We start from the raw sequence: 72089 nt of genomic DNA, 5'->3' as shown, positions 1-72089 counted from the left end.
AAAATAACCTTGAAAGAACCATCTTCTTCTTTTCGAAAATTTTGATGAAGAAAATCTTTAGGGAGGAAGAGTAAGTTTGGAGTGATTTAATGTGTTTGTGAAATCTTATTATAGGGTAGAAACTAGCCATTTATGACCGTTTATGGCCGTTACAAATAAAAAAAATAAACGTATGTATATGTAAATTTTATGGTAATAATATGACTTATATAATATTAATCATGTTTAAATAATTATGTATATCACATCACAATATTATAATGAGGTGTGAGAGACTCCTTTTATACAATAATGTGACATTATACAAATATATATAATTATTATATAACACAATAAAAATATATAAATAGTGAAATAATAATATCACATTATTATAATGAGATTTCATATACTCCTTTTATATCATAACATTATATTATATATATATATATATATATATATATATATATATATATATATATATATATATATACACACACACACACGTAACAAATAAAAAGTAACACAATAAAATTATATAAGCAATGTAATAATATAATCATAGGGATGTCAATGGGGCGGGTTTGGCTAAACCCAAGACCCTCCCCATGAAAAAAACTTCGATCCATTACCCGTCCCACCCCGGTTAAATATTTTTCGTACCCACCCCATCTCGAATATGAAACGGGGCGGGTTAGACCCATGAGACCCGTTAGACCCGAATTTTTTTAAAATAAAAACATTAATCTTCTTTGTCACATGACTGAATTATTAAACAAACAAGCATATAAATACAACACAATAATTTGAGAGAAACCTTGAGGCTTGAACCACTAGCATTAGCGTATAGTTATGGTGGTGCAAGGGCATTATGGCTTTATTTATAATTGGTCTACCTATTTGGATAATACTAAAGCCCACCCAATAAAGAATTCAATTAACTTAAAGAATCAGAGATGTCATGGACTCATGGTTGACTTTGAGGTATGCTATAAAAAAATAAAAGTAATAAAACTCTTAGAATATTTATATTTAATATATGGGGCGGGTATTATAAAACCCATGACCCGCCCCATACCCATACGGGTCTGAAAAACTGAACCCGAGACCCTCCCCATAACCCATTTAGTATACCCAAACCTGTCCAGATGGGGCGGGTCCATTGCGGGTCTGGGTTTGACATCCCTATATAATCACATCATGTTATTTAGGGATGTCAATGGGGCGGGTATGGGGCGGGTTTGGCTAAACCCAAGACCCTCCCCATGAAAAAAACTTCGATCCATTACCCGTCCCACCCCGGTTAAATATTTTTCGTACCCACCCCATCTCGAATATGAAACGGGGCGGGTTAGACCCATGAGACCCGTTAGACCCGAATTTTTTTTAAAATAAAAACATTAATCTTCTTTGTCACATGACTGAATTATTAAACAAACAAGCATATAAATGCAACACAATAATTTGAGAGATACCTTGAGGCTTGAACCACTAGCATTAGCGTATAGTTATGGTGGTGCAAGGGCAATATGGCTTTATTTATAATTGGCCTACCTATTTGGATAATACTAAAGCCCACCCAATAAAGAATTCAATTAACTTAAAGAATCAGAGATGTCATGGTTAGGGGTGGGCATAAAACCCGAAAAAACCGAAAAAACCGACCGAACCGAATAATTCGGTTTAAATGGTTCGGTTTTATCGGTTTTTCGGTCGGTTATGGTTTTAAAATATATAAAGTTCGGTTTTTCGGTTCGGTTTTCGGTTTTAAGCCCCAAAAAAACCGAAAAACCGAACCGGCCATATTTTTGTTAAATATAAGGTTTTTATGTATAATGGGTCATATTATTGTTAAATATAAGTCTTTTTATATATAATGGGCCTATTAAGATTTAAGAACTTAGTATCATTAACCCTCAATTTTTCAATCCGATCGTTTTCTCTTATTTCTCACCACTCATCAGTCGACGTTCTCTTTTTTTCTGTATATATTTCTTTAATATTTCGTAAGATTATTTGTGTTCCATTCGAGCTAATTGACACCTTGTTATCATTCTTATTACTGAATATTCCGTTGGATTCAGGCATTTTCCGTGTTTACATGGTTAATTAGTTATATATAGTTATTATATTCGTATGACATGTTTATACACAATACATGTAATAAATATATATATATATATATATATATATATATATATATATAAATGATCAAGTCTCACAAATTAAATATTTGAAAAATACTATGATTAAGATTTTAAAGACATAAAGTGCCATATAATTTTATCTCTCAACAAATTTTAGCCAACCGTATATAACCGGCCGTAAAAACCGAACCGTATTACAAAAAAACCGAACCGAACCGTAATAAAATAGTTCGGTTTTGGACTAGAAATATTCAAAACCGAAAACCGAACCGTTGTAGACTAAAACCGAACCAAACCGACCGTTGCCCACCCCTAGTCATGGTTGACTTTGAGGTATGCTATAAAAAAATAAAAGTAATAAAACTCTTAGAATATTTATATTTAATATATGGGGCGGGTATTATAAAACCCATGACCCGCCCCATACCCATACGGGTCTGAAAAACTGGACCCGAGACCCTCCCCATAACTCATTTAGTATACCCAAACCCGTCCAGATGGGACGGGTCCATTGCGGGTCTGGGTAAAACCCAGACCCATTGACATCCCTATGTTATTATAATGATGTGTCATAGACTCATTTTATATAATAACATGATATATTAAATATATACACAATAAAAATAAATAAAGAGTAAAATAAATATTCTTACTTTTGAATATTGCTACATTTTTCTTGTGTTTTGGAGCTTGGAAAAATATGAAGAAGCAAACCTTCGAGTATTATATTGATAACGTGATAAAAATAAAAATTTACGATAAAAAGTAAAAATCTCAAACTCACAAAATATATTAAAATACACACTTTTATAAAATTTTATCCACTCATTTATGTTCTTCTTCACAAATTAAGAGACCTATTTGTAAATCTTTTTAAAAATAATTCAAAAATAAATATAACATTACATGTATCATCGTACACTAATTTTCAATATTTACAATTTTTATTTTCAATATTCAATCATCTAGACTCGTTATTTTCAAACCACTGAACGTTTAATATAAAATATTTGCATTTTCCAGCCTTCTTAAATTCCGCGTGGATTCCGAGTGCTCATCCCCTTCGTTTCCCGATCTCTGTCGCAAGCTTAAGCAAAGAAATTCAAATCGATATTATCCGAGGTAAATTTCCAATTTTGCGATTCGCTTGAATGGAGTTTTCTTCTTGCCCTGTTTGTCAGCTGACTGTTCCATCTTCTGAAATCGAGAGGTATAATCTTTTTGCTCACTATTTTTTCTCCGTGTTTCTTTAATTAAATTTTTTTAATGTAAAAATTTATGGTTTTAATTTCATAGGCATGCGAATGAACATTTTGCTGATGAAGATTACGCCACAGATTTCGAAATCGGGCAACAGATGGCTCTCGGTCCAGCTAGTCCACCCCGATTTGTGAGTAAATAATTAGCGAGCGCACGAATCTTTTTCGCTCGTGGATTTGTTTTAATTTGTTTTTATTTTGCGGAGACATATTTTTTTGGTAAAATAATTTTCATTTGTTAAATACATATTCATTTTTAAGCTCTGCAACAGTTCATCTATGCTTTACTGCCATAGTGCTTGGTTATTTATTCAATCTTCGTCTTCTCTGCCACCTTCGAAATGAGTTGTGTTGGTACTTGGTCACTTGCATCTGATATCTGAATAACTTGCACCGTTTATGAATACTTCACGTTGAGTTAGTTTACGTTGCTTCTCCATTTCATCAACCAACATCTCTCGAATGTGCTCATTTATTTAATTTTCCTATCAATAAGAAGGCCGGATGGCAATGAGCCAAATCTAAAGTCGGTTTAGAACGTGGTCAAGCGGGCACGCAAGTAGGTCCGAGCGGGTCCTTGAATTATGAGCTAAAATAAGAGATTAAGAATATATTTATATTTTTTATTTATTGAATTGAATAATGTATACCTTAATCTCTTATTTTAGCTCATAATATTTTGGGATTGAAATAATTTTATTTTATAACGATGTATTTAAAATGAAAATATATAATTATAATTTTTATTTTGTTATGAGTTGAATATAAAATAATAGAATTCAATTTGTGATAATATGTTTTTGTTTCTAAATATTATTAATATAAGTTGGAAAATAATTTAATGATTTATTAATTTTAGAAGTTTTTTATTATATAATGACTAAATTTTTTAAAAATAGAATTTTTAGCGAGCGGGTCCAATGGGTCAAACCTGGATTGGACCCTCCCTGTTGCCATCCCTAGCCGGCTCCTAGTAAAAGATTATTGTCGTTATGAAGTGAATCATTTTTAACATATAGAGTTCTATTTTAACACAAGAAAAAGATAGGACAAGGATATTTATTAGCAGAACGGTGAACCACTAAATGCTTATTATCTCACACATTTGTTTAGCAATTTCGTTAGTCATAACCCCTAGTTGATGACCATAAGTTCTAAATCAACTTGCAGTTGTCGGGACGACAAATGGATGCTTGATCACAAATATATGTAGGAATAAACAGTGGATCACATATTTATTGGAAGTGCAACGTGGAGTAAAACTCATGGGTATCGTAGAGCTTGAGCACAAGGCAGTGGACAAAGTATGTGGTTGTTGATGATGATGTAGAGTCTAAATATTCAAATAAAATTTCATCCATCACATTTAACCATTTATATGGCTGAAAAACTATCGAACGATAATAATTCAAATTTTCACTAGTCTATTAGTTAAAAATAAGTAATTATTATGTTGTGTTTCTAGTATATCGTATTAGGTGACTAGACTTACATGTAAGATCTAGTTATGAGTTTACCATTACCAATAGAAATGCACATTTAACAAAAGCAAGAGACTTAAAATTGAAGAATATATTTACTTGCAGTCAACTTGGTCAGCTTTAAGAAAATATTTTTTATCGTTTGCATGCTTCAGTTATTGGTGTCTACAGCATGAATAATAACACAAAAAATACATCTCATGTCTAGGCTGAAGATACCTTGCAACGTGTTTGTAGTTCTTTGGATCACGCTCAGAGCAGTTCTTCTGGGTATCTCGCATGTTATGGGAGGAATTTGGATGAAAAATGTGCTACTTTAGTTCACTCACAGAAGAAGGAATCGTTTTATAATGTTGAAGGTGGTTTGATGTTGTTACTGAAAAGCTGTTTAGAACTAGATAGAGAAAACTATGTGAGTATATTGTCGGGGCATGTTGATCATATTCAAAGTTCCGACTCAGAGGATGTTGGATGGGGGTGTGGGTGGCGTAATATCCAGATGCTTTGTTCGCACTTGCTCAGTCAAAGACAAGAAGCAAGTGATGTCTTGTTTGGTGGTTCTGGATTTATACCTGATATTGCATCACTTCAAAGATGGCTAGAACTTGCTTGGGAAAAAGGCTTTGATGCACCCGGCTCAGATGACTTTGATAAAAAAGTCTTTGGCAAGTGTGATTGGATTGGAACTACAGAATGTGCCACACTTTTCCGTTCCTTTGGTCTGCGCGCCGGCTTAGTGGATTTTTGTGATAAAGATTTAGGGTTAGATTCTTCTGGTTGCTTAACCTCTGGTATTGGAGGAACAAATAAAAGTGTTGACAAGAGGAAATATGCACAGGTTTATGGACCGATGGACATCTTTCTGTCGGAGGGAAAAATAGATTTGTCGCTCTCAGTTAACTCAATGAACTCAGTGAATGGAAGCTCTAAACATTTTAATGTTTCATCTCACAAGGTTGTTGAGTGGGTGTGGAATTACTTTTCTGGCAACAAGGTCAACAAACCAGGCAATCTCAGTGTTATTCTTAGCGAGAAAGCGTAAGTAAATTGTAACAAGTTGTATGAGAGGTCTTATCATGCTGATATTATATTCTTTTAATGAAAAATTCTTGTATCTGTAAAAGTAAGTGAATCTTTTGTTCAAAAAACGATTCTGCTATGTTCATAACCTAATGATGTCTTACCCTGAGGTTTCTGAGCAGGCCATTGTATTTTCAACATCATGGCCACTCGAGAACAATTGTTGGCATTCAAGCTACACATCAACGGACTGGGATGCAGCAATACAACTTGTTAATTTTTGACCCATCTGAAGTAAGATAGTTTGTATACCTTACTGTAGAAATAATTATTGATTTTAGTACTGCCTTCATTCTGTGATAGCATTATATTCAGCTGGAAACCTGGTGATCCTTTCAGTTGACATCTTTATATTTCTGAGATCATTTTATTTATATGAAGAACTGGCAAGATTCTATCTTCTGTGATGCTTATGGATTCAAAATGTTTAGTTTTTGGAGTTTGTGTCTCATCATGGTACTTCCAACGTGTTTCCAGCAATCTATATCTTAAATATAATAATACCAAATCTTCTTCTACCATGGATCCTGATTCCTTGAAGCCTGTTTTTAAATCAATGAGAAGAAGTAAAGCCTGGGTATATGTTTACCTTTTTTTAATTGTATTTCAGTCTCAAATGTCTGCTGCTAATTACTGGAACTTGTGGTAAAGTAAAAATTTTAGATGTTTATATTTCAATTTAGTTCCGTAAAATTATATCTTATTTATAAGGTCCACCAATCATTGTTTTCTAGAAAACCAGAGCTCTGGAAAAATCTCTCAGAGCAAATCTTGGATGGCAAAAATTAATAAAGAGAGGTGCCCACACTTTAAAGAAGCAGCAGTACCAGGTTGTTATATATTTTCTTCTGTTTTGATTGTTCATTTTGTAATAGATGTTTCTGTTTCAGTTGTGCTTTGTTGATAATGGAATTTCGCATGGGGAAGAGTTGGAAAGGCTGAAGACCTTGCACAGCATTCGTCACAATTTATAGGTTGCAATTTTGAACTGGGTGTTTATTTTGTGTACCATGTTATTTTTCTGTTGGATGACCACAGCTCACATGAATCCAAGCTAATCAATATGATTATTGTGCACATGGCATGGTGATCGCAACCTCAACAAACTAATGGAATCTCAAGGCGACTTTCAGTATATTTCTGTTGATGTAGACATTTTACCTTCTGTGATATTCTGAGCCTGACAGCCTTGAGTGAGAACTCCGTCATTTACTTTAAATATAAGGGTTGCTTGGTACTCATTTCCACAACCTTGCCTCGTTGTCCCCAATGGCCATGACAATTGAGTCAATTACTGCCAAAAGCCTGTTTGCATTTTCGAATATTTGCAGTTTTGGAGATTCCAAAGAATCAATGACGGCCCCTTTCTAGTGCATTTGTTGATTCATCAAGGAGCATCATTCCAGGCTTTTTCAGTAGGTGCACTCGTGATTACTATTTTTTGTTTTTGGCACCCCTTTTTCCCCTACCTATGTATTGTATCCTTTTGCATACTGCTCAAAATTTCATGTATGTTTTCATCGGTTGGCACCTGTATCATTTCAGCTTCAGGTGCCTTTTCATTCACGATTTTGTCTCTATTCGAGCAACTGAAGAGGAGTGGCTCCGGCTGTACCAATTCAATTTGTCCGCAATTTTCTCACATTGTAAATCTTGAATGTCATTCCGTTGATTAGAATCTCTCTTTTGGCATCATAAAAGATCCGAGAAAAAGAGAGAGAACAGAAGATTTCCCTGCTCCACCTGGCCCAGCAAGGGCATCTTTTGATCCTGCTTCAATTTTAAGGAAGGAGTCTAATATGTAATAAGTTTCTGGTCTCAAGAGGCAAGAGAACTGGACGTTTCGAAACTAAACTTCGCCCTTAATGCTCCGATTTGGTGACTGCTTCTGAGAGTCTTGTTTGATTTCTGTCTCTCGATCAAGGGTTTTGGGGGCAGATGTTAAGATACTCATGGTAGAGAAATCAGTTGGTTAATGTCTGCAGTTCTGTGATTGAAGGTATCTTGAGACAGAATATTTCATATTTTTGCGTTATCGAAGGTTGTTTGACTTCTCTCAAGTAGGATTGATGTATACCGTAATATAACAGCATTAGCAAATTCCATGAGCAAAGAGATATAGCTTGAATTATCCGGTATTTTGTGCTTCTCTTGCTCATCATGAGTGGCTTCTTCAAAATCACTTTTGCCTTTTCGATCACATGCTCTTCCTGGAAAAAAGGGGCAACCGTTTTATGTTTGTTGCTGAGTCAGAAGCAAGGACAACAAGGTCTGGATAAGCCGCATAATTGTCATGTGAAACTCCTTCCGATGAGTTGCTTTGAATTGACCCACCAAAAAAGTGGCATGGCTTGACAGTTCGGACCTATAATCCTGCTCACTTTGATACTGACTATTGTTGCGATGGCATGGGGGATGTAACCTGAAAAATATAAGACATTTAGTATGAGATAATGCTCTTGGCTGTCGACATAATCCTTTTCTGTAACACTAGGTAGGGGCACCTCAATTCTTGAGGTGTCTTACCCAGATTTGTAGTTTAATATATGAGTATTTATATTTATTTCAGAATAACTAACCATGTGTTTATATTTATGTAGATCTTATTTAATAATGTAATTTAAAAGCTATAATTATTATGAGTATAATATTTATTTATTTATCTTCTTTTATATCGATATTCATAGTATTAGTAATTTAAGTTGACTCTGTGTTTAACAAAGTAAAAAAAATGGAAAAAAAAGAATTTATAAAAGTTAAAATAATTAAGAAAAAGATTGAGTTGGTGTTCAAATAGAGAAGTTTAATAACATGTCTCAAATTGAATACAAAATATTTACTCATCTTAAAATCTAATGGAGGATCTACTCCATAAATAAGTTATTATAAATTCGCAAATAAATTATCTATATTAAATCATGGTAGTGGTTGTAAGGGTGTCACATTTAATGACACTGTTGATGCTAATGGATTTACGAACATGGTAACTTTAACTTAAATATTAGTTGTAATATGAGTCATTAAATAATTGGTAAGAGCACATAAAATCTTAGTGTACTCAAAGAAATTTGAAAACTTGTTAATGTAGACCTGATTTCAATAGACATAACTTCCTTTTTTTTTTGTGTGACTTTAGTTGACATATTTATGAATTTTATAATATCTAGTTTTTATTATATTTAAACATTAGAGTTAATTTAAAATACAAAGACAGCTGAATAGATGACTACAACGACGGACTAATAAAAGAAATTAAAGTATGTGAATAAAAATTGTTTGGAGCTCGTATTAAGAAGAAAGTACAGGTCAGAAATATGTAAAAAAAAAATTAACAGGGAACCAGTTGATGTATTATGAGAAAAATAAACAGAGTAACGAAGTGGAGATCATTATAAGTATTTGAAATCATTGAAGAAACATTTAGAAAAAAGAATGTTGTTTTAACTCGTTTAAACATTTGTATTTCCGGAAATTTTAATGTTTTATAATGTGTATATAGTTGTTTTGATAATAAATTAGGTAGAAAATATTTTTGTAAATGTACACATTACAAACAAAATCCACCGTCAAGATTACATGCACTTAAGGCGCACATGTTTGCGTACAACAAATGTAAGGGCTAGGAGTTTTAATCTCATATTTAAACTACCATGACCATATCTTTAATTTGCTTAATATCTTTAATTTTTTTTTCTCAAACGATAAACGGGCTATACTTTGCTTGGATTTAGCCATCAGAACATTAATAAACCGTAGATATCACACCATATTTTGTAAAATAACAAAATCACATCATAATTCACGTACAATTTACATTATGTTTTCCAAAAGTGTATACCTATAAAGTACAAAACGTGTGGTCCTGCTCCTATTATTACAAGCCTAGGCCAATCCTTGTCCTGGCTGTTGATTTGAACCTGAAGAGAAAAACCAAAGGAAGAATTCAATGTCATGAACAAGAATCAAAAGAGCATGGATCCCAATGTAAAGAAGAGACCATGATCGTCAATCAATGAATATATCAACCAACTAAACGTGCTGAAAAAATAACAGCAACATTAAGCCAAGTGAAGTGAAAAGTACGTCATACCATCTATCTCTGTATATTAAGCAAGGTCTTTGCTTCAGTCATCTCCTCCTACAGCGCATTCCTCATATATTTGTCAAAGATATCCTGCTTTCTCTTTTCCAGCACTATCCTTCCAATTTCCTTCTCATCTGGCAGTCGCACATGCACAACAAATTCATTTTCCTTCTCTTTTTCCTCTCTCCTTCTCTTTCATCCTCTCTTCCTCCACCACATCCTTTTCCTGAAATAATATGTTGGACACATTACCCATGTCTGTCACCTCTCCATTCTTCACCGCCCTCCTTGCTTCTTTATTTATTATCTTTTCCATCTCCATCCAGTTCTCCAGAGCTGCAGCCCTCATTCTTTTCTTTGCTAGCCCTCTCAACTTCTACAATATCCCATCCTCATCGTCCCTATAACCCTAATATCTTGCATCTATCCTTTTATAACTGTCATACCTGCGGATAATGTGCATGAGCTACATTAGCTCAAGTCCCATACAATAAAATAGCAAGGCGATTTCATTAAGATAATTACACAAATTAGAAAACCCATCATGACTTTCGTAGTCCAAAAAAATTACCTCACAAGTTTCAGCCGTCAAGGATATGAATTTACACGTTCACTTAAATCAACAATCAAACAAGACAACTATATAGAATCCGAGTTTCTTAACGTATATATCAAGTTAGTTAGTAATATGAAGGCATATATGGCCAACATAGTAGTCCGGTTCACAAAAATCGGTTCCCATTATCTAACCATGCATCTAAGATCAGAAACCTTTTATTTGTGCCGTGAAAAATTATACTAAAGAAGTTAACTTGAGAGAACCTTATAATCAGAATGTGTACCCAATAAAATTTTTAATAATGTGGCCAGCTAAAAAAAAATCCCTCGGTTTCTAAATGTGCAAAACAAACAAAACCATTATCATAACAGGAACATAATATATCACTATCATAAACTCCAAACCTCGCCCCTAATCAACAAAATAAGAAAGAAAACACACACAGTGCCTCAATTCTTCACTCAACCAGCAAACTTGAACAATAAAAATTACCGTGCACGCCTTTTCCGAAACTCAGGCGGCTTGTCAAACAACTCCTTGACACCGGGAAACTTCTTAGTCCACCTGGCTCGGAACGCCCACAATGGTTCCATCTAAACCAGTTATCTTCACTGAATACCTCGCGTGAATCGCCCCCCAAGCTCAACAATGCGCCTCTCCCAATGCCTTTTCTCTCTAATCAATTTATTGATCTCGTCATCAAGTCTCTGAGCCGGTGCTCTCCGAGGCTTTCGTTCTGGATTTCAGCAAATTCGCGCCCGGTATGTCACATGATTCGTTGGCGCCACTTGTCGGGCTCCGCCAAATCTTGGCACTCGGACGCGAGATAGGGGCGATGCTCTTTGTGCTTCTTCTGATCCTATTTCATGGAAATCAAGCGGGTCAGAATCGATTGAGCTTTCGCCTCGTTACGAGCCATGGCGGATCGATCGAATTATTTTCCCGTTCCCTGATGTCGTGTAAGGAAAAGGGTTAATTGGGAATCAGTACCCAATATAAAAGAACTTATGATTTGGTACCTGGTGAGAGAAAATAAATTTAAAAATGCTAAAATTGCCCTTGACTTTTAATTGATCCCCGCGTCCCGAAAATGGTATCAGAGCATGGTTAATTTATTTCAAACAAAAAAAAAAAATTTATTATTACTAGTAACTAAATGTATGAGAAGGAGAATTTCGAAAAATTATGAATCCGAACTTTAGTTCGAGAAAAGTAATTTACAAGAACTATTCCAATACTTTGGAATATACACAAGTTTATCTAACTATTGTTAGATATCAGAAACAAAAGGTAGACTCTTACAGGCCGAAAAGAACAGATCTTCAATAATCTGTTAAATATGCCAGGAACTACCATCCAGTTCGAAATTGAAATTATTTCCCTGGAAATAATTCAATTAGAACAAGAATTACAGCGAAGTACCTGCTTCACTGAACTCAGAACGAAAGGTATGCGTTTACAAGGTTTAAAGAACCGTAAAAACATACTTCAAAATCTACTCAGAAGAAATTCTTCAGGGAGCAATGGATCTTTATAAACAAAAGATCTACGAAGGGAAGCAACAGCACCCCCAGGTAAAAGTTTATGATTCAGAATAATAAATTTCTGGAGATAGTACCAGACTCCTCTAAGCTCTCTCTGGATCTTAGAGAAATACAGAAAACGGTACAAAATTATGGCAATATGCTATATTATGTACCCCAAAGGGTTGAAAAGGTCCTAGAGAAACAAGAAGAAATTCTTGAGATCTTAAAGGATATTCAAACAAGAATACAGAAACTAGAACAACAACCAAGTTCTAGTAGAAGAACTTCAGGAGGTTGGTTACCACCATCCTTTGGTACCGAACCTTTGTTACATCAACAAGGGAAGGCCAGAGTGGTGCCAAAACCCTTAACTGAAGAAGAAAAGATGATCAATCTAATTAAGTCCGTCTCAGAAAAGAAATTGATCTGATGACAACGTTAGAAAGGATCGGTCTGGAGGATCTACAAGAGCTTGCGGAATCTTTCGCAAATCTCAAAGTAGTAGATCTAAAGATGAATACAGCAGTAGGAGAAACACTACCTGCAATAACCTGGTCATCTTCTCAGGAACTACCAAGGGAAAGTATGGGATCTCATGATGAAAATATGAGAGAATCTCAGACTGATTTCCATACTGGTAGAGGATCGCACCCAGCGGGAACAAGGGCAAGGAAAACTCAAATTCCTTTGCACCAAACACCCTATGGGAAAACTGTTTTAGATCCTATACATCCTTACGGGGTTATGCTTAACCTTGATATATTGGACTTCAAAAACAGAGAAGAACTCATAGACGATTGGACATCTGCTATGAGGATTGCAGCAGGAACACTTGATCTCAACAAAGAAGGATTCATTAAACTTTTGGAAATGAGTCTTATGGGATCAGTAAAAATTGCTTGGGACATGACTTCAGCAGACATGAAAGAGTCAGTCCTAGTTGGGGAATCTCTTAGTGAGATCGCTGGAAAGATGGCTACCCTATTCAAAGCACACTTTATAGGGGTAGACTATTTCAATAGTCAAGATACGGAGAAGAAGAAAAAATATACTCAAGCTCTGTATAGTCTTGAATTACATGATATATGTTTGGTAGATGAATACATTATGTTATTTACCAAATATAGATGGAATTCAGGAGTCGAAGAAGATATAGCTATGCAGCTTTTCTTCGCAAAAATGCCAAGTCCTTGGAGAGAAATGCTCATAAGGGAATACGTACCTGGTAATCCAGATACATTGGCAAGAAGAGCCTCTTTCCTTAAAGGAAAATTGGCAGAATGGTGTCATATGGCAGCGTTACAAAAGAATTACAAACGCCTAAGGGGTATCAACAAAAGAACTCCTTTGTGTTGTAAGGAAAATGATCTTCCAACTATTATTGGAAGTAAACCACAGAAGCATAAAAGGAGAAGTTTTAGGACTCATCCCTATGCACGAAGTGGAAGAAGTTCTTGGAAACCAAGATCTGTTTGGTCCAGACAGAAAGCCAGATCTTATAAATCTGGACAGAGAAGCGGACCATCAAGAAGTAGGATATCGTCCCATGCATCAAACTCATCTCGAAGCACAGGAAGAACACCTACAAAGAAAACTTTCAGAAGAGCTCATACGCGAGCCAATGAAAGTTTCAAGGATTGTAATTGTTGGACATGTGGAGCAAGAGGTCATATCTCGACCAACTGTCCAGAAAATGAGAAAAGAGGTATTAAACGCTTCGATCCTACTCCGGATATAGAAGATGCAGTTTATTACCAAGATCTCATTCAAGTATACCGATTTGAGGACATTGCCTCAGATGAGAGTATATATGAAGAAGAAGAAGTCTTAAGTCAGGAAGAATCTGATGGAACAGAATCGGAATCTGACTGAAGACGAGGTGTTTCGACACGAAACACATGAAGATCTGTCTGGATTTTTCAGCCAGACAACAATATCTCATAACATGGTTCAAAGAATCATGAGAGAAAATCCGAGTCTACAGAGATATCAAGGTTTCTCTGCAGGACAGGTAGAAAAATTCTTAGGAAGTCTTGGCCTAAGAAACAGAAAGCATCATCTAATCTATAAAGTTTCTAGAAGGGAAATGGCAATCCCTATGGAACTCACAGGAAATAGAATGGAGATGCAGTTAATTCCTTCCGAAGAAATTAAGGAGGAATTACAAAAACTCAAGATAGAAGTAGCAAGGACTATGTCCTGGATTCATATCGGAGCAATCCAAATTATGATAAAGGCTACTTTCAAAGAAGGGATAGATTCACCAATCGATATTGCTATATGCGATAAAAGAATGGGGAATCTACAAGATTCAGTACTGGGAACAATCTCAGGAAACCTCTGTGCAGGGAAAATTGTAGGGGTAATCTATCCAAGGATAGCCTACAACCTGGCAGATCGAGATTTCAGCCGAGCCTTGACATTGCATCAGAACTTCAAGGAAAAAAGGCTGATGAAAGAAGGTAATAGGCCATATTCTATTACCTATCAAATTTCATATGCTCTATCTAATACACATCATTCTGAATTGTTTATTAGAAACGAGTTTATTGAAATCCCTGAAATATTCGGAAAAGTTGCTCAGGCAATTTATCCAGAAAGAGTTGAGTTTCCTCTAATACAGGAAACAGATATCCAGATCCAAGACAAACCAATTCTACAGAGGAATCAAAGCCTTAGACTGGAATCAAGAAGACTATCTTTTCAAGGAGATAGAATCACAAGTTACAGATGAGATAAAAGGCCTGTCATAGACACCCAACAGGAGCTGAAAAGTTTTTCTACAATAGGAAAACTCAGATGTCCGGAAGGGTGGAAGGAGGTTGAAATAGTATTTGATATTACAAAGCAAAGGAATCAATTTCCTTGTAATTCAATATACTATTTAGAACAACCTGCGATAGGAACTTACCAAGGACTGATTAATATCGGAGAATTGGAAGTACATATTCAAGGAATTTCGGGAAAAGAATCAGATCGACTGATTCTTGGACTAGAGTTTCTCGAAGAACACAAACCTTGGAAACGTCTAGAACATGGAATGGAGTTTATGGCAGAAGATAAAATGTGGAAAATCCAATGACCACAAGCCCATTCTCCATATACATTCCAGTAGGAATGTTGTATGAACAATATAAGGCAGAATACTTTGCTGCATATATTGATTCAGGTGCTGGAATATGTACAGCAAAACGAGGAGTTTTTCCAAATAATTTGGAAGAAGAGTTACCCAAGATTGCTGGAAGAGACTTTTCCAGAAGAATCTTAATCTTATGCAAAGGGATTAAGATGACTGAAATCATGATTGGCGGTGCTGGACAAACACCTTGGTACAAGGTAAAGACACCACCAATCTATTTTCATGATACAGGAGCTGACATATTGTTAGGAAATAATTTCCTACAAATGTTCAAGTCCTATACACAAGAAAATGAGAGTAGAAGATTAGTGTTCACAACACCATGTGCTCACAAAATCATAGTCCAAAGACTTCGAGAGGCATTTTACAGAAAATTGCCAATCCAGTTTCGCAGCAAGCGTGGTGATTCAGGAAAACTTCTGAATCCAAAAATGAAGGATTCAAGACGGTTTGGAGAAACAATGCTCCAGTTAAGAGCAGATAAAGAACTCCAACCAGAAGATATAGAATGCCTTAAGATAACTCTACAAACAAATGAAGTAGAGTCCGAGTCTAAGGTATCATTGGAAGATGTCAAGAAGAGGATCAAAGAAAATTATAATGAAGATCCCTTGGCATGGTGGGACAGAAATCAACTCAGGGCTTGCCTTAAGATCAAGGAAGGCAAAGAGTATGAATTTGTCCGTTGTAAACCCATCCCAATGAACATCATTGATCAGAGGGATATGCAGATTATAATCAAGGAACATTTGGACCTTGGATTAATCAAAGCAGGTATGTCACCATATAGCAGTCCAGGTTTTCTGGTAAGAAAGCATGGTGAGATTAAACGAGGAAAACCCAGATTGGTTATTAATTATCAAGAAATTAATAAGATTCTGGAGTTTGATGGGTATTTTATACCTAGTAGAGAACACTTGATTAGTTGCATTCGCAATGCCAAGATATTCTCTAAATTTGATTGCAAGTCTGGATTTTATCAGATTCGGATGCAGGAAGAAAGCAAGAAATTCACAGCTTTCTCCACACCTCAAGGACACTATATTTGGGAAGTATTACCAATGGGATTGGCAAACTCACCCCAAATATTTCAAAGAAAGATGGATAATCTTTTCAAAGATTATTTCAAGTTTATGTTTGTTTACATCGCCGATGTTTTAATAGCATCCAAAGATATGAATGAACATGTTAAACATTTGGAGATTTTCTCTAAAGTTTGCAAGAAAGAAGGACTGGTTTTATCTGAAAAGAAAGCAGTCATTGCTACAAGAAAGATTGAATTCCTCGGAATTGAAATCGATGAGTCAGGAATAATTCTGCAAGAACACATAGTCGAAAAAGTGCAGAATTTTCCAGAAAGTCTCAAAGACAAGAAGCAACTTCAAAGTTTCTTAGGAGTTGTTAATTTTGCTGGGATGTTTATAAAAAACCTAGCAAAACACAGGAAAGTGTTCAGTCCATTGTTGAAAAAAGATGCTAGATTTATATGGACAGACGAACACACAAAAGGACTTATCCATTTAAAGAAGGTTTGCAAAAACCTTCCAAAGATGGCTATTCCTCAAGACGAGGATGATCTGGTATTGTATACCGATGCCAGTGATCATTGGTGGGCTGCAGTATTAACAAAGCTCACACCAGATGGAGAACAACCATGCAGATATTGTAGTGGGTTATTCTCAGATGCAGAAGCCATAAGATGGCATATCAACGAAAAAGAATTTTATGCAGTAAAGAGGGCTTTTGAAAAATGGCCGTTATTTTTACTTGCAAAGAAATTCACTTTGAAAGTTGATAACACTCAAGTTAAAGCCTTTTTAAGGAATAAAATTGAGTCTAAACCTGAGAAGGCTAGATTATTACGATGGCAAGCTTTGTGTCAAAATTATATTTTTGATATTATGATAATAAAATCTCATGAAAATATTCTTGCAGATTTTTTAACAAGAGATGGACAGCATTGACATTGATGCTATTATCAAGATGCAGAGGCATTTAAGGGAACACCTTGAAATGCTTCAAACCGAGTTCAACAAGTTAGCTGTTAACGCAGAAGTTGCGGGAAGGCTACAACAAGCTGATAAGAGAATTGTCTCTGATCGAATTACAGGATGTTTACAGGCATATACTCAGTTATGGTCTGTAACGCAAAGGCCTATCCTCCAGGGCATTGAGAGACCACTGGTTTCTCAAATGGAGAGTTTTCGAGTACAGGACTCTATACCTGTAGCAGGGGATTCAAATACCCCTTGCACAAGTGTTAAGTCGGGATCATCACGAGATGAGTCGGCTAAAACAAAAATTGAGACTCCTGATCCTTATCTTGAGTCCTCAAGTCAACCCTTCACCTCGGGGATTGAAGAGGAAGAGATCAACCTTAGGCCTCATATTGACAAAGGCAAAGCCAAGGTTGGTACTAATGAAGGTGTAATTTCTCCATTTCAGGTTTATCAGCAGAATTGGGAGAAATTAAAAACACGTATTGGCATTAACCCAGCTACAAATAGGGTTGATGTTTCAGGAAAATATCCAAGGATATGGATGAAACCTAATTCATATCCCAAGGAGGTTAAAGCTTGGTATGAATTTGGGGCTCTTGCCTCAGTTTATACTACATCACCCAGCTTTCCGGAAATCTCAGGTTTACCAAAGTGGATCCAGGAAGCTGTTCACGAGACTTGGGCAAACAATGATTATTTGTCCAGAGGAGATGTTTTGGAGCTATACTTCTTTAGTGCAGCACCAGAACCAGCAGGGAAAGGTTCTCACGAAGCCTTTCATTTCATCAAGCTAAGGAGGCCGGATACAAATATCCAAAAATTTATCAAGGATCCTCCAACAGAAGAAACACCCCTGGTTGCTTCAATCACTGAAGATGACATTTCTACCAGAAGAGCTTGGGGTTTATGGGTCTGTCTTACTGAGATGGACAAAGTCAAGTTTCCGTTCAAATTCTACAATCATTCAGTGAACGGATCATTCCTGTTAAATACCATGACAGGAAAAACAACAAGTTTTGCAGAAGATCTATTTGAAAAGAAAAGAAATCTTTTGTGGAACAGCAAGCTGCCGGCAAGCAAAGAGACTCGCCGAAAGTTCTGTAATATGGCACATATAGGAAGATGGTCGGAGAACATCTGCCCTGAATGCCAAATTCAGAAAGAACCAGAGTTCGGTAAAGGTTTCAAACCGAGATCGGATCGGAAACATTTTACCGAAGCAAGGACAAGTGGAGAAGGTCCACATACACATTTTCCTCGAGGATACAAAAAACCGAAGATTCCTCGACAAACTTAAAAGGGACATGTGACCCTCAAAAAGCAGGACCACTATCATGTGAATGATAGAATCAAGACAACCACTAATTAGTGGTAAAAGACAAATGGACCACCAATAACAAATGGTGGATGACTCAGCAAGCATTGGATACCAATCTAAAAGGAATCCAATGAATAAAAAATTAACTGGTCCCGAAAAATTTATCCATAAATAAGGACAGAATGAAAACCAGTTAACATACGAGAATCAAAACTTAAAAATGTATCGAGTATATTTGAAAGTTTTGAAAAGAAGATTAACATACAAGAGGAAAGAGGCAGAAGCTCTTAAATGGTTAGTAAATCATTTTAAAGAGTATAAAAAAGATGAAATTACTGCCGATATCCTGGAAACTCATCGTCAATGGTACCTAAAAGAGATAAAGGAGGATGAGAAGTTGATGTCCAGATTAATAATCTAGACAGGGACCCTTCAACCACTACATGGTCCCCAAGCAAGCTGTAAAGGCTAATGAAGATTTGAAATCCGAGTTTCAAATCCGAAGAAGCCTTCTATAAATAAAGACGAAAGAAGGAAGTGAAGATCATCAAATATTTTCTCCATTTCTTTCATACAAGGTTGTAATATTTTCCTTTCAAGTTATATGAGTGTTAAGAGTCCAGCTACGATAAGTAGCTAAACAAGTTTCTCCTCCTCTACAGGAGGTTACTAAGTAATAAATAAATGTTTGTGTTTGAATAAAAGAGATCTTTGCTCTAGCCCCTCTCATGTATTATTTTCAAATTTTATTTTATACTGTACACTCTAAGGTAGGAAACGAATTAGAGTTGTGCCAAGTGCTGCTGAAGGAATCTGCGTCTGTAACCATCGGTTGCGATCGTGTGGTTGAACTGTGAGGAGCAGTTCGTAAAATACGGTGGATATAACCCGGTGGTACTCCGGTCAAAAAGGTATAAGATTTAATTTTATTTTACGGAAGCATGATGGGCCATTATTTGAAAATAAAATCAATTATTTAAAATTAAGGCTTGAGGGGTATTTTGGGAAATGAGGTATCAAAACCAAATTTGATAAAAATTGGGTACTGAATCCCAAGTTACCCTAAGGAAAAGCTCATGCCATGTGTACGTTTTTTACCTTCAACCGGGAGAAAACAGGCCATTTTCAACTTATTCGTGCTTTCATATATGTAGATGAAGAAATACAGGATTACAGTTGACTGCCTGGACAACTCAGTAACTTTTATAGGATTGTGAAGTTTGGTTATAGTGACATGATGATTCTCTTGCCGCAACCGCTAGTTCTAACAGGTCACTTTTCCTTCTGGGATTGATCATGTAAACCCTTGGGCTACGTTTGGTTAAGGGATAGGATAAACTAATGATTAGTACGTAAATGATAAAAAAAATGATTGTGGTAGGATTGTAATATATGGTGTAAAATAATATTAAGTTTGGTACGATTTTTAAGTGTAGGATAATTTTGAATTTTTGGATGAAGAGACGAAATTGCCCTTCCCCTTCGCGACGGCGATAGTGGCGGCGCCGGTAGGCGGCCGGTCGGAAACGGTCTCCTTCCTACCGGAAAATTATCGACGGCTTCTAAAAACCCGTCGCTAATAGCGACGGTTTTTGAGAAACCGTCGCGGATCTTGTAAAACCGTCGCTAATTTGACATTTAGCGACGGTTTATTAGTTCATGAAACCGTCGCCGATCGTGTGAAACCGTCGCCGATCTTGTTTTGTGAAACCGGCGCCGATCTTTTTTGAGAAACCGTCGCTAATTTGAAATTTAGCGACAGTTTATAAAAAAACCGTCGCTATTTGCGACGGAGTTTTACAAACCGTCGCTAAGCGATTTTCTTTAGTCCCACTTGCAATTTTTTTATTCACGGTAAGGGCTATTATTTTAATTCAGAGTAAGGGCTATTATGGTCATTTTTATTTCTAGTCTACCCGGATAAAAATAATCCACCTAGAATGCATGGATTCCTTTTCCAAGTTAAACAGTAGAAGTTGTCCTACAATTAATCAATGTCAGATTTATAAATGGAACCAAACATGAGATTAATTAACAATCCAACCTTAATCAAACATATCAAACTGGGCCTTGAAGGATCTAATTAATCTTCATTCCGAGATGGATAAGCAAACTGCACGTCATATATCTCTCATTCAATCAGGACTAGTCTCTCTCCTAGTTTATCATATAATATTAGCTTTCTTTGAATCACATTTCCCCTCACGCACCAACACTCGCAATTTGATAAGTTGAAAAGTTTTAAATTAAACACAAACATTAAATGCGAGCACTTATTGTCAAATAACATTAAAAGCTATGGGCCGATAATAAGTTTAAATAAATTAATGTCTGCCAACTCAGACAATGTGATGGACTTTCACGTAAGGGTGAGTATTCGGTTAATTCGGTTAAAAACCGAACCAAATTAACCGAAAACCGATTTACCCGAAAATTTTTAGACTAACCGAACCGAACCGAATTTTCACAAAAACCGAATTAACCGAACCGAATTAAAATCGGTTATTTCGGTCGGTAACCGAATTAACCGATTTTTTTAAAAAAAAAATTTAAATTTTAAAAATTATATATAAAATTAATAATTAATATTCTAAAAAAATTAAAATTTTAAAATTATACATAAAATTAATAATTAATATTCTATTTTAATCATAATAAAACACTTTATTCGTAAAAAATTTAATTATAATATACAATATTAAATATAAAAATATTATAAATTATATTTAAAACATAATAAAATAAAATCAAAATTATTTATTTAATAATTCGGTTAATTCGGTTAAACCGATATTTTTTTACAAAAACCGAAACCGAACCGAATTAACCGATTTTTTAAAATTTCGAAACCGAATTAACCGAATTAACCAAACCGAATTTCCGAATTAATTCGGTTCGGTCGGTTAAATCGGTTTAACCGAATTTTTGCTCACCCCTACTTTCACGTAGACAATTGGTTCTCTATTTTTTTTTATCTGATTTACTTCTTTTTTCCGGAGGAATACAAACGCGACGTCGGACATATTAACAGTATCATTATGTCAGCAATATTCGACATTACGTTTCACACTCTGAAAAAATGGGTGTTGTTTAATTTCGGTTGCCCCACGTCTATACGCAAGGCGATGTTGTGGCTCTTTCACAAGCAAGCCTCTGATCAAATCTCTTGCAGCAAAGCTAACGGTAGGCGTTTCGGGAAACCTCAAGGACTGTCCAACAACATTAAGCAAAGTAGCTCTATTTCCAGCACCCTTAAAAGGTGTTCTCCCGAACAAGAGCTCATAAAGAAAGATCCCAAATGTCCACCAATCCACTGCACTGCCGTGGCCATCGCCTTTTATTATTTCGGGTGCCAAGCATTTGTGCGTGCCTACAAAGGACATGGAACGAGCATTTGTGGGTTAGGCTATAAGTTCAGGAAGAGGGGTGACATGGTTATGTATTTCTTTTTTTGGTTTGGATTTCTTTTCTTTTCTTGGGTTTTTAAGGAAACGTGGCCCAAAACATGTTGGTTGGATACAAGCTGGCTGGATCACATACGATGGTTCGATGCAAGAAGGCTGGACACAGTAGTCTGCATTCTTGGATTTTGTGTTGGGAAACCGAGGATTTGACTAAGGTTGGGCTCACGGCACATCTCAAGGAGAGGTCGAAATCTGACAACATTATGTGTCCATCTTCCCTTACTAAAACGTTTTCTGGTTTAAGATCTCTGTAAATCATCCCAAGCATGTGCAAATACTCTAGATGTATCACAATATAATATCAATGGTATTATTATTTTAATTCACTTGGATCAAATTCCTCTTACCATCATTCCAGTGCATATTTGTTTATTGGAATTGAAGTATTCATATTCCAATTAGTTCCATTCTGGTATTTAAATTCTTGAATTGAACATCATCAAACTTTGGGTTTTTTGGTACATGCAAGTGCAATAAGCATATTATTAGTGATAATATATGCAATTGCAATAAGCAAATTGAACAGGGAAATCTAAAGTTTGTACTCATTTCTCATTTATACTCCGATATTGATGCAAAGTTGAGACTTTTAGGTATGGTTTCTTAGGTTAATATACAGTTTTTCATAACTAGCAATTTTTCATTTCTTTTTCATAATATTCAGTGTATCAAAAGGATCTTATTTATTTTATTTTATTTTTTGGCTGTGTTGATAACAACCTTTAGTTTTTTTTAAAAAAACTCATTTCTTATTTATACTCTTGACAGTGATGCAAAGTTGAGATCTTTATGTAGGGCTTCTTAGGTTATTTACATTTTTCCACAACTTTTTAATCATATTCAGTGTATCTGTGGGGACCCGGACGCTAATCATCTTCTTAATCATCTTTGGGTTTTAATTATCAGTTAAGATAAACAGGGTCTAAAAAATTTTCTTTTAAAATGCGGAAGGTAATGGAATCAATCTATTATACAAACTAGTGTAATAATACAAATCTTGTATAACATGCCTCTAATTTAAAATTAGGTTCAACTACTACATCCAAGTAATAAAACCTATCTACATCCAAGTCCGTGATCACCACTCTAATCTCGATCTCTCCTCATCTTCTGGACCCTGATCCTGCCCCACCTGTTGTCATGCACACATACAAAACAAGACAATAGCCGGATAACTCCGGTGAGATATAAATATCCCAGTATAAACAATGTATTAAATGCAATCATATAAAACATATATAAAATCATAAACAAACATCAAAACATGTATCTAATCTGACTACATGAATCAATGACTCGTGATCTAATCTTATCTTATCTCAAATCTAGGGATCCCAATCTAATTTAGACTTTGGTATGCTGTATCGAGTGTCTGAGCTAGACGTCGATCTACATCTAAGGCTCTTCGATACACCGTAAGTCTAGAGTCTTATCGGTTCTGAGAAAGACTCGGCGGTTCTGCCCTAGCTAGGCTGTCTGCCCTAGACTCTGACTCTGACTTTGTTCTAAGTCAATAGATTAACATATCAATCTGATAATCTGCAAATATCAATGCAATAAAATAAAGTATGTGATTTAGGGAAACTCAAGTCAAACCTAACTCGAGTTGTGCAATCCCGAATCAACATTTATTTATACCTTTCTTGTTGTCGATCTGATACAATCAAAGTCTTGATTCAAAGTCTGTCACTGTTCAATCTGGCAATGACAATACCAATATTCTGTATCAATATTCTAATCAAATCACAACATCTCTGTTTTATCAGATTCTGACAGCACAACAGTACAATCTTGCGATACTGATAATACTATGTCAGTCTATATCAATATTCTATTCTCAATTCAATACTGAATTTGATCAATCTGAATTTAATTCAAATCAACGACATAACGGCACAATCTCAATATCCCCGTCAACACAATACCACCATATATCAATTACAAATCATAACCCATCTCTGATACAATACATAATCAATCAATAATCCAAATCTGTCCGATTTTCAATCAATATAATCAGAAAATCATTACAATTCCATAATCAGTCTGTTCTTCGATCTGACTTCGATTTTACGATGTCTAACATGTCCAGAACACCATATCTGAATTATATCAAATTCCTACAACATCATATTTTCAAATGATACCAGAATTCCATAAAACTTACGTCCAGATGAAGCCTGCTCTGACAGAAACTCAGTACTGTAATCGGATTCAAAAACAGACGGACGGATTTCTCACGAAAGGCGTAAGGATTTTCTATAACCTTCCTCGGCCCTTTTCTTGATTTCTTCTCCTTTCTTCTGAAGCAAGAATCGTGTACATATATATATATATATACTCACCGTGCATGCAACTGAAACGTGTCACAATTGCACAAACCTTCAGCGGCGCTCGGGCGGTAATAAACTACCGCTCGGGCGCCGAACATACTGTTCGGTGCTTGACTTACAATCCATTGGCGCTCGAGCGGTAACTTTCTACCGCTCGGGCGCCACAAGTTCTGTCCGAATTTCTTCTTGTGATACATTGGCGCTCGGGCGGTGCTTTTCTACCGCTCGGGCGCCACATATTCTGTCCGAACTCTTGGCTCATAATGCAACGACGCCCGGCTTCTTCATTCAAGTCCGTATAACCTCAATCATGTCAATTATCAGCAAATCGTGTCCGATTATAATAACCATTGTCAAATCATTTCGGATTAACATGATAAATTTCTCGGGCCTTACATTTCTCCCCCTCTTAGATCTGAGTTCGTCCCCGAACTCGCAACAATCGATTCAGAAGAAATGTATACAGAGTTCAAAGCAGAACTCATCTCAATGAATCTGTTCTGAAATCTCAATCTCACCATACTGGCTATACAACATCTGTATATACCAAACCACAGCTCATAGCAAATCACTACTATCAGCTGTTATCAAATCTTTTTATCCCGGTCCAGGATATACTCAATCTTTATCTTCAAATACCAATCGTCATCATCCGACGTTGGTTTCTTAAATCTGTCCATTCTGAACTGTCTTAATAGCTATTGTCATACAGTAATTCAAACAGTGACAATAGTCATAATAATTAGTGCTAACATCCAGCACTAAAGCTGTACCAAAGTCTTTTAATATCTGGATAACACATTCTGACTGCCTGTCAATCTGTGAAACAATCTAAAAGAGAGTTCATGATATACTCTATTACGAATACAACTCAATCAAAATCACAATCTGACATAATTTACTTCTATATTCTAGTCACTCTGACTATGTTCTGACATCAATCTGTGTCATTTGGTTCTGTTTGTACATCATCTTGTACAAACTAATAGATATAGATTGAACAATCTGTCAATCATAATCATCAAATATAAAAATCTGGAAAGTATTGGGATAATCTTATTACGAAATTCATCGAAATATACTCCCCCTATCGAATCAGAACTATACAAAATCCTTAATAAATCTTCTGATTTCTATCTTTCTGTCTTTTCTGTTAGCGATTCAGACATATCAGTACAATTTCTGCTAACATTTTTTTGCACAAATTCTGTCACGACTGATCTAATCTGTCTATATCATACCTGTCTGTTCGAATCTCCTACATTCTCAGTCAGCAAAATGAACACTGAATCCACTACAATGCATTTCTGACACTATCTGTAATTTCAGATTCAAACTATTCGGTATAAACAAATCAGTTAATAATAAAATTTAAAGAAAAATACCTACCTGGTATTCGGCCCTGATTATAAATATCAATTTTGTTATACAACTCTGAAATATTCTGATATCATAACACAATTAGTCTAATACAAAACATAAAATCACATATCTGTTTCTCTGACCGATACTCTGCTCTGATTATCGAAATACTGTTCTGACCACTCTGATCACGTTTCTAAACTGCTGCAATTCTTGAATTCATTTCTGATATAAGCTGAACTGTATATACTCTCAACGGTTCATAAAATCTGTATCAATACTGATTCAGAATAACACTAATCTATACTAATCTAGTAAATCTATATAGGATTGTAAGTTCTAACAATACTATCAATTCTATCAGATCAATCAGATCTTCATGCCATTCTGATCAACTGCTATATATCATCTGCAAATATAATATGCTCCCCAAACAATACGATCTGTATAAAATACTGATCTAGAAGCAATAATTCTCAAGCAGTTCAAAACACAATCATATCAGATAATCTGTCAATTCATATAATATCAATCTCTAACAATTCTGACATTTCTGACCTTCTGATCTTTCTGATATCGGCATCTGATCAGTCATTGATCACAATATCAACTGTCTCAAAATCAATTAGTATACTAACATCAGATATCATCTATTCTGAATACAATCTGTTTCAACAAAGTACATATCTGAACAATTTCTGTATACAAGAATCATAATTCTCAGAATATTTAATATGATCTTTCAAATATTCTTTCAATTCATTTTGTATCATTCTGTATAGTCAATACCATTCTGTACTAAATCTACTATACAAACAATACCTGATCTTCATTCAATTCTGAACTTTATCTTTCTGATATAACACCATTCTGAAATCTTATCTAGGCAAACATCAGTCAACTTGTATAATACTGACCAATCTGTCAATACTAAACTCGATTTCAGTGGATCTACTGAATACATAAGGATGCAATCTGCTCCTTTCTGTACTAATCGAGTCATATACAATACAGATATCAAAGGAATTCTAAATCTAGAATCCTTATCGTGGTATCTCCACTGATCAGTTATCTTTGGTCTGAATCTTACCATTTCTGGAAATATTCTACAATATGTCTGTACTTGTTCAGCATATTCATATCAATAATGCAATCAAATCCTAAAACACAAGTACATCAGAATTTAACTCGATCTCGTTCTTATCTTACTGTAGTATATAATATGTCACAGAAATCTCTGATATCAACATTTTCCTCAACAAGCTAGGAAATCAATACTACAGTACAACCAACCCAACAGATATAGCATATCTCCATGCAACTCAGTCAAAGATATTCTTAACAAATGCATTAGTATATATCAATACATATGTAATAGAATCATAAAGAATAGTACCTGTTGTGAATTCTGGATCTGTGTTTTCAATTGAACTCTATTCCCTACAATCTTCGGGAACGCTTCTGGGGACAGACTTTAGCAAAGTGTCCCGGCTGTTTACAGACATTGCATCTACTAAGTACTCCTTGGCAGTGTTCTGTGGAATGTCTTCCTCCGCAAGTTCTGCAGTATACTCCAGTATAACTCGGACTGGAAACACTGGAGCTAGATGAACTACTTTGTCCACCTCTTAACTTCTTAATCTGTTTCTTTTCGATCTTCAATGGTTCTTTCTTTTTACCACTGTTGCTGCCAATCTCAACTCTGGAAGGCAGTTGTTGTGGATTCGATGCTGGAAGATCATACGATGCTCTCTGTTGTCCTATCAGAACCGTTTATGCTCTTTTGGCTCTGTTCAATGTATCAGCAAAACTACTCGATTGCTTCACATTCACCAATGTACGTATCTCAGGATTCAATCCCTGAATAAAATGGCTAGATGTCGCATCATCATTCCTAGCCACAAGAGGGGCAAAACGTAATAAGGTGAAGAACTGTGCCAAATACTCATCAATACTCATCTGACCCTGTCTCAAGTTAGTAAACTCTGCACTTCTGTCCTGTCTGTATGATGTAGGGAAGAATCTTTGATAAAATTCAAATTTAAAGATCTTCCACGATATTACTGAACAACTCTGTTCTAAAGCTCCTTTGGTTAGTAACCACCATCTTCTTGCAGTCTCTTGCAATTGGTTCTTAATCAGGTTAACTCTACACTCATCTGTGAGACCAAGAAATTCAAATACCATTTCTGTCTCCTCAAACCAATTCTCACAATCTGCTGGTGTCTCAGTTCCCTTCAGAATCGGCGGTTGAAACGACTGAAACCTCTTCATCTGTGTTTCTATCTGATTCTCTGATATATCTATCTGTTCAGTCGAAGTACTGCCCTTTTCTGAAATTCTTCGAGGCGGTATATCTGATAATCACATAGATTAGTACATAATCTATACAATCTGTCTCAGCCCTCCTCTGATCATATACCTCTGATCCAGACTCGGTTCTGATTCAGGCTTAACAATTACATGCTGTAATCAACTCAGATACAAACAACATGTAATAGGGAAGACAATAAATCATGCTAGCACACATCATGCAAGTCAGCATTGACATAAATCTAATGCTAGCAATCACATGCAAGGAAAGACAAATCAATCTACCCCGCTCATTCTCTGCTATCTTAGTCTAAAAGATCTATCAGTTCTGACTCTCTCAATCTAAAAGATCTATCAATTCTGACTATCTCAATCTAAAGGATCAATCGCTCTGATACCACCTGTTGTGGGGACCCGGACGCTAATCATCTTCTTAATCATCTTTGGGGTTTAATTATCAGTTAAGATAAACAGGGTCTAAAAATTTTTCTTTTAAAATGCGGAAGGTAATGGAATCAATCTATTATACAAACTAGTATAATAATACAAATCTTGTATAACATGCCTCTAATTTAAAATTAGGTTCAACTACTACATTCAAGTAATAAAACCTATCTACATCCAAGTCCGTGATCACCATTCTAATCTCGATCTCTCCTCATCTTCTGGACCCTGATCCTGCCCCACCTGTTGTCATGCACACATACAAAACAAGACAACAGCCGGATAACTCCGGTGAGATATAAATATCCCAGTATAAACAATGTGTTAAATGCAATCATATAAAACATATATAAAATCATAAACAAACATCAAAACATATATAAAATCATAAACAAACATCAAAACATGTATCTAATCTGACTACATGAATCAATGACTCGTGATCTAATCTTATCTTATCTCAAATCTAGGGATCCCAATCTAATTTAGACTTTGGTATGCTGTATCGAGTGTCTGAGCTAGACGTCGATCTACATCTAAGGCTCTTCGATACACCGTAAGTCTAGAGTCTTATCGGTTCTGAGAAAGACTCGACGGTTCTGCCCTAGCTAGGCTGTCTGCCCTAGACTCGGACTCTGACTTTGTTCTAAGTCAATAGATTAACATATCAATCTGATAATCTGCAAATATCAATGTAATAAAATAAAGTATGTGATTTAGGGAAACTCAAGTCAAACCTAACTCGAGTTGTGCAATCCCGAATCAACATTTATTTATACCTTTCTTGCTGTCGATCTGATACAATCAAAGTCTTGATTCAAAGTCTGTCACTGTTCAATCTGGCAATGACAATACCAATATTCTGTATCAATATTCTAATCAAATCACAACATCTCTGTTTTATCAGATTCTGACAGCACAACAGTACAATCTTGCGATACTGATAATACTATGTCAGTCTATATCAATATTTTATTCTCAATTCAATACTGAATTTGATCAATCTGAATTTAATTCAAATCAACGACATAACGGCACAATCTCAATATCCCCGTCAACACAATACCACCAGATATCAATTACAAATCATAACCCATCTCTGATACAATACATAATCAATCAATAATCCAAATCTGTCCGATTTTCAATCAATATAATCAGAAAATCATTACAATTCCATAATCAGTATGTTCTTCGATCTGACTTCGATTCTACGATGTCTAACATGTCCAGAACACCATATCTGAATTATATCAAATTCCTACAACATCATATTTTCAAATGATACTAGAATTCCATAAAACTTACGTCCAGATGAAGCCTGCTCTGACAGGAACTCAGTACTGTAATCGGATTCAAAAACAGACGGACGGATTTCTCACGAAAGGCGTAAGGATTTTCTATAACCTTCCTCGGCCTTTTTCTTGATTTCTTCTCCTTTCTTCTGAAGCAAGAATCGTGTACATATATATATATATATATATAAATATATATATATATATATATATATTTATATATATATATATATATATACTCACCGTGCATGCAACTGAAACGTGTCACAATTGCACAAACCTTCAGTGGCGCTCGGGCGGTAATAAACTACCGCTCGGGCGCCGAACATACTGTTCGGTGCTTGACTTACAATCCATTGGCGCTCGAGCGGTAACTTTCTACCGCTCGGGCGCCACAAGTTCTGTCCGAATTTCTTCTTGTGATACATTGGCGCTCGGGCGGTGCTTTTCTACCGCTCGGGCGCCACATATTCTGTCCGAACTCTTGGCTCATAATGCAACGACGCCTGGCTTCTTCATTCAAGTCCGTATAACCTCAATCATGTCAATTATCAGCAAATCGTGTCCGATTATAATAACCATTGTCAAATCATTTCGGATTAACATGATAAATTTCTCGGGCCTTACAGTATCAATGTTTGTTAATAGAAAATTTTGGTTTGGAATTGGATGCAATGTTTTTATGTCACTTCATGTTGATTTGTTCTTCAAACAAGATAATCGAGTTTTGCGGTTTTGTATAAACGTACTTGGAAATTTTTATGCTCGTGAAAATTTGAACTTATTGAACTTCATAATGATCATTCTGTTGTCTCGAAATACACTTTTTATTCTGTCATACGTTGTCATATTACCTCATTCTGAAACTAACAAATTTTAAACTTTTATTTACAATATCTGAGTTTTGACCATTTTATTGTAAGAGTAAGATAAACAGTGATCAAACACTACATCTCAAATAACAAATTTTAAATTTTTATTTATATTTCTCTTTTGTAGCTATCTAAATATTGAAAAATGGAATCCACGAGTTCAGAAGAACATAGACCAAACATCAATGTCAATAACATATCTTCTATCCAAAATGACGTTGCAAATCAACAACAAAGGTCTCCGCAGGTATGATATTTTTTTCTTTCAAAATTTCAAGTAAACATTTTGATACTTTATTATGGATAATTCTAAAAAAAAAAATAGAAAAAAATTATATTTTAACAATCAAATTCATTCACGATCAATCAACATAACACAATAGTATTAATATATATAATTTTTTTTTATATATTTCCTTTTTAGACAAAAACGACGATATATAGACAAAATATAGCTTCAAATAGTTTACGACAATGCCATGTATGTACATGAACAAAAAATTCGTTCAAATTTTCCTGAAATGTATTCCATTATTATTTTGTCATTTTCACAAATACATTAATTATTGGTCTATGATTCTATGCAGGACATGACAAATTCTAACTCCAACTCTTACATCATGGAAAGACGACAAATGCTAACGCATAACGAATGTGAAAGAATACATTCTATGACCCAACAACGACGACAATCTTACCTTGCTCAACGTCGATCAAATTACCAAATTAGAAGAATGGATTTGACTTCTTCCATTTCTACTTCATCTTTGTATTCTTCATTTTGGTCAAGTGATCTATTTACAATATTTCGGTTTTTTTGTCAAATAAAAGGAGTTTTCCAATTTCTACTTTATTTACAATGTATTTAGCGAAATACTTGCAATATTTTACATTTTATTCTGTCATATCAATTTTTTTAGCACGCGTCAATAGATTGTTCTATTTATTTTATATGTTTATGTTGTATTATGATATGATTCGATAAAATGAATATTTTCTTATAACGCTGGACTAGAGTGGGTTTAGATTATGCATAAAATGCTTAAAGATAACTACAATTTCAATTGTTTTTTGTTCTATTTATTAGTTTAATGAAGACGACAAATTTTAGGTTTTTATATTCAATAAATTTTTGTTTGATTTTTTGGACAATATTTTGACTATTTGTTTACTTCTTTTACATTGAAGTTTATCACTTTTTCACATGAGATGATATTACTGCTTCAAAATAATATTATTTTAATAATCAACACCTATATCATGTTTTGGTGTCAAGTACAAAATGTTTAAGCTTTGGAATATCTCGCTTTTCATGGATCAAATACAAAATGTTTTGGTGTCATGATGTTATAATATCATGAATGTTTAATTTATTATGTTTAAAAAATTCATGACACACGCAACGCGTGTGCCTCAGTGGCTAGTTCTTATTATTGTCGTCGTCATTAACAGCTTGTAGGCAAATAATTGAAGATAGTTTGCAGGCATGCTCTAATTGTTGAATATATTAGTAATGTTATATATTATAAATAATTGAATAAGAGGTTTATAATAGTTTTGGATTTATAAAGGGTTGCTGGCTTTTGAACCAGGTTCTAATAAAATCTAATTTTATGGCTGAAAAGTGCAAGAGAATTTAGAGATTGAGAATTCATATCGGTCTCCTCAACTTTGTTCATGATATGGTTGGTGAAATGTGCACATTCGTTCATGAGTAGGTCTCTTGTGAGACGATATCATGAATTTTTACATGTGAGACGGGTCAATCCTACCAATATTCATAATAAAAAGTAATACTCTTAGCATAAAAAGTAATATTTTTCATGGATAACTTAAATAGGATATCCTTCTCACCAGATACGACTCGTGAGACGGTCTTAAACAAATTTTTGTCTTCGTCCATTTTGCGAAACTATGAAATAACAACTTTTATATTTGAGCCTGTTTTGGAGCAAACATGTCCATGACTCGAAAATCGATATCTTTTATATAAAGTTTTAAATTTTTTTCAAATTGAATATTTTGTGATTGTTAGCATAATTAAGATTGTCTAATTTGTCTATTATAAAGAAAAAAAATTAATAAACTAACAAATATGAAAGTAAGTCTCTCGTAAGACAGTATCACAAATTTTTATCTCTGAAATGAGTTGATTCAATCTATATTATCATAGAAAATAGTATTTTTGGCCAATATTTTCATTACAGGATGAGTTTACTTTATAAAACGATTCAACCGCTCCAACCGTTCAATCGGACGATGGACCGGAATATTATATTATATAAAATAATAATATAATATAGTAAATAATATATTGCAAATATTAAAAATCTAAAATAAGTATATAAATAATAAAAAAATATTTATCAAAATTTAAAATTTAAAATATACATATAATAAAATATAATTATATTTATATTTTTTTGACAAAAAATAAATCAAAATAAGCTCTAATACTACTAAAATAATTTTTTTAATAAAGTTTAAAATTTAAATAACAATATATATAACAACTAAAAATAAAATTCAAAATATAAGAAAATAAATAAATTCTAAAACTTTATTTAAAAAATTACAAAAGTAATGAATCGTCAGACGGGTTTTAATCGATTCACGATCAGTCCCACATGTTCTTAACAAGTTCGACTGGTTCTTGATCGGTTTTGACTAATTTTACCGTTAAAATAAGTTATAGAGTAGGTCCAGACCGGACCAATGGCTAGTTCACGGTCGAACTGGCCGGTCTTATCCTGTTTAAAAACACAGTTTTTCACATAAAAGTAATTTTACGATATATATATATATATATATATATATATATATATATATATATATATATATATATATATATATATATATATATATATATATTCAAATAAAGTACTTTTGTCTTAAAAATTTAACTCCATTTTTTATTCAAATAAAGTACTTTTGTCTTAAAAATTTAACTCCATTTTTTTCACCTATATTATTGGCAAATATTTTGCATATAACATACTTAGAAGTGGGGTAAAATATGAATAATATTAAATATTGATGTATTTTATATTTTTATATATACTCAAATTCTGTGATTTTTTTTAAAGATGAAATGATATTTTTTTGAATAAAAATTTTAATTGTTAACATACAAAAGTATTATATTTGAGTTTTTTAAGGTAAATTAAATTTTTTTTTTTGTAAGGAAAGATATTATAAGGGCAATATTGTCTAATAATTAATTATAGGTAAAGTAAAATATTATTTTCATTTTGGATTGTAAATAATACTCCCCTAATAATAACCCAACACCCCTAATAAATAGAGGGTGAAAGTAACTACATCAATTAATGTAAAGCAGCCATCACAACTAGATGACATGTGATCGATCAAATTATACTTAGTTCAATAATATGTATTTTTATTTTATTTTTTTTATCAGAGTGTCGAAATAATGTCGAAAAATGACAGCGTGTCATCGAAAAATGATGAAGTGTCATAAAAATTGTTGACATAACATCTATCAAGTCAATAATAAGATGAAATAAAATCAAAAGCGAAAAAATGTTTGTTGGTAAACTAAAATTATAAATCCGGCGACATTACCAAAAAGAAACATACAATAGAACTAAAAGTATAATCGTCCATTTAAAAAAAAAAAAATTGAAAATAATGTAAGTTAGGGTCATACGATATTATTGGGCAAATATGCTTTTGTGACAATTTTTCACGAATTTTTTTTGGTTGACTTAGAATATGAAATCGAAGGAAAAAACTTGTTTATTTTTTTACTGAGATAAATTTTAGTTTGTATAATATAAATTTTAATTTTGTTATATGACTCGTATAAGAGAGTATCAAAGTTAAATAAACAATATTTAGTTGATTTAGTAGTTTTCCAAATAAGGGAAATTGGTTAAATAACTTCGGTGAACTCTTTTTTTAAGAAAATGACATGCTCAAGTGTATTTGAATTATACTTGAGAAGGTCATTTTCTTAAAAAAAATAGTTGATGAAAGTTAAAAAATAAAATACTCTTTTCAAAAATGAAAAAAAAAAACAAAACCAATACCAAAAAATAATTACAGGACTAAAACTCAAAACAAAACTTACAAGACACAAATGGTTATTTTCGCGCTTAAAATATCATATTCCCAAATAAATGCTACGTCTAAGCACAGAATTCGCACCAGCTTGCATGTAGAATTGCCGCATCTAAGTCTCAAAGTTTAGCCGCATCTATCATTTAGCAGCTATTTAGGTATATTATATTAAAATTTATTAGAAAAATATACACAACAGACAACAACATGTATATACAAAGAAAGAGGATTTCTCCCACAAAACTGTGGACTTTTTCATTTCCAATGTGCACCTATCATATCATTTAATGCTTCCAACCAGCACATTATCAAAGCCTCTAATTTATTTATGGTTTACAGATAACGACAGGCATTTCACATTACAGTCATTACTTCAGCTGCAGGTAATGAATATCTTTTGGTAAAATTTTTACCGAAAACAAAAAAAGAAAAAGGAAAAGTCAAGCCCTAAACAGAACCCTGGATGCCTGCAAACACGAGTGTGCAATGACATATTGCTTTACAGTTTTCCTCTTGCATTAATGTCGGCACAACGTAAAATAAAATTTGGTTTCAGGTGTTGAATTCAATTCTGGAGAAAAGCAAATGGAGGAAAGTATCTCAGAAACTTATTTTTCATACTTCTGAGTCGAATTCAAATGTACAAGGAAACAGTGCGAATAATAAGTATTCGATTAGTGAGATAGAAAGCACAGAAAGTGATTTGATGCATGAGGATGAGCTGGATGAAACAGAAGTAGATGTCGAGAGAGTGTTACATAAACAAATGACACATGATTTATATTGTCCTAATTGCAATTCTTGCATCACAAGAAGAGTTACTCCGCAAAAGAAAACGAAGAGTTCAACTTCCTGATGAAGATTTTAAGCGTAACAAAACAGAATCTGCAGATGTCTCCAAGTCAGGCATCTGATGTTGAATTAGCCGAAGATGACACTGGTCGAGAAACAGGGAGTGTTCTATACAGATGCTTATCTTGCTTCAGCCTTTTCATTCCAACAGGTAAGCTGTTATGGACTAATAAGAGCGAAGGAGATGACAAATTTTCTGTGTAGTAAATCCCAAGAATGAGTAGAAAGCCAAAGCTAACCCTCGGAATATTCAGGGAATGGATCCAAGTTGTTTCGGATATTTGGAGATAAAAATGGGAAAGAAAACGTACGAAATGAACAAGTACCATTACCAAGCATAAAAAAGAAGTGGTTTGCATCAAATAACCAGGGGAAAATAGTTGAGCAAGGTGATCCCTCTGTCCCTTTTCTGCTTACCACCAATTTAACTCAGTGATATGAAGAGAGAGGCCAGCAAAAATAATACTCCTCTCTCTGAAATTTTGTTGCATATCAAGCACATGAAATATAGTATATTTTGCCCTACTTCGTATTCTTGGCTTTGGCATCGTTCTAACTTGTCAAGTGCCTTTACGTGACAGTACACAAAGTATATGAGCATCAAAGTGCTTACAAAGTCCATTGCCACATCTGGAGTCATCGTTTCTGTTTAAAGGCAACAATGACTGCATTGGACTATTTTAGTAATCTTTTCATAGAGAATTTATCCCACAAGGAAATAGTATTTAGGCAGGAGAGAAAATACTGCCGGAGTAATCCCTATTCTCTGATTTAGTCAATGCTACAACTGAGAGAACACTCCTTGTGTAGCATGCATGTTGGACGAACGGTTTTCAAATATGTCTCATATAACACCATATATGTATGTGTATACGCACACATATACACCCAACTAAATATGCTACGCAAAGAGTATTCTCTTGGTATTGCATAATCCCACCCCCATTATTTAACTTGACAAACAAAATGGTCAAATTTCCCCAATTCAAAGGGTCACCTGATGCTTATGAAGCACTCGTAGGGACAGCTGGGAATACTGATGCTCTATAATGCAAAGATAGGATCATACTCTCTTCAGGTTGTGACATTTCTTTAACTGGAACGGTAAATAGACCGGAGAAGAAAGGTATAGTTATCAACTTCACCTTTTACGAATGTCTGGAAAGAGTAAGAGTATACGCATCATAGTCGCCTCTACATTCATAATGAATTAGTGCTAAGATGAATGCTTTATAACAATTTATCTCCACATGGTACAAAAGATACCGCAAAAGAGCAGTCTGAAGCATACACAAAGGTTGAATTGAATGGATCAAAGCTAAGCAAAGAAAACCAACTCAATGGTGAATCTGGTGTATCAGGAAAAAAACTTCAAGAGAAGACTCAAATTACATGTGAAGAATCTGCACAGGATCCAGTTATATCTTCACAAAAAGGTGGATTAAAGTTAATGGTCTCCCCAAATGATGCTCCACTAGCACATGAGAAATCAGAGGACAAAATAAACAATCAGAGAGTACGAAAGGAAATCCCAGGTAGAAAGGTTAACTTATTTTTCATCCTTTTATAATTCTATGAAAGCTGAAACCATGCCTGCACGTTAGATATTACTTTCAACTGGGTACTCTCATTTTTCCGTTTTCTGTTCGGATTTCATGTTAATTGAAACATGCATGCACTAATGAGGAGGTCATCTGGCTCTTACCAACAATTGAAAAATGTAAAGCCTCGGTTTCAACGGAACATTTCATGGATCCAATCTATCCAACCAAAGTTTCTGAAAACCAAATTTGAAGTCCTAACTGGTGGATTACTGGTGGTATTTCATCAGTAAAAGGCGCATTGGCTAGAACAATAACACGTTTAAATGCAGAAAAGATTGCAGGTATCATTGTTCGTAAGTTGTATATCATGTACTTCAATTGCAGGCAAGGATACTGTGATATCTATAGGTACACCTTCAGCTTCTGAAATAGAGCAAGGTATAACTGTTTCGGAAGAAACAGTGGGTGAGCGATTACCACCTGCTCAAATCGGTGTTACTCTGAGTGAAAGGACAGAGGTGAATAATGATTTTGCAATTGAAGTGGTCAAAAGCATAGTATATGGTGGATTGGCTGAATCAATTACCAGCCTAAGTGTACTGTCATCCGCAGCTGGTGCGGATATTACCACATGTAAGTAATCTTCAATTAGTTTACGACTGCATAAAAATCTTCTTCGGTTTGCTAGAAATTTACTCTTATGTTTTGGTTCTTCTTTCATTTCTTGCACTACAGTAAATATTCTAGCACTGGGATTGGCCAATCTGATTGGGGGATTTTCTGTCATTTGTCACAATGTAAGTAGACTTGCTTTCACCCACTCTGATCAAGAATCAACACCAATAAACACCAAGAGAAAGTTAAGCTAGCAGGCATTGTGTACTCACAAGTAAAATTGTACAGCTTTGCAAACTAAGAAGTGATCGAAGAGATCAACATTCAGATCAAGTTTCTCATCAAGTAACTGATCAAAAGGATCGCTATGGAGAACTCCTGGGCAGAAGGGAGAATTTCTTACTTCATACCGTGGTTGTTATACTATCATACCTCATGGTTGGCTTGTTGCCTGCTGTGGTCTATGGTTTCTCATTCCGAGTGAACGATGACAAGGGGCTCAAGCTGGTCGTTGGGGGAGCAACTTCTTACCTGTGCATTACCGTTCTAGCTATTGGGAAGGCTTATGTGTGTAGACCCCCCAAGAAATATGTGAAAACAGTCGTGCCTTATGTTGTATTGGGATTTGAGGCCTCGGGCATTTCATATGTTGCTGGTGTATTAATCAAAAGAATTCTGGAGAAACTTTGTCTGTTCCAATCAAGTTCAGCTGCCAATCTGATTCTCTCTAAGATGGCTCATAAAGACTCTGCATGGGCTAGATATTAAGTAACACTAGCAAGCTTGGTTTAGTATTAGAGCTAAATGGCAATGTTCTTTTCTTTAGGTTTTGGCTGTCTATTCCTTGTATGTTCTATTTTCTTTCACATTTCAATTTACATCTCCTTGTAAGACACTTAAATGCCCTTTCCATCTTTATTTTGCTACTCGAAACCATGTAAATTATATTTCTTGGTCCAAGGGTCCTCAGAACACTAAAGTTCCCTCGCGTATGTGGCAAGGAGATACCTCTTAAGGTGAACTGCATCTTACCAATTATGACATTTCACAGAGGATAAAATCCTCTCCACATTATGACACCCAACCCATTTGCTGTATTCCAAAATTAAAACTGCTATAGAGACTTATCGAGTGCTAGATGCATTTTGTTTCACAACCTGCGGCATTTCAGTAGTTTGATTATATGCAGCATAGCTTGGTGATGCACTTTTTCTTTCAACCAAATCATGTATGACAGACTCATCACAGAAAGGTGATGATACATATTGCATTGATAAGCAAAGCTCGGGGATAACATAGACAAAATTCTAAACAGATGCAAGTTAAAAATTGATTAAAAAAAGCTTGTATTCGTTCATATTACAAAATGTTTTGCAAAATTCCTGAAATTGAGAAGGGCTGTATATAGACATTTTGGTATATAAAAAGAGGAAAATATATCGATTCTCACCTCTCAAAAGCTAAAACCCAAGAATACCGTAAGAAACACAATAACATCTACTTACACAAGTTCCACAAGGCCATTGCCAATAAATTACCAAGACCGAAGAAATAAGTTTTTTGGCAACATCCACCCATCAAACAACCACCACAAAGGTAAATGCTATTCCTTTCTAATCACAAACTTTTTTCATCTAATGCCTGATTCAATTCTACTCTGCTTTTACCTTTCTTTATTTTTGCTTTAACCCGAGACTTCGTAACAAGGGTTTGCACTGTGTTAGCAAAGTTCCCAACGGCCATAATTATAAGAAGAATTCCACAGACAATTACCTGAAATATGCACATCTTAGGATTTGACAAGATTTAATATCGCTGCAAAAGATGAGACACTATTGACCAAGACTATTTTAGACAACAAAGAGCTACTCATTTTGTACAAAATGAAGAAAATTATCACAAAAGCATCAAGGTTAAAAGTTCAGTTTTCCGTTTACCTGCCAATCTGAACTGAATCCAGTAAGTGCTGTTTTAAGATACAACAACCCAACATACGCCTCAAAACCCTGAAAGCAAAGAGCTGGTAAACAGGTTTCTGAGGTAAAAACACTGAGCTGAATAGTAAATCATTCAGATGGCAAAACATAAGATGTTGCGCATTTTGGCCATCTTATATCTTCTTTCCGGTATCATTTGAGTCACCTACACCATTGAACATTATTTGTTTCTCTTCCACCTCAACCTTAGTTGGTTTTAGTTAGTTTCAAGGCAGGAAAATTGGTTGCTTTTATACTCTCTGATGTGTATAAGAGAGTTTCATTTGTATGGACCCAAAAACAATTTTTTCATATCTGAATGGAGTCCTCACTCTTCCTTTCCCTAATGTAGAGCTCTATAAGTTTTTAACCTGGGAGCACTTCTATGGTCGATTCATTTGCATACTATAATTTGCTTCATTTTTTCGATCTGTTATTTTTGAGTAATTTCTTAAATTTTACAGCACTTTCAAATTGATCCTGTACACATTATGTACAGCAATTCATCAGTTTCAAAATTAGAAATTTGAAAACGAAGGGAGCAACCATTATGTACAGCAATTCATCAGTTTCATAGTTAACTCCACTATTCAGATGTACATAATGGCTGCTCCCTTCATTTTCAATTATCTGTTCTACTTTAGATATACATGTGTTAATCTAATTTTTTAGCAGTTGATTGGTACTAAAAACTATAGGTCATGAAGTCATGCAATGTTTATCTCTACAAGCAAAAAACAAATATTCATTGCCGGAACTTGTTGTCAACCAAAAGCATGATCATCTTAGCAGCATCAGTAGGAACAATGTAATGCAATTGTGCTATCACAGATCATAAAGTGCTGGGTCTAAGGAAATCTTTGATGGTATTATTTGCTCTACAGATGCAGAGAATTGATAAGATCAACGAATCTTAACCTTTGCTCCGCATTGAGAAAAGACGAGTGTAAGGTTCCTATTCGATTTTTGTCGATTACTTGAGATTGCTGCAGTTATGGGATGAGCATTTAACAGTCACCTGGTAACACCTTCCTTTGTGTGCTTGTGCAACAACATGCCATGTTGAGTTTGACCGACAACAAATGTTTCTTCAATTTTCAATTGGATTGTATGATAGTTATATGCACCTAGGAGTAAGATTAATAATAAAATGTTTACCATTTATTATTAGAGCTTTTCAATCATATTTGAAGAAGAGTCGCATAGGACGATTGCTTTCTCTAGTACACATTTATCATCTGCGGTGCCTACTATTTGAACCTTCTTTTCTTCTTCATCTCCCAAGAAATCTGATGCTCCTAGGTGTAAAGAATGGTAATTGTATCGATCGTGATAGGGCTAATCGTTACTAAAGGTAGGGCATCCACAACGGTGCTCTTTGCACCAGCTTTTTTGTACAAAAAGCTCTAGTAAAGAGCTTGGATCATAGTGCCAGTGTTTTAATTTAAGTAGTTACTATTTGTGGTAGAAATAGCCCATCATGGTGCTGCTGCTACGTTTTTGAATTTTGAATTTTATATTTTATATCTCAATAATTTGGTCAAATGACCGTTGCATTTTGTGTGATATTTTTGTTTTTGTTTTTTGTTTTTGCTTGAATTATTTTCAACTACCCAGTGTACTATTTATTTTTAAAATTAAAACTAGCAGGTTTTTGGTCTAAAATACACAAAAAACCTTTCATTTTTTCTTTCATCCTACAATTCTTAATTCACAAGATCACCAAGTCCCCGAAAAAATTATTGCCTTCGTTTTTTGTACTCCGTATCATCCTATAATTCTAATTTTTTTTTATCTTTCATCCTATAATTCTTAATTCACAAGATCACCAAGTCTCGGAAAAAATTATTGTATTCGTTTTTTGTACTTCGTATCATCCTATAATTCTAATTTTTTTATCCGAAATGAATGAAAGTTTTAGTGGGTCTTCCAGAAATTATTTGAATTTGGAATATATTGAAGAAAATGTTACTTCACAAAATTCTATCGATTGTCTTGATATCCAATTTTCTGCTCTCACACAATTTTCCAAATGTTCCATATATTCCACAATATCAGCCTTCAGCCTAATTTTATGAGCTCTCAAAACTTGCCTACTTATCTGAATAATGCCCCCAAGCTCCATTTCATGGGTGGCCAATTTGCAATGCAAACCTCCCCTTGTGCATTTCCTCCTCTACAACCATCAATCATAAGTTCAAACGAATCAACAAGTCATACTTAGGATATGTTGACTTGCCTCTTAGTAAGAAAGCTATTGGGTGCAAATGGGTACACCAGGTGAAGCATGGTCCCAGAAGGGAGTGTAGACCATTTCAAGGCTAGTTTAGTGGCCAAGAATTTTACTCAACAACAGAAAATTGATTACAACGACACATTTTGGGTGTTTGGTTAGTGTTGTAGCAATTAATGTTGGCCTATTTATTAAATGGATGTGAATAATGTTTTTCTTCAAGGCCATTATCAGCAGATCCAGCACGAGGTATGTAAGCGATTGGAATCACAACATGGTCTCAAGTACGCCTTTAGGTAATTTAAACATAAGTTCACTTCTGTCCCAGGCTAGATACATCCAATCTCATCACAAAATCTCCTTATTTGTTAAGTGAAAGTGAAATAGTTCTCTAATGATTGAACCCTCTATTTCAGCATTGCACATCATCTAAATTCTTATTTGAAAATCAAAGACTTTGGTTCTGGGTGTCAAAGTCGCTCGAGGGGCATCTGTATGGATCAATGGAGATATAATATCGAACTAAATTCCTAAGCAGGTCTTGCTGGTGCAAAATCATTTACACCAGTTCATACATGCTCCAAAATCATCTCGCATGAATGCTGCCCTTCATACTCTGAGATATTTTAAAAGAGAGCCTAAGCTTAGCTAATCTACTCTTTTTTTTAATAGAAAACTAAGCTTAGCCAATCTACTCTTAGCTAACACCGCTAATCATTTATCTGCCTATAGTGATTAAGACGTGGGAACATACTTCATGACTCGATGTTGCCTCACAGGCTGCTTTATTAAACTTGGTGGCTCTTTGATTTCTCAGAAAACGAAAAAACACTTGGTTGGTTCTTGTCTGTTTCTTTATTCTATGGCAATAAGATAGCTTTACGCATTGCTGAAAATCCCCTTTTACCACGACATATGAAAATAAAAGTCATTTAATTCATGAGAAGCTTCATGATATGTTCTACATCTCTATCAATAGCAAACCAGCGGTATTTCACACAAGGCTTGAACAAAACTCAGCATTTCCATTTGTTATTCTTAGAAGGAAAATGTTAAGAAACACATATAATCATTTGGAGCACATACACCATCAAACATGATTTATTTTTCCTTCACTGCGGAGCATTAATTGGTTTGAGCTGGTTAGTTCCAAGGCACATAAACTGGTTTCTTTTATTCTCTCTGTTGTATATGATATTGTACAGTTAATTACACTGAAGCAAAGCATTGTTTTTATTGTTTAAGTTATATAAGACAGCTTAAAGTGTATTGTTCAAAAGAAAAGCAGTATTCAATTGAGTTTTTGGGTGTTTTTGGAAATTGCTTTTAGAAAATGTGTTTTGTGACATTATTTTGGACAATGTGATATATCTTTAGTTAATTTTTTGAATCATCCATTTGTTACGGTAAACATCGGGTCAAAAAAATGTGTTGGTTAGTGATGTCATATCATATATATTTAATTATATTAATGGCGTATGAGGTATTTTAAAACTTTATATTTTCTGGAAAAATTTCGAAAATTGAATTAAAAATAATGATTATGTTGAAAATATAAAATAATATAAAAGTATTTTTGGGAGATTTTATTGGAAAATAGGAGAGATAAGTTCCGGTTCTTGACATATATGAGTGTAGAAAATCCAACCAGTTGTTCTTAAAATAACATCTTGTCCAAAGGATGAGATCATTCCAATAAATAACTCAAATAACAAAAATCTTTCACTGGGAACTAAAAATTAGCAACAATATACCTGCAAAGCAAAAAGTACAGGGAAGAGCAGCAGCAACTGACCCTCAACTCCAGCAGTTTCTCCCCAAACAACATCCATTCTCCTGGCCTACAACAACCCAAAAAAAATCATCTATAAAAAAAAGTTGAGAACAGAATGAAAAATTATGAAAGGAAAGTTCCACTTTAACCAGAACAAACAACATGACTGCTTTAACAAGTGAAAACTAACCACAGTTCCTGAATCCAAGCATTACCATTTACCAGGAGATTAAAAGGTTTTGACATTATCTAGGATCTGGATAACGATGAGCATCAACTTTAAATCAAATTCAGGCCCAAAAAAATTAAAGGAAAATTATTCCTCTCGTTGTTTACATGTAGCATGAGCAATCTTGAAAACGAATAATTAATCAGGCATACATAGTTATCCAATGACATCTTAGTAATCCTTTATGCATGCAAGGCTGGTTATTATGAAAATAACAAGTTCAACTTCCGCACCCAGAAACAAAAAAGGTCAACTAATTTTTGAAAGATGAATACTGAGTGAATATAGAGAAGTGAATTAGCAACAGCCCAAGGGGTGATAGTGAAGAAAGTAATATTATTTACCTTGCCAAGTGCAATACGTGTGTAGAGTCTCTGCCTTTGATATCTATTCTGAAGAATCATGGCAAATCCTTGCATTATTGCCCATTTCAAGAACAGTTGTATACCTCTCTGCAATGAACTATATTTTTGTGATCATATGAGAGAGGAAAGAGAAAAAAGGAGAAAAAAGATGAAAAATAACACAGAAGAAGCCAAGCAATGTATATCTATTAATTTTTTTTCTCAGTTCACAGATTTGTGCATGTATTTGTTTTTGTGGGTAAAATGTTGATACAGCATAATCCACCTGCTTCCGAGCACAATCAGGTCCCTTCCCTATCCCCCACGTAAGACTAATGAGAGCCATGGCCATAGCACAATAATGATGTTTAATCCACCTGCAGAATCAAAACCTTGACTTTATTTATGCTATTGTGCACTTTTTAACATCTAAACCAAAAGACAAAGGATATTCAAGAGTCATGCTAATGCAAAGAAAACGTGGTAGCCGATACATCCACCAAGGCATCAAACTTTTAACAATAAAGTTTTTTCCGCACTAGAAATTTTAGAGAACATGTTTTCCAAGTATTACAGCTCAGCAATCTCCTCAAATAATGTTTGAGGTTTTCAAGTAAATCTTAGCGTTTCAAGAAAACAGAACCAATGCAAATCACTTATACAACCACATTCTAGAAATAAATTTTTTTACATGTTAGCTACATTATAAGATACAGTTAATGCATCCAGAGCAAGTTTTGTTAGGTTACCCTGAACCTGTCCCTAAATATCTTAACACAATTAAATGCTATCAGAGAGTTCTGTTTAGAGTTATGATTTGTTTTTCCTGTTAAAAACATGTGTTGATTCAACACTTTTTTCCACTAAAACTTAAGACACTCATGGCAGCCAATGTAGACCAATAGAATCCTGTTCTTTTGCTCTCCCAGTTTACTCACAGATCCCTCCTTAATCCCTCTCTCACCAAGTCATCAGAAACTTATAGGTCGAATATCTGGCATAGCAACAAACCCAAATATAATATTCATCTAATATAGTGGGAAGGAAACAATTAGTCACTAGTGTGAAGAAACAGGAAAAATGGTGTCGATTTTTTGTTCACAAATGGCAAATAAGATTAGCAGGTTCATTAAATAAGGTTTAAACAATATTCAATTACCATGGGCGTATATCACTTCCATTAACTCTTAAAATGTTCTCTCTCAAAGCCAAACCTGTGTAAAGATACAGCAGCCATGCCTGTAAGAAAAAATTATGCTCACGATTAGAACACTGGATATACTTCTGAAGAAAATGCAAAATATCAATAAAATACAAGGCCCAAGGAGAAGAAATGTTGATCACAGAGTACCTGGTAAAGTTGAACAGGTAGTGCCAGTAGACATCCATCCCAAATCCATGACCTTAACACCAGCAGCAGCAACGGAAGACAGAGGAACAAATATGCTGTTCTATCCTGCCATGACATACAATTCTGTTCAATAACTAGGAAGGAACAATTGCTTTCAAAAATTGAACAGGTAGCAATATACTGGACAAGCAACCGCATAAACAAATTTAGAGATACCAAAACGAAATGAACTAAAGCTGTTTTAGGACAAAAACAAAAATAGCATGCTACTGCTATCCAGTATTGTCTTCATGCCTTATTTAGGTGAATACAGAATAAAATTCTAGGCAAGAATCACCAGATTGCTTAACTGTCATCTCTATAAGTATATGGGTCTCCTGATTTCCAATCACCAAAAGCTAATGGAGCCAATGATTGTTATTTATAGATTATTGACGTTAGATAAAATTATCAACAACTAGTGCCTCATAGAATAGTCTGCCTTGTCACTCCTCATGTGACATTATCCATGAGATTTCATGATCTTCCGATACCTGTCCATCTATACCCATCCGATAATTTCTCTTATCTAACACCAATGACATAAATTAAAAAGGCAGAAGAACAAAACATAGATGATTTTCACGAGCTGAATATAAAAGCATACTCTGAAATTGTTGTATTCATCTTTCACTTTCAACTGCACATCCTTCCTATTTGCCCTCACATTAATCGGTCCCAGAAACATCCTCAAAAACCTCCCTGCATTCAAACAATAATCATACGAAAAAAAAGCATCCATTTTCTATATACAGCATACATCTAATAAACACACACACACACACACACACAAAAGAAAAACAAACCAACAAACCATGAGATTTGCTTGGAAGGTATGCTGCCGCATCTCCTTCACTCAACACATACCTCGCTCTCGCTAACTCCTCTTCCAACTAGCAAATTAAACAGAAACATCCTTTAATAAAACGAATACGGACATTGTCGTGTGTTTGTCAAAAATCATACACATACTTTGTCAGCATTTTCAGAGCTGCGGAGCGATGAACGGAGGGAATTAATGTGCGCATCGAGTGATGCTACGCGCTGGCGGAGCGCATCTTCCTCACGGGAGGTGCGGGATAAAAGAGACGAAGCTGTCTCCTGCAATTCCTTGGCCTGTTCCACCAGCCTGGAAATTTCTTCTCCGCCGACGGTTGTTGAATCCTCCGGCGAATCTTCCATCGAAATATGGTCGCCAAATCGACGTGCGAGACAACAAAATGGAATGGAGGAGTAACAAACTGTGTTAAGATGTGAGGTGAAGATGAATCAACCAGTAAATAATAATAAATAAACAAATAAATGATGAGGGGTCCACTAGGACCATTAACCACTTAAGTACGTAAAAAATATATATAACAAGGGGCCCATGTTGGAAATTGGCGATCCAGTTTTATAACCGTTTCATCCGGGTGAGTTAGACCTTATTATACTGGTCTTGAAATTTAGTAAATTGGATCTAACTCGCCCGAATGAAAGAATATCTTATATTTTTTATTATATATATATATATATATATATATATATATATATATAAAAGTAGAGTTTTTGTCAAAATAAGAAAGTTCCTGCCAAAATTACTTACTAAAAAAAGAAATAAACATTTAATGAATATTGACATATGTCTATTGCAATAAATGATCACTTCAATTATTATTTGCATTGATTATATCAATTCATTTAATTCAATTTTGAATTTAATTAATTTTTTTATTAATTCAAATGTAATTTATGTATTATATGTTTTTTTTTACTCAAATTGAAACTAAACTATGTTTAAAGCGTAAATTAATTTAAAATTTTTGTATTGATTATATCAATCAATTTAATTAAAATTTTTATAATTAAATTTAAAATACAAATGATTGTAATATTGAGTATCAATCATTAGGTAAATCATTCAAAAAATACATTTGTTATTTTAAATAATTTTCTGCCCAAATTACTTATTAAAAATAAATACAATATTTGATTAGTTTATTTAATTTTTCTAAAAATAAAATTGCCAAAAATAGTAATTTCCCGCCAAAATGTCATTTCTAAAAAAAGAAATATTTATCATGAATATTGACTTATGTGTATTGCAATAAATAATCACTTCAATTATTGTTTGCATTGATTATATCAATTCATTTAATTCAATTTTGAATTTAATTAATTTTATATTAATTCAAATGTAATTTATGTATTATATGTTTTTATTTTTTTACTCAAATTAAAACTAAACTTTATTGAAAACATAAACTATATTAAAAATTTTGCATTGATTATATCAATCAATTTAATTAAAAACTGTGTAAATAAATTAAAAATACAAATGATTGCAATGTTCAATATCACTTATGAAGTAAATCATTCAAAAATAAAATTTTCTATTTTAATTAATTTTATGCCCAAATTACTTACTAAAAAAGAAATACAATATTTAATTAGTTTATTTAATTTTTCTAAAAATAAAATTGGTTGATTGTTAAATTTATCACTACAACAAGGTTTTCCAATGAACATTAATTTACCATTTAATAATCATAAATTTTTTTTTATCTCAAATACATATTATTTCGAAATTACATTAATTTGAAAGAATTAATGTGTTGTAGTTTTCTTCAAAAACCATATGTATATTGTATATTTTGAATTGTTTTTTTAAAAATTCAAATAAGAGAGCACAAAAAAATTAAAAGAGATGGGTTCAAAAAAATTTCAAATGGACATTAAATTACTTTCAATAAATATATATCTTACCCTCAATAATCAGAAATTTTTGACACCCAATGCATGCAATTTGAGATTTTCATTATTTTAAAGAGTTAATGTATGATATAATTCTGTCAAAAGCATCTAATGTATAATTTTTGTCTCTTGGGATATCTTATTTGAATTTAAAATTATAATTAATGCAATATTGCATATTATATTAGAAACCAATTTTATTCTATTTATCTTACTAAATCTATCTACTCCAAAATTGAATTCTGAAATGACTCCTCTTTTCAGCACCATATATGAGTTGAATCCTTCCAAGATGCAGTGTTCGTTTAAATTTAGATTTTTAATTTTATAATTAAATTTAAAATACAAATGATTGTAATATTGAGTATCAATCATTAGGTAAATCATTCAAAAAATACATTTGTTATTTTAAATAATTTCCTGCCCAAATTACTTATTAAAAATAAATACAATATTTGATTAGTTTATTTAATTATATATATATATATATATATATGGCCAAAATGTCATTTCTAAAAAAAGAAATATTTATCATGAATATTGACTTATGTGTATTGCAATAAATAATCACTTCAATTATTGTTTGCTTTGATTATATCAATTCATTTAATTCAATTTTGAATTTAATTAATTTTATATTAATTCAAATGTAATTTATGTATTATATGTTTTTATTTTTTTACTCAAATTAAAACTAAACTTTATTGAAAACATAAACTATATTAAAAATTTTGCATTGATTATATCAATCAGTTTAATTAAAAACTGTGTAAATAAATTAAAAATACAAATGATTGCAATGTTCAATATCACTTATGAAGTAAATCATTCAAAAATAAAATTTTCTATTTTAATTAATTTTATGCCCAAATTACTTACTAAAAAAGAAATACAATATTTAATTAGTTTATTTAATTTTTCTAAAAATAAAATTGGTTGATTGTTAAATTTATCACTACAACAAGGTTTTCCAATGAACATTAATTTACCATTTAATAATCATAAATTTTTTTATCTCAAATACATATTATTTCGAAATTACATTAATTTGAAAGAATTAATGTGTTGTAGTTTTCTTCAAAAACCATATGTATATTGTATATTTTGAATTGTTTTTTTAAAAATTCAAATAAGAGAGCACAAAAAAATTAAAAGAGATAGGTTCAAAAAAGTTTCAAATGGACATTAAATTACTTTCAATAAATATATATCTTACCCTCAATAATCAGAAATTTTTGACACCCAATGCATGCAATTTGAGATTTTCATTATTTTAAAGAGTTAATGTATGATATAATTCTGTCAAAAGCATCTAATGTATAATTTTTGTCTCTTGGGATATCTTATTTGAATTTAAAATTATAATTAATGCAATATTGCATATTATATTAGAAACCAATTTTATTCTATTTATCTTACTAAATCTATCTACTCCAAAATTGAATTCTGAAATGACTCCTCTTTTCAGCACCATATATGAGTTGAATCCTTCCAAGATGCAGTGTTCGTTTAAATTTAGATTTGTTCGTTGTTATGAACTACATACATATGAGTTAATTGACATGCGTTGTATTTAAGAAAATTTTTTAAAATTAGTAAAAAATAGTTTTATTTCTATTTTTTATAATTGTATTATTTTTTTTCAATTTAAATTTCTATTCATTTTCACTAATTTTTAATAATATCATCCCGTGCATCGCACGGGTTAAATACTAGTTGTATTAGAAAATTTGAAGTTTTGGTGATTGAACAAAGCTAATCGAACTGAATTAAATGAAAAAAAAAAACTGGATTTTCATAAAAAGAAACCCAATTGATTACAAAAGCAGACTAATAAAACATAAAGAGTATACTGATAGTCAAATCGATTCAAAGTTGACTGATGAAACCCAACTGACAATATATCTAGTTGATCAGTCAGTTCAAATCCATATATTCCTTGAAAAATCAGTACAATCAGTTATTAAGGATCAGATCCCAACTGAAATAACGGATAAAATTTTTCATACTAACAGTCATTGCACCAAATATCATTTCTCTCAAGCCTAAAGGAAGGCATTGAATATCCCTTATGCTGAGATTTTGGTCATCAAGAAAGAAATCGGAAAGAATCGGCTACTGAAAATAAACCAGTTGATAAGAAGGGAAGCAAGGTAATCGTACCCAAGTCAAATAGGAAATTGATTCTACAATCCAGTGACTCTGAGGCAACAACTTCTTCTCCTCTTCCGAAAAATCCCAGAACAACAAAAATTGTTTACACCAATCAAGGCAGTACATATCTCTCAGATACAAATAGCCGAGGATACTAAAAACAAGGCTTCTGACCAACTAGCAAAAAAATGAAACTGGTAACAGTGACAGCTCCACTCAGAAAAAACAGTATGCCAATGACTCTCATTTATCCAAGACCAACAAAAAGGGTAATCATCTGAGATCTCATTTAATTCACTAGGTTTGAAACGTCTGCTTAACTGTTTTTTTTTAAAAAATACTAATAAAAAAATTTAAAAAGCTCTCAAAATTCGGCCACTACATATACATATACATAGAAATATTTTTGCACCATTTTAAAATAAAACCTCCCATTGAAAATCAAAGGAAATAGTTTAGCATAAAATCGTCAAATGTTTAACCAATCTAAACGCAATAAATCATCCTCTCAAAAATCACTCAAAAGTCTAAATAAAAAGTCATAAAAATCTTTTAGCATAATCGTAAACTTAAATGCAGAAAATAGAAGCGCTGGTCCTCGGGTTATGTGCACCTTCAGTCCAGTCATGTCAACCATCAAGACCTCCATCAAACTCACCTGCATCAAACACACCTAGTGAATTTAAAGACTCAACACATCATATTTTTGATAACAAGTAATACGTAATACAGTTCACATACAACAGTGAAAAACACTTATAATTAAAATATCATTTTCATAATAATGCATAAACTTTAAAATTAAATATTTTCATAAACATAATTATATCCACATAAACATATTCATATTCATATCCATATCCATATTCGTATCCATATTCATATTCATATTCATGTTCGTGTTTGTTGAATTCAGATCGTGATTATGACTCGTATTTTTAATCGTATTGGGCGATGGATCCATCTAGAGAAAACCACAGTAATGGGCGGCAGGTACACCAGCAACACTCTCACCGATCAACTAGGCATTGGCAACGTATTAACATATTCGTATCTGTATCCAACGAAACATGAATGTCGGGCTCCCACTGGGACCATAACCCTCACGATATTTCCAACATATCACGTATTTAGTCAAAATCTCTTCACGTCCTTCAACATGTTATCATCACTTAACAAAAATCATGAATATACGTAACGTTTTTATTTTTGAAACCAAGCATGCATCATATCTTTTAAATGTCCAACAATTAACCCATAAAAATCCATGAACATTTAAAAATCATAATTTAACATATAAAAATTCATAACATCCATAATCATTGAAAATAATCATTGTAGCATATAAAATAGCATTTAAGGCACTGCCATGACGTTTACTAATTTCTAGGTGTAAAATGATCGTTTTACCCTTGGATGTAACTTCTCAAGTTTTTGACTTTTTCTTAATTTCATTGACTCTAATATGTCCCAAATAATTATTTAAGACTAAATTAAAATTCTCATAATTTTATTTAGCTTAAATACTAGACTTTTTAATTAATTCGTAATTAGACGTTTTGAAGGCGTTTTAATCCCGAAAAATCCTAAACTTCAATATAAAATTCCTAACTTTAAAACTTAGTCTTTTTATTTATTTTAGCCTTTATGAACCACGACTCGACCCCCGTGAGCCGGTTTTCGATTATTTTAGCTTTTAAAAACCCTAATTTGACCCTTGAAGGTTCCGCCCGAGCCATGTCTCGAATTCCTTGAGCCACCCTCAAGCCATGATGAACCAAACCCTGACCAACACCTTAGGCACCCCCATGGACCCTAGGAACTAACGAAACCGTCCCTAGCCCCAAAACCGAACCACACCAGCTTTCACATGATGTGGCCGAGAAACCCATGTGGACAAGGACTCATGTTTAGGTGCCTAGGACTCTAGCCATCGACTCGGATCCCGAACCAGCCTCTCCAACACTCACCTAGGACTCCTAGGACACACCCTAGCCCAGCCCTTGAGCCCCAGGCCAAGCCCTTGACTCCTGCGCAATCCTGCAACCTGCGCGCAATATATATGGAAGGCTCTCGGGTAGGAGTCATTCTTGGCATGGGCTCCTCCCAGACCACATGACTCGAGTCCTAGCATGGCTAGGACTCTACCCCTAACTCCCCACGGTCCTGGCTATCCCCTGGTCCCAGCCAAAGCCCAGCCGAGCCATGAAGAACAACAAGTGAAACATATTATCTTTTTCTGCCAAAGTTGGTTCCAGCTTTCGTGGTTCGTGTTAGGTGATGTTTTGGGTGATAGTCTAGGACTCTAATTCACATGAAAACAAGCTTGATCTATTCTTATATCATGGCAGCCCTTAATCTATAAAAAAAACATGCTTTTTGGATCATAACCATGCTTTAACTTCCATGCTTATGAACAAAAACAAAAATAATTAACATGTTACTTGATTTTCATTCAAGCATGCATAAACTCATAATATGGTGCGATGATGTTTCAAAGGAAAGGATTATGCTTTCCTTTGCTCTTTAAACACACGAATTCTTGTTGACGATTGCGAAAAACGGGGCAAGACCTTGGCTCGACTTTTTCCTTGAGCTTGTTTCGAATTTTCCTCCAATTGTGGCGCGTGAGTTGTCGTGTATTTGAGTGTTTTGGTGTGCAACAAATTCTGAAATTTGAGGCTTGTGTTTGAGTGTAGGGTTTGAGGTGTTTTAATATATTATATACTAATTAAATCCCTAAATAAGGCTTAGGACTAATAAGCTAACAATTTAGGTCCATTAGCCTTAATTAGGATTTAATTAAAATATTAAAATGGTTTTGGAAAAAATAATTTTGTGAACTTATTAGCCGGGTTGCCAAAAAGTTCGTATTTTTGTTGAAAAACCAACACCGATAAAATTTAAGTCCCGGTGTATAAAATCATCTCAAAACTCCTTGTTTTCAAAAATAAGAAAAATTAACACCTTTAATTTAAATAAATAAAAAAAATTATTAATGAAAAAATTTACGTTTTTCAGCCCTCAGTCTCCGTTCCTCGATCGCAACTTGAAAAATCCTTAAAATACATTTTTATGCATAATGATAATAAAATCATATTTGACATAAAATCATGCATGTCACATAATAATTTGAGCAATTAAAATAATTATTTAACCATTTTTCATATTTCCTAGATTTGCATGCTGTTGGATTATGTCGTCTTAATTTTGGACTTTACAAGGTTAGGACTGGTCTTTACCTTCTCTATAGCCACATGGGAAGGAAAAGCTAAGTTGGCCGAAGTTCATGTCTCATAACCAATATCAGCTATTCAGACTCAAATAGACCTACTGATGGATGAAGTGAATGAATTCGCTGCAAAAAAAAAAAAAAAATCAAATGTTTTGATGAATTGGTAGAATTCAGAATAGTCAGCACCAATTGTTCTACAGCAAGTCCAGACTGTGGTCATAGCTGAAACTCTTCCACGACGAGATTATCTCCTCGATCATTTAAAGATTCATAAACTAACTATATTTTGTGGTGAACAAAGATCCAACTATGATCTTGTTACCCAACCGCATTTGATGATATAGCTATGATAAATCAACTAAATATGAACCTTGTTTCTATAGATGAATGTCAAATCTGAGAGAATGATCACAAATTGTTTGAACTAGTGAATGCCAAGGAGCAGAAAGTGAGCGATTCTTCAATTCACTCCGTCTCTGAGAAGCCGATTGATACCGACTCCAAGGAAGCCAAACTGCCCACCTAGTTAGATCATATCTCCTCTCCACCTCAGAGAAAGATCACTCTAGCCAATATTGAGGAAGTTGTGCAATCAATTATATAACAACAACAACAACAACAACAACAAGATGATGATGATGAAGATGAATTTTTATTGACTGAACTACTTTTTACACCTCCTTTAACCAAGAAAATTGATTTGCAGTGATCTCAAATGCCGAAGTCATCATATCTGAGGGCGTGCTTATGATTGAATATAATGAAGATGCTTTTTTTCGAGGAATTGTATAATAAGTAGTTGAGATAGCTATGATTGAGCAAGATGTTCAAGATCCTGAAGAACAAATCAGTCAAACTGAAGAGGAACATGCTGAATCAAGAATCTTAATGATCGAACAAGCAGTGTAGTAGTCATGCTCTGAGACTAACAGTTGCTACATCCAAAGAACTACCAAGAATGGAGTCATCATCCCCCGATTTGAACATAACTGATTAAATAACTTTGGATTATATTAGCTCAAGTCTCACTCCCATTTCCTCTTCTATAACAGTTCTAAAAAAAAAGCAATCTGGATACTGAGAAAGCCTTAAAATTTTTGAAAATAAAATGCTCAAGGAAGTGTCAGATGTATGATGGAAGTGTCAGATCTATCCAGAGGTATGATGGACATATTTAATCGGCTGGAGCAAATAAAAAAGGCTAAGGTAACCACTGTACTCATCTTGGTGGGTAAATTCAAGCCAAAAATTTTCAAATTTGTACCAAGATAAAGTAAGTTCAAGCAAACTTTAATGACAAGATTGACGACATCAGTTCTCAGTTAGCCTCTATTCTTGCCTACCTAAAGCCACCGTATGGTGTTCACAAAAAGGAGGAAAAGAAAAAGTCAATTAGTTCCAGTCAGTCTAAATCTACTGATGCACATAAAAAACCTACTGATAAACACTATGTTCAGTTTAGAAGATGATACATGAAGAACAATACCTATTGAGTCAGTTAGATAGTTTAGTTGTATATACTATTGAGAAAAAATGAATTCAGTTTTTTTTTTCAAAATTTTTTCAAACACAAAAAAGGGGGGAAATGTTGGAATATGTTAATTTTTGGTGATTAAATAAGTTTTCGATCCAAAAATAATTACAGAACTTACCTGAACTGAATTCAAAGAGGAAAAATAAACTAAGAAGCCTAACTGATTGCAAAGTCAGACTGATAAAACATAAGAATGATACTGATAGCCAAACTGATTCTAGGTCGACTGATGAGCCCAATTGACAGTCTATCTAGTTGATCAGTTAGACCGAATCCATATATTCCCTGGAGAATTAGTATGATAAGTGATTAAGGATCAGAGTCCAGCTGAAATGTCATATAAAACTTTCAGTACTAACGGTCGCTGAACTTTAAACAGAATATCAGGTTTCGGCGTACTACCAGAACATGTTAGAAAGGACAATGACATGACAATAACGACATCTGCATTTGGAAACAGATATATTTTGAAAAGATTATCATTGCAGATTAAAATTATAAATAGATCAGTTGAACAAGCTCTAAGATAGTTAGTCACATCATCTATCTTTGGATTTTAAAAGCAAAATGATATTCTCTGTAAAAGCGTTCTCAGAGTCAAACTGAAAATAGCCAGTACATGCTAATGTATCATTATCTAATCGTTTTGATGATCAAATTTTTGCTTATAATTTCTCTGGGAAATATGTGTAATTGAGATTAAGAAGTCTTACTGCTTATTTATATTGAAGTTTTAATAAGAATTTCAGTTAGGCATTGTTAAGTCCTACTGAAGTGGGTAATTTAAAATTACTTGTAATTACCAAATCTTTTAGTGCATCAAACCTATCTTGAGGAAAAAAAAGGATGAAATAGGAGTTTTTGAAATATCCGAACATTCAACAATTTTGTGCTTATTTACTTTCAAGTCTATCCTCCATATTGATTTCCTTGATAAGATATTTTTTCAACCAGTTTCAGTAAGAATACTTCCGCACAATTCATACTGATTGACTTACTGAGAACTCAACTGACAAGAACAAAATTTCATTGTTGATAACCCAACCAAAATATCTTTTGAGACATTTTATTCATTCCCTTCTAAATTTATTTTCGATCCTAACAAGTGGTTTCAATGGTTCATTCTTGTCTATGAACTAAATATTATAAATGACATCATTCGGTGAGATCTTAATGTTTTCTAAAGAATATTTTGATATTGAAATATCGGGATGCAGGCTCATCTAGCTGCTCAAGATTATGATATGTGTTACATCATCACAGACGAATAAATAGTCATGAAAGAGAACACTGATATTTCCATTTTACAATAGTCTGACGATGCTCCTCAGATGATCGAAAAATCAAGGATGTAATGGACTGGTTATGCAGAACCCGTAACTTAGACTACGTATAAGCCATGCATAATTCTAGTATTTTAAAGTAAATTGATTTTATTGCATGAGTACTTAAAGTGCCTTTCTGTAAAGTTAATTATTTTATTTCGATAGTTTAAATTTTATTCTTTCAGTTATTTCTGTGAGGCCGGACTGGAGTTGGAGTTTTGAGATAGAATTTAAGATTCAGAAAATATATCCAGAATTTATTTTAGCTAGCAAGTAAGTTCATTTAAGTTAATAAAGAAGTTTAAGGAATTATTTTAGTTACTTGAGGTGAGTAGAAAATAAATTTATTTAAATTCCTTAATTAAGGGGTTAGTTCACGGCCAATTCTATCCTACACTAGGTGAGTTACACCCCATTGTGTTTTCTTTACACGTGTCATTTTTTAAATTATTGTATTTGACACTACTTACCATAATCAATCAAACTAATCATTAACTAATTTGGTTTTATATTAAATATTATACATGTGTCATTTATTATTATTATTCTCAAATTTTAAAGCTTGATATTTTATATTTAAAAATTACTTAAATTTTTATTTGATTAGTAAAATTTTACATTTGAGATTTAAAATTTTCATTTATTTTAATCTTATTTTTGTGGTAGAATCATATAAAATGTCAAAAATCAATATTTTAAAATTTAATTATTATAACAAATTATATGTTCTACCCATTTATAAATGCTAATAAAATTGCTGTAGCTATTGTAAATCCTATACAATATAAGATATACAATTACTTAAATCTCAAAACTACATAGCTTGTATATATATTTATTCAATTTCTATTTTGGACATTAAAGCTTATACTTAAAAAAAAAAATTCTCTCTTGCTTATTCCACTTTAACACTATAAATTTTTTAAGTATATCCAGAAAATAAATCATGTTTCTTCAATAAAGTATAAAGCATGTGTATCAAAATACACCTAAAAATATGTTACCATAAATCATAAATGAAATATCAAAGACATGATATATCTCTCAAAAAATAATTGAAATTGCAAAAAAATTTCATCCCGAATGAACAAAAGACATGTTCTAGCATTGTGGTCCAAAATCTCCAAACGATGTCCCCACAACATCGAGGTTTCCAAGCATCCTATAAGAAACAAATCGGATTTACAACAATTAATTAATACTTCATGTAATAAAAATATTCATGTAATCTAAATATATACAACACAAACCTGGAAAAATTATGAGTTGAATTTTGCATCAGATTTTGATTGAATCCATTAAAGTTGTTATGCAATCCATGTTCCTTAATAATCAATTTGTCAGTATAATATAAATGAATTTATTCATGTAGACCTACAATAAATTTTTTTACTTACAGTATGTATTAGAGTGCTCAATGATGTAGTTGAATATGGTACTTGAAATGACCAAAGCATGGGAGTAGGAGACATTTCTTGAGTTCCAATTTGATTGGCATGAAATAAATTATTACTTGTTGCTCCAATCGAAGATTCATCTCTTGCATGTTGAGAGTTTTTTATCGTACATTTTGTACTTTTCAGCTTCTTTTCTACAAAATATAAAAGTATATTTTTTAAAAAATATAAAGTTTAAAGTGCTAACTTTCAAAATAATATAAAATCAAATAATACACAACATAACTAAAATATAAAATTGAGATAAAGTGTTACCTTTTCTTTTCTTCCCCTTTGAATCCCAGTGACTTGGCATAGAAGAGTTTTTAAATCTCTTTGATTTAACAAAAGAGGGATCGCGCACAACTATTTGATCCATGTCATGACCATCTTCACCAACAACAATCCCATCATTTAAGTCCAAGTTCTCAAGCATCTCATTTACTTCTATTGAAAGACCTTGAAGACTTCTTCTTATCAATTTTTTCACATCAGCATTAACCACACTTTTGGTCACAAGATCATAACAAAGCCTCATCATTTGATTCTTGTACACAACATCAGACTCTTGCTCACATTCCACATCAGATTTTTCACTATATTTTACCCTATTTCTTACCACCTTTTTCCATCTCATTTTTATGTATTTTGATGGTATCTCATGCACATTCATAAATTTTAAAACAAACAATATATGTCTACACAAAACTCCAGCCATTTCAAAACAATGACAAGTGCATTCGATCTCATTATTTTCCACATCAAACGTAACATTTCGAATTCGTTCTGATTGTCCAAGAGATCGTATATCAAACTTCAACGGATTGTCAGATAATGACGGCAAGGAATCAAACTCAATGTTCAAAGAATTCACCAACTCCTTTTCAAATATTTTGTAAATTTCAAGCGTGTAAACAGAAGCAGCATGTTGCAACAATGGCTGATTTTTCACCACAATCGAAGGCATTTTATGTCGGCATCTATAGTCTTCTTCATTTTCATTCGTCCGCCACCGTTTCTGAATTGCTTCAAACTTTTTCACAAACTCAAATAAAGTAAAAGTTTTCTTTCCCCCGTCTTTCAAAACAAAATTCGTAGACTCACTTCTAGAAGTAGCTTTAAGCCCCGCACAAAAAATGTTGGTATTGAATGCCGTTGACCATTTGTGCCTTAATTTGTGCATTCCCTTGAGCCACGAATGATCTTGAAGACCAAAATCATTAATCATTTTTGCCCACACTATATTAAATTCTTCTTCAAAATAACAAAATTGCATACATTTTGTAAACATGCCTTTAAATGTAGGGTTGACGTTCAGACTACCTAAATGTGATGGAGCATTTTTTGAAATGTGCCATTGGCAAAGTCGATGTTGTGAACAAGGAAATACTGATTCAATAGCATTCATCATTGCCTGACATTGATCGGTAAAAATCGTTTCTGGTTGTTTTCCTCCCATAGATTCAAGAAATGTTTTGAACAACCATTGAAACGAAGTTTCTGTCTCATCAGACATAAAAGCCAACCCAAACATCACATTATCTCTATGATGTTTTATGCCAACAAATGGAGCACATATCAAATTATATTTATTAGTCCGGTAAGTCGTATCAAAAGAAATCACGTCACCAAAATACTCATAATCAACTCTAGCTCGACTATCTCGGTAGAAAAAATTAGACAAACGACCATTTTCATCCATTTGAATATCCCAGTAAAATAAATCTTCATCATTTGATTTGGTTTTGAAATACCGCATCAACTCAAAAGCATCACCATTTTCAACTCCTGAATTGTAAGGTCCAAAATTAGACGACGTAATCCAACTGCATGCGAATCTAAGAAATTATGGAAAATGATTAATTAATTTATTTTAATTGCTAATTAATTATGTGACATACATGTTTATTTGCGAAATGAGATTTAATTGTCATCATGCATAAAATGATAATCAAGGGATACTCAAGTGACGATCGAGGAACGGGGACCGAGGGCTGAAGAAAATGTAAAATATTTTTATTAAATAATTATTTTTAGTAATTTAAAAGATGGTCGTTATTTTTTTTAGCACTTTCGAAAAATAAAAGGTTTTGAAGTGATTTTATACGCCGGAACGTAATTTTTATCGGTATTGGCTTTTCAAATAAAATTCGAGCTTTCGAGCATCCCGGCTATTAAATTCACATTTTTATTCAAAAGAAAACTTTACTATCTTCTTAATTGAATCCTAATTTAATTAATTGGGCTTTAATTTATGGCTTAATGGGCCTAATGTCTAGATTAAGGGGTAATTAGTATTTAAAGTATAAAATTTACAAAAAACCTACACAATTCTAGAAAATACAATCGGCCACCCACTTTCAAGATTTTGAAACTCCTCTCCCCTCCCTTGCAACTCACGGCAGCGGCACTCTTGTGCTTTGGAAGGAGTTTTCGTGAGGTTCTAGCCTTGTCGTCTCTCCCGTTCTTCGTCGTCAACGGATTTTCGAGCGTATAAAACGCAAAGGCACACCTTAATCTCCTTTTCTCATCCATTATATCATATAATCCTTTTAAATACTAGATGCATGAAAATTGATTAAAAGTTTCTGGATTTTTCGGTTTTATGCATTGTAGGAGGTTGAACTCATGATTTTGAATTCCATAAAATTGTTTTATGCATGTAAGGGGCTGCCATGGTCCTAGGTTATGAACTAGTGATGTTTATTCCTGATTTAGAGTCACACATACACACCCATAGCAGCATAAAGAAAACAGGAAGCAGCAGAATCAGAAACTAACGTAAGTTGCATGTGCTGTCATAGGCTGCGGGTGATCTTGGGTGCACGTTTTCAGGGGAGGGCCGGCCTGGGCTGGGGCTAATGGCTAGCCTAGGGTACGTTGGTGTCTAGGGAGGAGTCCTAGGACTCGTTGGGAAGCTTGGCGAAGAGTCCCACGCGTGAGGGACTCTACCCGAGAAAACTGCACTTTACGGTGCAGACTTCGGGCGAGAGGGTAGGGCCTAGGGCTCGGCCCAGGGCTCGGGGGCTGGGCTAGGTAGGTACACTAGGGTCCTATGTAAAGGTTCTTGGGTTGGGTTGGATCGGGTAGGCAGCGGCGGGGCTCACACGATCATGAACATCAAGTCCATGCAAAGTGTGCTCTCGGCCAACTCTTGCTGCAACTTGGGGCTTCTCGTTTTTGGGTTCTGGGCTGTTTCCTTGTCAAACTTAGAGTCCAGTAGGTAACTTTAACATGTTGGGCACCTTTTGGCTCGATATGGTTCGGGGGTAACTCGATAAAATCGGAAGTTGGCTCGGGGTCGAAGTTTAGGTGTCTAATAGTTTCTTTTTAAATAAAGAAAATTTGGAAAACGACTCACGGGGGTCGAGTCGCGATCCATAAGGCCTAAAATAATATAAAAAGACTAAATTTAGAATTTAGGAATTTTATATTAAAGTTTGGTATTTTTTTCGGGATTAAAACACCGTTAAAATAATTAAGAAAAGATAATTGAAAAAGTTTAAGTTTTAAGCCAAATAAAAGTACGAAAAAATTCACGTAAGCCTAAATAATTATTTGGGAGATGTTAGAGTCATGAAATCAAGAAAATAATCGAAAACGAAAAATGTCGACGCCAGGGGTAAAACGGTCATTTTACACCGGGAAATTAGTAAAGGTCATGGCAGTGCCCGAAATGCTGTTTTTGTGATATTATGATTATTTTCAAATGTTTATGAATCGTTCATGATTAAATGATGATTTTTAAATGTCTAAGGAATTTTTTTATGAATTAAGAAGACATCTAAAATACATGTTGCATGCTTGGTTTCCAAAATGAAAATTTAAATATTATTCACGATTTTTGATAAGTGATGTGAATGAAATACGTTGAATGATGCGAAGTGATTGTGACTAGTTCGTCAATGGTGGCGATATCGTGAGGGTGATGGTCCCAGTGGGAGCCCGACGATCGTGTTTCCATTATTGCGAACAAGAGGTTAAGAGGTTATGAGGTTTGAGGTTAGGATAGGAATGTCGTGAGGGGAAAGCCCATTGGGAGCCCCGACGATCGTATTTCTATTCGATTCATGTTAGGCCAGGGCCCAGTTGACCGGTGAGAGTGTTGCTGGTGTCCCCCGCCGCCCAGTACTGTGGTTTTATTTCTGATGGATCCATCAAGAGGTCATGTCATGAGAGGAAAGTCACAATTAACGATCTGAATTCAACAAAGGAAAAAGGAAAAGGAAAAATGTTTAGGATCATGAAAAATGTTTTATGTCATGTCATGTTGAGGAAAAAGGGAAAAAGGTTAAGGTTTATGAAATGCATCATGAAAACATTTATGAAAATGTTTATATTTAAAGTTTTATGCATCATGAAAAATGTTTACGAAAATGTTTATGATTAAATTTGTGCATCTTCATGAAAACGATATTTTAAGTACAAGTATTTTTCACCGTTATATGTTTGACTGTATTACGTATTACTCGTTATAAAGATTATGGTGTGTTGAGTCTTTAGACTCACTAGGTGTGATGGATGTAGGTGGTTCTGAGGGAGGATTTGACGGGTGATACTACTGGACTGAAGGTGCACACAACCCGAGGACCAGCGCATTATTTTCCGCATTACGCTTTATGATTTCTTTTAAAGATTTTAAGACCATTTATTTACGCTTTTGAGAGGTTTTGGAGAGTTTAGTATGGGCTACACTTTTCAACATTTATTGCTTTTTAGGTTTGGTAACACGTTTTACGATTTCTGGTTTGACTATTACCTTTCAATTTTCAAATACTAGTTGGATGATTTACTTTAAAATGGTGCAAGATTATTTTTATGTGCATGTGCATGCAATGACCGAAAATGTGAGAGAATTAAAAAAAAAAAAAAATTTTCTAGTACTTTTAAAGCATATAAAAGATGAGGACGTTTCAGTTGGTATCAGAGCGGTAGTTCCTGTATAGGGTTGTGCCACCATCAGCGCCGGGAAGATCAGTCGTCAAGCCTCAATTTGTAAGTTTACATGCTTTATGTGATTTTATGATTTGACCTGCATGAAGTTATGAATATTATGTTTACGATGCATGTTTATTAGCTTTTGAGTATTTATGCTTTGCATGCTTAAATTGATAAAATGAATTAGGATATGACACATGATTAGAGAACTTAGATTTAAATGCATGTTGGTTACGTTAGAATTTGGAAAAACGTTCAGATAAAATGCCTCCTAGACGTGCACCCCTTATTGAGAATCAGGAAGAGAATAGCGTTAACCGTCGAGGAAACAGTCAAGGAAATGCACCACCACCACCACCCCCACCAGGGGATCCTGCTACTCGTGCCTTAGAAGGCATGACTCGACTCTTTGAACAACAGATACAGCAGCAGCAGTTGCAGCAGCAGCAGTTACAGCTGCAGTTACAGCAGATGCAGCAGCAGCAGACGACTAGGCCACAGCATGACATTTATGATCAGTTTCGGAGGCTAGGGCCGAAGGAATTTTCTGGCACTACCGATCCTTTTGCTGCGGAGGGTTGGATTCGTTCACTTGAGGTACATTTTCGCTATCTGGACATGGGAGATGCCGACCGTGTGAGGTGCACCACCTATCTGCTTAGGGATGATGCTTCTTTATGGTGGGAGGGAGCCGAGCACGGTGTTGACCTTGCTACACTCACTTGGGCACAGTTCAAAACGAAATTCTACGAGAAATATTTTACTGCTGATGTCCGAAGCCGCATAAAGAGGGAATTCATGACTCTCCGTCAGGGAGACGTACCTGTTGCTGACTTTGTGAAGAAGTTCGATAGGGGCTGCCATTTTGTGCCCCTTATTGCGGGAGATGCGGAGGAGAAGCTTAGGCACTTCATGGATGGCCTACGACCTACTGTTCGGGATAAAGTCATGATGATGAATCCGGGGAATTACGCTACGGCAGTTACATGTGCTTACCGAGCTGAGCAATCCTTGAAAGATATTGACTTTGAGCTACAGCGGAAGAGGCAGCAGCATCAGAATAATAATCAGCCTGCCAAGAAGCCGTATACGGGACCTCCTAGACCTCAAGGGCCTCAAAAGCCCCAAGGTCAAGTTAAGAAGCCGGTGCCGCCGAAGCCGCAGAATCCGGGAGCACCAAAGCCTAATGAGAGACAACCTTGCAAGCAGTGCAACCGCCTTCATCTTGGCAAATGCGAATGGGGATCTCGTAAATGTTTCTTCTGCAAAGAGGATGGACACATAGCCAATGATTGCCCAAAGAGGTTAGCAGCTACTACGGCCCGAGCTTATGTTATGAATGCCGAGGAAGCTGAGGAAGAGGCAGACACTACACTCATCACGGGTAACCTAGTCATTTAACATTTTTATATTGCTTATTACTGCATGAAATGTTAAATTGGTTATTAAGATTAAATTGGGATTAAGTTTCAACCTAGAATAAATTAGGTTGCATGTTCTACCTAGTTGGATTTAAGTGATGATCTTAGAAACCTTAGAAAAAATGATTTGAATTTTATGCCTTATTTTATGTGAAGGATGCTATGATTCCAAATAAAAAGTTTTAGGGCCAAAATTAAAGAAAATCTTGAAGAGGGGTTTCGAATTATTTTGGGGGCCAATGTGCAATTTTCGGAAATTTAAGGGACCTAAATGCAAATTTCTGAATTCTTAAGGATCAAAATGCAATTCTCGAACATCAAGGATTAAGTCAGAACTTCGAATAATATAAGGACTTAATTGCAATAATTCGAAATTATGGGTCAATTTTGCAAATTTCAAAAGTTAATGGACTAAAGTGCAAATCTTCCTAGAAATGTTTAAGTTCAACACGAAAAGATTTAAAAGACGTTTCCATCACAGGGAGGATCATCATTCTAGGGGTAGCTACCTATGCTTTGCTAGATTCGGGAGCTACACATTCCTTCATATCAGAAACCTTCACCAAAAGACTGAATATTACTCCTCAAGAAATGGGTTTGGGTTTCAAAGTTTCGATTCCTTCCGGTGATCAAATGCTCACATCTAAGATTGTTAAGAATCTGGAGCTTCGTTTATTCAGAGATGTGGTTCGGGCAGATCTCATTGTGCTACCTATGCCCGAATTCGATATTATACTTGGGATGGATTGGCTATCAGCGAATGGAGCTTCGATTGATTTTCGTCAGCGATCAGTATCTATTAGGCCACCCAGTGGTAAATCTTTTGTTTTTGAGGCGGCAAGAATCAAGCAAATGCCGCATATTATCTCTTGTCTATGTGCGAGGAAGCTTATTAAGCGGGGATGCCAAGCCTATCTAGCATGTGTCACTACTACGCATGCATCTACCAGTCAGAAGTTAGAAGATGTTGATATTGTGAGGGATTTTCCTAGAGTCTTTCCCGAAGACGTTTCTGGCATTCCACCCGATCGTGAGGTGGAGTTCTCTATTGATCTCATGCCGGGCACTGTACCTATATCTAAAGCACCGTATCGTCTAGCACCCGCTGAAATGAAAGAACTAAAAGATCAAATCCAAGAATTGCTAGACAAGGGTTTTATTCGCCCTAGTTACTCTCCATGGGGCGCTCCGGTATTATTTGTGAAAAAGAAAGATGGTAGCATGCGTCTTTGCATTGATTATCGGGAGCTCAACAGGGTCACCATCAAAAATAAGTATCCATTACCGAGAATTGAGGATTTATTTGACCAATTGCAAGGAGCTTCGATATTTTCAAAAATTGATCTGCGATCGGGATACCATCAGTTGAAGGTTAAGGAGTCTGATGTTCACAAGACGGCATTTCGCACAAGATATGGGCACTATGAGTTTATGGTCATGCCCTTCGGGTTGACCAATGCGCCAGCGATCTTCATGGATCTCATGAATCGAGTATTTCAGCCGTATCTGGATCAGTTTATTATTGTCTTCATCGATGACATATTGATCTATTCCAAGAGCAGAGAGGAGCATAGTCGCCATTTGAGGACAGCACTGCAAGTACTGCAAGACAGGAAGCTTTATGCAAAGTTCAGTAAGTGCGAGTTTTGGCTTGATAGAGTGGCATTCTTAGGCCACATCATTTCCAGTAGTGGAGTGGAGGTAGATCCAAGTAAAGTGGAAGCAGTGAGAGACTGGCCAGTACCGAAAAGCGTCACCGAGATTCGTAGTTTCTTGGGACTAGCTGGATATTATCGCAAATTCATCAAGGGATTCTCCTCTATAGCCGTGCCTTTGACATCTTTGACTAAGAAGAATGCCAAGTTTATTTGGGGACCCGAATGTCAAGACAGTTTTGACAAGTTGAAGCAAGCCTTGATATCAGCGCCAGTGCTATCTATGCCGTCAGGGCAAGGGGATTATGTTCTTTATACCGACGCTTCTAAGCTTGGTCTAGGCGCAGTTCTTATGCAAAACGACCGAGTTATCGCCTATGCGTCAAGACAGTTGAAAATTCATGAAAAGAACTACCCTACTCACGATCTTGAGCTTGCAGCAGTAGTGTTCGCACTAAAGATTTGGAGACACTACCTTTATGGGGAGAAGTGCAAAATCTTCACCGATCATAAAAGCTTGAAATACTTCTTCACCCAAAAGGAACTGAATATGAGACAGCGCAGATGGCTTGAATTGGTAAAGGACTACGATTGTGACATTAGCTACCATCCGGGGAAAGCTAATGTAGTGGCAGATGCATTGAGTAGAAAAGCAGCAGTTATCACTCAGTTATCACTCCAAAGACCGTTGCAGTCCGAGATACAGCGGTTTGAGCTTACAGTGTATGCTAGGGGCGAGGCCCCTAATCTTGCCACATTATCAGTGCAGTCGACTTTGAGAGACAGAATTCGGGATGGACAGTCTACTGATGAGCAGTTGCAAAAGTGGAGAGCTAGAGATGAAGCCAAGGGCCGGAATTTGTATTCAGTGGCGGATGGTTTGGTCCGTTATCGAGACCGTCTATGGGTTCCTAGTGACGATTCTTTGAGAGATCTCATTATGAAGGAAGCCCACGAAACGCCATATTCCATTCATCCGGGCAGTACCAAGATGTATAGAGATTTGCAGTTGTTGTATTGGTGGCCAGGCATGAAGAGAGACATCTTGAGGTATGTATCCGAGTGCTTGACTTGTCAGCAAGTCAAGGCAGAGCATCAGAGACCAGCGGGAAAATTGAAGCCACTCCCTATTCCCGAGTGGAAATGGGAAAATATCACCATGGACTTTGTTGTAGGATTGCCTAAGACTGTTAAGGGATTTAATGCCATTTGGGTGATAGTTGATCGTCTTACGAAATCAGCGCATTTTCTACCTATTAAGACGACATTCACCATGGTTCAGTATGCCGACTTGTATGTTCGGGAGATAGTTCGGCTGCATGGGATACCGGTATCCATTGTTTCTGACAGAGATCCGAGATTCACGTCATCTTTTTGGAAGAGTCTGCATGCAGCGATGGGGACCAAGTTACTATTCAGTACAGCATTCCATCCTCAGACCGATGGCCAGTCAGAGAGAGTGATACAAATTTTGGAGGATCTACTGCGAGCATGTGTTATTGATTTCCAAGGCAGTTGGGAACCAAAGTTACCTCTAGTGGAGTTCACCTACAATAACAGTTTCCAATCATCAATTGGGATGGCTCCTTTTGAGGCACTCTATGGAAGGAAATGTAGATCTCCTATTCATTGGGACGAGGTCGGGGAAAGAAGAGTGATTGGTCCAGATGTGATTGAGGAGACGACTGAGCTTATAGTCAAAATTCGTGATAGAATGAAGACGGCACAAAGTCGACAGAAGAGTTATGCGGACAAAAGGCGAAGGGACTTAGAGTTTGCAGTGGGCGACCACGTATTTGTGAAAATAGCACCTATGAAGGGTGTTATGCGCTTTGGCAAGAAAGGCAAGCTTAGTCCAAGATTTATTGGTCCGTTCGAGGTTTTGGAGAGGGTTGGGACACTAGCTTATAGAGTGGCATTGCCACCCGCACTTTCTGGAGTTCACAATGTGTTCCACATTTCGATGCTGCGGAAGTACATGTCGAATCCGTCGCATGTGCTTAATTATGAACCTCTCCAACTAACTCCAAATATGACTTATGAGGAAAGACCTGTCCAGATTCTGGCTAGACAAGAAAGACGATTGCGAAACAAAGTCATTCCAATGGTCAAGGTCAAGTGGCTGAATCACTCGGAAGAGGAAGCTACTTGGGAAACCGAGAGGGACTTGAAGGGTCGCTATCCAGATTTATTCGGTAAGTCCTAATTTCGAGGACGAAATTTTATTTAAGAGGGGAAGGAATTGTAAGGTCCAAAATTAGACGACGTAATCCAACTGCATGCGAATCTAAGAAATTATGGAAAATGATTAATTAATTTATTTTAATTGCTAATTAATTATGTGACATACATGTTTATTTGCGAAATGAGATTTAATTGTCATAATGCATAAAATGATAATCAAGGGATACTCAAGTGACGATCGAGGAACGGGGACCGAGGGCTGAAGAAAATGTAAAATATTTTTATTAAATAATTATTTTTAGTAATTTAAAAGATGGTCGTTATTTTTTTTTAGCACTTTCGAAAAATAAAAGGTTTTGAAGTGATTTTATTCGCCGGAACGTAATTTTTATCGGTATTGGCTTTTCAAATAAAATTCGAGCTTTCGAGCATCCCGGCTATTAAATTCACATTTTTATTCAAAAGAAAACTTTACTATCTTCTTAATTGAATCCTAATTTAATTAATTGGGCTTTAATTTATGGCTTAATGGGCCTAATGTCTAGATTAAGGGGTAATTAGTATTTAAAGTATAAAATTTACAAAAAACCTACACAATTCTAGAAAATACAATCGGCCACCCACTTTCAAGATTTTGAAACTCCTCTCCCCTCCCTTGCAACTCACGGCAGCGGCACTCTTGTGCTTTGGAAGGAGTTTTCGTGAGGTTCTAGCCTTGTCGTCTCTCCCGTTCTTCGTCGTCAACGGATTTTCGAGCGTATAAAACGCAAAGGCACACCTTAATCTCCTTTTCTCATCCATTATATCATATAATCCTTTTAAATACTAGATGCATGAAAATTGATTAAAAGTTTCTGGATTTTTCGGTTTTATGCATTGTAGGAGGTTGAACTCATGATTTTGAATTCCATAAAATTGTTTTATGCATGTAAGGGGCTGCCATGGTCCTAGGTTATGAACTAGTGATGTTTATTCCTGATTTAGAGTCACACATACACACCCATAGCAGCATAAAGAAAACAGGAAGCAGCAGAATCAGAAACTAACGTAAGTTGCATGTGCTGTCATAGGCTGCGGGTGATCTTGGGTGCACGTTTTCAGGGGAGGGCCGGCCTGGGCTGGGGCTAATGGCTAGCCTAGGGTACGTTGGTGTCTAGGGAGGAGTCCTAGGACTCGTTGGGAAGCTTGGCGAAGAGTCCCACGCGTGAGGGACTCTACCCGAGAAAACTGCACTTTACGGTGCAGACTTCGGGCGAGAGGGTAGGGCCTAGGGCTCGGCCCAGGGCTCGGGGGCTGGGCTAGGTAGGTACACTAGGGTCCTATGTAAAGGTTCTTGGGTTGGGTTGGATCGGGTAGGCAGCGGCGGGGCTCACACGATCATGAACATCAAGTCCATGCAAAGTGTGCTCTCGGCCAACTCTTGCTGCAACTTGGGGCTTCTCGTTTTTGGGTTCTGGGCTGTTTCCTTGTCAAACTTAGAGTCCAGTAGGTAACTTTAACATGTTGGGCACCTTTTGGCTCGATATGGTTCGGGGGTAACTCGATAAAATCGGAAGTTGGCTCGGGGTCGAAGTTTAGGTGTCTAATAGTTTCTTTTTAAATAAAGAAAATTTGGAAAACGACTCACGGGGGTCGAGTCGCGATCCATAAGGCCTAAAATAATATAAAAAGACTAAATTTAGAATTTAGGAATTTTATATTAAAGTTTGGTATTTTTTTCGGGATTAAAACACCGTTAAAATAATTAAGAAAAGATAATTGAAAAAGTTTAAGTTTTAAGCCAAATAAAAGTACGAAAAAATTCACGTAAGCCTAAATAATTATTTGGGAGATGTTAGAGTCATGAAATCAAGAAAATAATCGAAAACGAAAAATGTCGACGCCAGGGGTAAAACGGTCATTTTACACCGGGAAATTAGTAAAGGTCATGGCAGTGCCCGAAATGCTGTTTTTGTGATATTATGATTATTTTCAAATGTTTATGAATCGTTCATGATTAAATGATGATTTTTAAATGTCTAAGGAATTTTTTTATGAATTAAGAAGACATCTAAAATACATGTTGCATGCTTGGTTTCCAAAATGAAAATTTAAATATTATTCACGATTTTTGATAAGTGATGTGAATGAAATACGTTGAATGATGCGAAGTGATTGTGACTAGTTCGTCAATGGTGGCGATATCGTGAGGGTGATGGTCCCAGTGGGAGCCCGACGATCGTGTTTCCATTATTGCGAACAAGAGGTTAAGAGGTTATGAGGTTTGAGGTTAGGATAGGAATGTCGTGAGGGGAAAGCCCATTGGGAGCCCCGACGATCGTATTTCTATTCGATTCATGTTAGGCCAGGGCCCAGTTGACCGGTGAGAGTGTTGCTGGTGTCCCCCGCCGCCCAGTACTGTGGTTTTATTTCTGATGGATCCATCAAGAGGTCATGTCATGAGAGGAAAGTCACAATTAACGATCTGAATTCAAAAAAGGAAAAAGGAAAAGGAAAAATGTTTAGGATCATGAAAAATGTTTTATGTCATGTCATGTTGAGGAAAAAGGGAAAAAGGTTAAGGTTTATGAAATGCATCATGAAAACATTTATGAAAATGTTTATATTTAAAGTTTTATGCATCATGAAAAATGTTTACGAAAATGTTTATGATTAAATTTGTGCATCTTCATGAAAACGATATTTTAAGTACAAGTATTTTTCACCGTTATATGTTTGACTGTATTACGTATTACTCGTTATAAAGATTATGGTGTGTTGAGTCTTTAGACTCACTAGGTGTGATGGATGTAGGTGGTTCTGAGGGAGGATTTGACGGGTGATACTACTGGACTGAAGGTGCACACAACCCGAGGACCAGCGCATTATTTTCCGCATTACGCTTTATGATTTCTTTTAAAGATTTTAAGACCATTTATTTACGCTTTTGAGAGGTTTTGGAGAGTTTAGTATGGGCTACACTTTTCAACATTTATTGCTTTTTAGGTTTGGTAACACGTTTTACGATTTCTGGTTTGACTATTACCTTTCAATTTTCAAATACTAGTTGGATGATTTACTTTAAAATGGTGCAAGATTATTTTTATGTGCATGTGCATGCAATGACCGAAAATGTGAGAGAATTAAAAAAAAAAAAAATTTCTAGTACTTTTAAAGCATATAAAAGATGAGGACGTTTCATGAATGCCCCTTTGTGACACAATTCAAATAATTATAAGCATCTTTTCGAATAAAGCCTAAATTCTCCAATCCATGTGATTCTTTTTCCATATATGACAACACACTAGAAGGTTTTATCCCAGCCTCTGACATTGCTCTTAAAGTTTCACCTTGAGCGTATGAAACTTTACGAGCTGATCTTAGCAAATATCTTTGGCTTTCATCAACCATTTTATGATTATGTTCAACTTCAAAAATCGTCACTCTCCAAATTTCATTTTTTTTCCTTCGAATTCTTAATCTCGCCTTACATTTGGTTCTTGTTTCTAATTTCTGATACAACGCTCTATTATTATTTGCACTCTGCTTTCCATCCTTTACTCCCTGAGATGAACACTCAAACTCTTTCATATAAAGATCTTTAGAACCACTAAAATATGCTTCTTTTCCTCTTCGAGCACTAAAACCTTTACTATGTGCATACTCACAATATAATAGATATGCATCATCAATATTTTTAATGGTTTGATCAACTGCTAACCTTTTTTCAAATTCTTCAATCATGGATATATACTTTTTTTTATCAACATTCGATGCATCACATTCTCCTCGATCGTGCA

General features: G+C 34.7%; 4 protein-coding genes, 1 long non-coding RNA gene and 1 pseudogene across 11 annotated transcripts in view; 2 read left to right on the top strand and 4 right to left on the bottom strand.

Moving 5' to 3' along the window:
• The first annotated feature begins 3122 nt into the window (after positions 1-3122).
• On the top strand, positions 3123-8157 carry LOC140816359 (uncharacterized). 5 transcript variants are annotated; one of them, XR_012114587.1, is made up of 8 exons: positions 3123-3336; positions 3423-3516; positions 5075-5904; positions 6069-6180; positions 6681-6776; positions 6837-6920; positions 7278-7361; positions 7492-8157. XR_012114587.1 is itself a non-coding variant. In XM_073175576.1 (7 exons), the coding sequence occupies exons 1-6, from the start codon at positions 3278-3280 to the stop codon at positions 6918-6920; spliced, it is 1275 nt and encodes a 424-aa protein (XP_073031677.1). In that variant the 5' UTR covers positions 3123-3277; the 3' UTR covers positions 7278-8157. The 5 variants fall into 5 exon arrangements, 4 of the variants coding, with proteins under 4 accessions (XP_073031677.1, XP_073031680.1, XP_073031679.1 ...); XM_073175576.1 differs by having other exon boundaries at positions 7278-8157; XM_073175579.1 differs by lacking the exons at positions 6837-6920; positions 7278-7361; positions 7492-8157 and adding an exon at positions 6557-6591.
• Positions 8158-9870: 1713 nt separating this feature from the next.
• LOC140816881 (uncharacterized) lies at positions 9871-11508 on the bottom strand (annotated as a pseudogene).
• A 23795-nt stretch (positions 11509-35303) lies between these two features.
• LOC140817532 (membrane protein of ER body-like protein) lies at positions 35304-39304 on the top strand. 2 transcript variants are annotated; one of them, XM_073177266.1, is made up of 6 exons: positions 35304-35741; positions 35845-35979; positions 36853-37125; positions 37519-37767; positions 37870-37931; positions 38038-39304. In XM_073177266.1, the coding sequence occupies exons 1-6, from the start codon at positions 35594-35596 to the stop codon at positions 38515-38517; spliced, it is 1347 nt and encodes a 448-aa protein (XP_073033367.1). In that variant the 5' UTR covers positions 35304-35593; the 3' UTR covers positions 38518-39304. The 2 variants fall into 2 exon arrangements, with proteins under 2 accessions (XP_073033367.1, XP_073033368.1); XM_073177267.1 differs by lacking the exon at positions 35304-35741 and having other exon boundaries at positions 35842-35979; positions 36172-37125.
• LOC140817533 (uncharacterized) lies at positions 39055-46955 on the bottom strand. Of its 2 annotated transcripts, XM_073177268.1 has the most exons (10): positions 46668-46953; positions 46510-46588; positions 46303-46397; positions 45657-45761; positions 45465-45544; positions 44592-44682; positions 44306-44413; positions 43713-43799; positions 39687-39755; positions 39055-39522 (listed from the first exon to the last, which is right to left on the bottom strand). In XM_073177268.1, exons 1-10 carry the CDS (start codon positions 46875-46877, stop codon positions 39367-39369), a joined length of 1080 nt encoding a protein of 359 aa, XP_073033369.1. In that variant the 5' UTR covers positions 46878-46953; the 3' UTR covers positions 39055-39366. The 2 variants fall into 2 exon arrangements, with proteins under 2 accessions (XP_073033369.1, XP_073033370.1); XM_073177269.1 differs by lacking the exons at positions 39055-39522; positions 39687-39755 and adding an exon at positions 39762-40852 and having other exon boundaries at positions 46668-46955.
• LOC140817534 (uncharacterized) lies at positions 42322-43706 on the bottom strand. The gene is made up of 2 exons (XR_012114796.1): positions 42636-43706; positions 42322-42596 (listed from the first exon to the last, which is right to left on the bottom strand). It is a non-coding gene; the product is annotated as an uncharacterized lncRNA (long non-coding RNA).
• A 24532-nt stretch (positions 46956-71487) lies between the features above and the next one.
• The window catches only part of LOC140816053 (protein FAR1-RELATED SEQUENCE 5-like), a 606-nt gene continuing 4 nt past the window's right edge, over positions 71488-72089 (bottom strand). The window contains exon 1 of the mRNA XM_073175120.1: positions 71488-72089. This exon is cut by the window's right edge and continues 4 nt beyond it. Coding sequence (XP_073031221.1) covers positions 71488-72089 — 602 coding nt within the window.

This window comes from Primulina eburnea, chromosome 16, assembly GCF_022965805.1.
Source record: "Primulina eburnea isolate SZY01 chromosome 16, ASM2296580v1, whole genome shotgun sequence".
In the NCBI taxonomy this organism is placed as follows: Eukaryota; Viridiplantae; Streptophyta; class Magnoliopsida; order Lamiales; family Gesneriaceae; genus Primulina; species Primulina eburnea.
Note: the sequence above shows the minus strand (reverse complement) of the source record. Positions and strands in the feature narration are given on the sequence as shown.

Bases quoted from the DNA above. Each gene is read 5' to 3' on its own strand.
- LOC140817533 (XM_073177268.1), bottom strand. From the start codon at position 46,877: ATGGAAGATTCGCCGGAGGATTCAACAACCGTCGGCGGAGAAGAAATT. The intron at 43,800-44,305 runs GTAAATAATATT...GGGTTGTTGTAG, and splicing joins CACGTATTGCACTTGGCAAG to GCCAGGAGAATGGATGTTGT. The intron at 39,523-39,686 runs GTAAACGGAAAA...TGCATATTTCAG, and splicing joins GATTCAGTTCAGATTGGCAG to GTAATTGTCTGTGGAATTCT.
- LOC140816359 (XM_073175576.1), top strand. From the start codon at position 3,278: ATGGAGTTTTCTTCTTGCCCTGTTTGTCAGCTGACTGTTCCATCTTCT. The intron at 3,337-3,422 runs GTATAATCTTTT...TTAATTTCATAG, and splicing joins CCATCTTCTGAAATCGAGAG to GCATGCGAATGAACATTTTG. The intron at 6,777-6,836 runs GTTGTTATATAT...TTTCTGTTTCAG, and splicing joins TAAAGAAGCAGCAGTACCAG to TTGTGCTTTGTTGATAATGG.
- LOC140817532 (XM_073177266.1), top strand. From the start codon at position 35,594: ATGAAGATTTTAAGCGTAACAAAACAGAATCTGCAGATGTCTCCAAGT. The intron at 37,126-37,518 runs GTAGAAAGGTTA...CTTCAATTGCAG, and splicing joins AGTACGAAAGGAAATCCCAG to GCAAGGATACTGTGATATCT. The intron at 37,932-38,037 runs GTAAGTAGACTT...AAAATTGTACAG, and splicing joins TTTCTGTCATTTGTCACAAT to CTTTGCAAACTAAGAAGTGA.